Here is a 72,089-nt window from a genome sequence, read left to right on the forward strand (position 1 = left end):
AGGAGAGTGTTTTTTATTAAAATAATATTATTTGTTTAAGCAATATTCAACCAAAATTCTCCTATCTCTCCCTCCAAATCGATGGCACTGGTTGACCTACAATAATAAGCTTTCATATTATTAAGTTATCATTACAATTTCTATTAGATTCTATTGAGAGAATTACCTTCCTACTAAAAGTGATAAAATCGTTTCTTGTTCTGTGTTTGGTTTATGTTGCTCGAGCCTACACTCGATGAAACTCATGGTACAAGGATAACGGAAAAGGTCATTTGGTTGAAAGCCAGATCTCCTCGAATCCATCTTGCACAAAACACATGTACTTTTTAGTAAAATTTTGTTGCTATAAATATCACAAACAAACTCGATTTTAAAAAAAATTAATCTTTAGCTAACTAGAACCCATTTTCTTAACCGAATTTTTCCAATATGGTTCACATCGTATAGGGTGCATAGATCCACTAAATTGAAGACAGTTCACATAGTGAATGGTGTAAAGAGCCACTAGATTTGGTGGTCAAACAAGGTTGAGGAGATACTAGACTTAGTTCATGCTTATCTCATTTTTCTTGGAGAATGTGGTATTTATATATGGAGGTGTTGGATCTGGTGCCCTAAGTGTAGTATTTTCGAATAGATTGATTTAATAAAATAATTCATCAATTACATTAAGACCCTTTGTATACTGTCCTAAATAGTTTTTTCATGCAAAGCAAAATGGAAGCAAATATTAGTTCATTGGTTGTCTAATCTTTAACTAGCAGTAAGCGGTATTATGTGGTCGGGTCATAATATGGAAAACAATTTATATTAGTAGATGAACCTAAACATGTCCTTAGTCTAATCGAAAATGAACTAACCGATTGAAAGACTAATATGTCATCTATCAAGTCTAACTGGGGGGACGCTTTGTCTTGAACATCAGAGCATATGGTTCTCAGAAGATACAGACATAGATGTGACTGATTGAACTGACAGTACATTGGCTAGGACCAAGGTAGAATAGATCCTAGATCCATTTATGGATTTATTCACTTGTGACATTCATAGTGTGGTATGCTTTAATCTTGAGTGGATGATGAGCTATGTTGTAACACACCTAACCTGTATCCATCGCCGAACTAGGGTTACAGAGCATTACTGTAAGATCGTAACTTTAAACATTCATTTCCAAACATTTCATTAACCATAGTATAATTCATTCATACACATGCATATCATCCATTTTTCGAGCCCTCGAGGCCTTAGAAACACTTTAGAAATTATTCGAGACTAAATCGGAAACATTTAAAACATGGAGAAAAAAGTTAGAAAAATTCACACTGCAAGAGTCACACGGCCGTGTGGCCACACGTCTATGTCTCAGGCCATGTAACATTAGAAATAGGGACACACGGCTGTGTCCCAACCTGTGTCTGTCCTATCTAACTCTCTGACTTGGGTCACACGGCCAAGCCACACACCTGTGTGCTAGGTTGTCTAACCCTCAAAATGGCCTCACGCTCCCATGTGCTAGGCCGTGTAACTTTTGAAAAGAAACCTTTAAAACCTACAAGGGACACACGGCTGAGACACGCGCCCGTGTCTTAGGCCATGTGGACAAGAAGTTGGCTGAAATTTAAGCCATTTCTTTCACCCATTTAACTATGAACCTACAAGCAATTTGCACATATAATTAAGACCTTAAAACATACCTAAATCATGCATAATAAGATCAATTCAATAAGCAATTTAACCATCCAACCAATATGCCATATGGCACCTCAATGACAACCAAATATTCATACCTATCTTTGTGTCTAAATGGTCATATTTCATCCAAACATACTTAACTAAATTCCATATCAAAGCATTCCCGAATTGATCACATTGAAAACATGCCAACACTTACCAACTTGGTCATACAACCATGCATCAATTTGACCATATAAACATCAACCATCAAGGCATCAAAAATACCATAAGTACCCCAAATCCAAAGCAACATTACATGCCATAAACATCAACTAAACATTAGACACAAGTCCACCTATACATGCCATTATAACCATGACTCAAACATCAAAATCTACTGATATATTCTTTAGATAATGTGATAGATCTCCGACTAGCTTCCAAACCGATCGAGCTTCTGATAATCTGAAAAATAAAGGAAAATAACTACATAAGCAATGAATGCTTAGTAAGCTCGTATAAACTTTAAACATAGCATGTCATTTCAATAATAAAATTTATGGGGTAATTATAAACCTATACCAATTCCACAAAGTTTATCAAACTTTATAACCATCAACTTATAAATGAGTAAGTTCATCAATATCACATATATTTTCATTCCTAACATAGCCATCAACTTATAAAACATACTACACAATCATTAACCTTTTCATAATACTATGAACCACTCCATTTACTTACTTTCCATTTCATTTATTTAGCATAACTTAAATAACATTATCAATTCATGAATTAGTGCATTTATCAATGACATAGATAAATTCATCCATAACATAAATAGATTTCTCACGCACGAACACATTATTTAACTCATCAATCTTTTTTTTTTCATCATATTACATCTCAGCTCTGAACTTACTGTTTCAATACCTTTTCTTACTTGTTTCGTTTGCATAATACAAGACATAAGCTTAAACATCACCCACATGATAAATCATTTTGTTAGAAAATACATACTTTTTTCTTACCACCCTTTCATGAGCTTAAGCATATTTCCATTGGACACTTACCCTTTCAATGCATAACTTTAAAAGTAAACATAATACAATCCAACCAATAGCTTGGCACAAGCCGAAGCATCATCAACAACACATGATAGTGCATCAATTTATAATTCACTTGAATTAACATAACATAAGTCATTAAACATGAATAACCTCACTTGGAATCATCAATTTCACGAACATAGCATACTTTCATTTAACACTTCCTTTTCATTCATTTTCATAGTTTTCATTATATAAGTCATTTGAATACTTATCGTTCCTTCCCTTTTCATGCCCATTGAACCACTTAGAATAATATCGAATACGCGGGAAAGCTTACACAAAGTATGCTAAACATATGGTCGAAACCATTCCTTTTCATCATTACTCACTCGAGCCATAAATGGGTCTACTCACACAAGCTAACGGTTGAAATGTAGCTGCACGATGCCACTCACACAAGCTAACGAGTATCCACAAAAAATGTCGGAACTCAGCCATCGGTAGGACATTCAGGATCAGCACTTGAAACATGGTAACCTGGGTCTACTCACACAAGCTGATGGTCAGAATGTAAGCTGCACGATGCTACTCACACAAGCTGATGAGTATCCACAAAAATGCCAGATCTCAGCCATCAGTAGAACATTCAAGACCAACATCCGAAACATGAAAACCCTAATGACATCTCATTTGTATCCTATATATTCCTATGGTTCAAACGGGGCTCGATAATCATCAATTCGTCATAATGTGAACATAATCATATATATCGATTCATTTACATTAAAACAACACATTTAACATTCAATTTAATCAACATTTAAGTGATTATAGTTCATACAAACTTACTTGGCTAAATTGCAGAAATGATAAAGTATAGGGCCTATTTGGTAATTTTTCTTTCTCTTCTATTTTCCACTCGTTCTTGATCTAAATTAATAATTTCATTCAATGTATTAATTTCGATAATAAATCTAATTCATTTTATGCAATTTAGTCATTTTGACATTTTACAAAATTGCCCCTAACATTTTACTTTTATTCAATTTAGTAGGTGAGCCTAAAACATGCAAATTAATCATTTTTATTGCAAACTCAAACCAATCAAATGTTCATAGCTTCCAATACAGCCCATATTTATAAAAATTTCACATCAAGTCCTTGCATTCAATTTAATCCCTAATAGTTAAATTCGTCAAAAATCATTTATCAAAATACTTATAAATAACAACTAATACTTAAAATTCGTCATTTAACATCTAAAATCACAAAGACTCATCGATGGTAACATTCAAAATCTTTAACAGTTTCAAAAACGAAGGTACGAGCTAGCTGGACCTAGTTGCAATGATCTCAAAAACATTTAAATTATAAGAAACCGATCAAAAACGACTTACCGATTGTTGCTTGAAGCTAGACGTGGCTAGGTTTCTTCTCCCCCTTTTTGTTTCGACTAAATGATGAAGAAGATGAATGAATCATCTTTTTATTTTCTTTTTTTTATTTAATTAACATTATAACATATAATATAATGTTTTTATAATTTAATAAACATTCTTATTTTTAACTAAATAACTCCACAAACTGTTCAACACCTTTTAAAAATGGTATATTTATCATTCAAGTCCATTTACTTTCATTCATTAAGCCATTTAATCATTCAAATCTAATAGTAATCAAATTTTATATCCTTTACGATTTAATCTTTTTAATTAATTAACTATCGAAACATTAAAATTTCTTAATGAAACTTTAATACAACTTTAATAACACTCTGTAAGTATTTATAAAAATATTTATGGCTCGGTTTATAGAAATGAGGTCCCAATACCTTATTTTCTAAAACCACTTGACTTTATGGTCTTACCACTTGAAATTAATTAATCGTTTATAAAACATAAATTATCATACCAAAAACCTTTTTTAAAACCATATTTGACTCGTAAATATTAAATAATAATATTTACGAACTTACTCGTCGAATTTGTTGCTCTAAAATCACTGTTTCCAACACCACTGAAAAATAGGCTATTACATATGTATGCGTGACTCATATGCTTTGATGTAAGTAAACCTTGAGCTCAAATAAATTAGGAACCAAAAGCTGGTGCGTTGGGTATACGACTTTTGCAATATGCAGCACCATTTAGAATAGTGGAATTCATAGCCCAAGAAATTGATAAATGATATTCTCTCATTGGCATTATATGATAGTTGGAAAGTAAACATGGCCGTGGGTCGTTTGTCTTTGTGATGAATGATTTAATTACTATTTGATAGTAATTGACTTTTTATGAATGAAGATATAATGGTTACCATGAGATAAAATAAGATCATATTAGGAGAACAAATTTATCCCAAAGAGATTAAGGACGTCCTATGAGGGTAACACACTTATGAAAAGGTCATTGGATGAGAACTAGTCAAGTATCTTTCGTAATGATATGTTATTAGGCGAAAAGTTGGTACTTAATTATAAATCATTTGATCCCTAATTACATATGTTCAATTGGTCTCTCAACTAGCTCGTTGAAACCAGAAATGAATTGCATGTTTAATCAAATGAACATAAATGGATAGAAATAATAAAACTAGATAAATGAGTTACATTCATAAATGATCGTGGTTTCTCACTAAGTATGAAAATGACTTGAGAATTAATTTAAGTTTTTGAATCATCATTTAATTAAATAATTGAAGTTTGAAAATGAAATTAAATTAATTGGTCATTGTGAATCAATTGAATGTAGAAGTTAAATGTATTTTCTCTTAGATTCTTTTACGGTAAAGTTGTCATAATTTTAACGAATTAGAATTAGGTTGAGAAAATAATTTAATTTAAAATTTTAATTCATTTAAATTTATTTAATAAATAATATTTATTTTGGGAAATAGAATAGCATGTATTGGATTTGATTAAATTATAAAGCGTTAGGTTAAAAGTCTAGGAATACAAGAGAGACCCGAATCCTCATTATAATACATATGAGGGGAGGCACACCCTATTAGCCACCCCTCTCTCCTAATTCAACTAGGGGATGAGTTTAATATAAAAAAAAACTAGGGGATGAGTTTTTTCTGTTAAATAAGTATTATTTGTATTCTACTAATTCAACTAGAGTTTAGCTTCCTCTCCCTATAAATATACGACACTGGTAGGGCTAACAAAACTTTAAGATATTATTACTATGCCCGAAAATAGTAAAAATTTATGAGTATAAATTATAATTTCTGAGAGTAATAGTTCTATCTATTTCCATGAGAGAGAGATTTACTTTCCTATTGAAAGTAAGAAAATTGTTTTTGGTTTATGTGTTTGATCCAAAATTGTTCGAGCACATGCTCGAAGTAGTTCGTGGTGCAAGAATACCAGAGAAGGTTGTTCGGTTAAAAGCTGGGACCGTTTAGGACCCGTCTCACTCAAAACACAAATATTATTTTGGAAAAAATATTTATTGTTATAAATATCATAAATCAATTCGGTTTTCAATTCTTTTATTTTTCTGCTGAGCAAAAAATATATATTTTCAAACTACATTTTTTCAATCAAGGAGAAGGCTTGAAGTAGAGCCTTGTCTCATGACTACTTCTATTAGTAGCCTAATATAAGGTGTGGGTTGAATGTGGCTACATTGGGGTCGATGAATTTGAGAAATTAGAATCATTAAATGAAATTATATTTGATGTGACAATTGTCCCTCATGGTATTATAAGGATGCCCTTCCTTATTTACATTTTTATCTAGGCGTAGAGGTATACAAATAGTATTTTTTTTAAAATTTGACATATATATATATTTTAAATAGAATTATATGTTGTTTGCTAGTATAATTTATATATTTTAATTTTATTAATTAATTTCTCATACATTTTGACATATTAAATATTTAATTAAATTTTATTATAATTATTATAAATTATTTGTACTACTTTTAATTATATTATAAACTATTTATCATAATCGTTAATGGCCAAGAAATATATGTTTAATGTTGGAGAGAATAACCTAACAAATATAGAATGTTAGAATAATGAAATAAAAGTATATACAATGTTTATTTTTCTTGTTAATTCTATTAGTAATCATATTGTCATATAATTTTTAGGCTAATTACCCAAAATGCTTATTTTTAACCATAATTATTAGATTAGGCCGATTTTTTGCAAAATTTATTGGATTAGACCGATTTTGGAGAAAAAAAGGGAAAACTTGTTCAACTAAACGAGTTTTCAATGAATATAACAGGGAAACACTTTCAACTAGACGCGTTTTTAGATTTGGGCAAATTGTTAAATGTTAGTGTTATTATTCTTCAGTCCTGGGTTTCATTTTTCTCCTACTCATATTTTTATTTTTTTTATTTCATGTTGTTTTAAACCTTTTAAATTTTTAATTAATTTTTTTAACATAGTACTTCTTTAGATGGTTACATAGTAGAGGTGTTCATGGGCCGGGCCGGGTTGGCCGGCCCAAAAAAATTCGGCCGGCCGAAATATGGGCCTAGAATTTTGCCCAGTGCCCGCCGAAAAATTCATAAGCCTGGCCTGCCCGGCCCGCCTGCTTTTTAAATAAATACCAAAATTTATTTTAAAATTAAAATAAAATTAAAAAAGTATTTTAAAAATATTTTAAAATTAAAAAATTTAAAAAGTATTTTAAAAATTTAAAAATTTTTAAAATTAAAAATTTTAAAAAGTATTTTAAAAGTATTTTAAAGTTAAAAATAAAAATAAAAATAAAAATATTTATTATTCGGTAGGGGCCGGCCAGCCCGGCCAAAAAGTTGTGCCCGAGGCCGACCCATTTTTAATCGGGCCTCGTTTTTTGCCCAAGCCCATATTTCGGCCTATATTTTTACCCAAACCCTCCCATATTTCGGGCGGGCCTTCGGGTAGGGCAGGCCGCCCGACCATGAACACCTCTATTACATAGTTACAAACAAATCATTGATTCTCGTGTTCAATTTTTTTCCTATTTAGATTTATATTTTTTATTATATGTTGCTTCAAACTTTTTAAAATTTTAATTAACTTTTTTAACATATTAGTTCTTTAGATGGTTAGATAGCTACAATTACATCATCAAGTCGGAGGTTCAATTACTTTTATAAGCATATTAATGTATTTTTATTTCATATTGTTTTAAGCTTTTCTAAAATTAAATGCTAATGTCATCTACGTGACAATTCACATGTATATCACCTCAACAGAGTTAAAAATATGTTAACATTTACATTTATTTTAAAGTGATTTGATAAAAATATAAGTTTAAGGATTAAAAGAGACGAAAAATTAAATACATGGCTAAAATAACTTTTTATAAAATTGGAGGGTCAAAAAATTATTATACCATCTTTAAACAATAAAATGAATTGCGAGACGGATTTGAAAAAAACATTATATAGATTACTAGGTATGTTGTTCCAATGGCTTTTTCATATCTGCCTTACGGGTACTGGCATGGGATACAATTCTCAAAAATAATATTATGAAAATCTTTTTTAAAAAAATTATTCGTGCAAGAGATACCCGTATCCGATATCTAATCTGAATCCAAGATAAATTTCTATACATAGGTGGAGAAAGATGGTTAAGAATTTAAAATTAAGAAATAGGCTTTTTCCTCATCCATTTTGTTGCTGACCATTTCTCACCTGACAAAACCGCGCATCCTCCATGCAAGCTATTTGGATCAGACTGCCCGTCGAGTCCCTAACGGAAGTAAGCAATGCAAACAACAACAAAGATAACCAAATCAGAGAAATCTTACTAAATTCACTTCAAACTTAAGGTATCCTACTAGGTACCCTTTCTAGTATGAGATATTTGGACAATGCAATCAAATACAGACCATGTTTTTAATGCAACATCTCGATACGGCAAATTCCAACAAGAACAATACACTTCCCTAATGTCCAGAAACATTTACCGGAACCAAAAATATTGTTTATCTTGATTTCCAGTCTAATCTCACAAGGGCTATGTTTCGAACTTTTTTATACGAAAACTAAAAGTAGCAAGGGTATTTTCCATATTCTAGTCTGATTACATGATGTATAACCCTCGATATATTCAGCACAGAAACCACATAACAAGTAGCTAAACTGAAACATGAAACCTCATGAGGCGTAATGTAAATAACTATTAGTCTATTTTCCTAAATATTTTAGTCTATTTTCCTAAATATTTTTAATTTCTATTTTTTTTTTCTTCATTGATGGTTGAATTATCCAGTCCAACCAGAATCTGAAAATCTGATGGTTTTGACTTTCAATCCAATATTTTAAATACATTGAGAAGAACGAAACAAACCATGCTCCAGAAAAGTACGGCATCTCCTTTGATCGGTTTTATTGACATCCCTTTAACAACCTTCCCACCACAGCTACAATCGCCTGTACCAGCCTGAGATTACATAACACACTTAAAAAATAATGCAAGGTAAAGCACCCTATGTTGCTCAGATTCTTTATTTTTTGGAACAGTATTCGTGTTCAATGCTCATGTCTAAAATATGAATATAGGATATGGATACATGAAAAACCTTAGAAAGGTACACATCAATTCATTGTATCTTTTTTTTAATGAAAGAAGGAATTACCCTAGGGAAATATGTTTCTCCTCCTTCAACATCATCACTAAGATACATGAGCATAGTTGCTATTCGTTGACTGCGCTTAATGTTAAACTGCATTAGTGGCAAAGGAAATGGATCAAGATTCCACCATATCACGAGAACAGATATAAATCTAATCCCGACCAATAGATAGACTACGTTTGATGTAATCAAGCCAAGTTAGCTCAAAGCTATAAGAAATTTGGATTCAAGTTCAACTTAATTTTCAAGGCTTGAAGTTGGACTTGAACTCAAATTGAGATAAATATCGCCTGGGGTTTGCTCAATTAAGCTTTGATTAAACTCATTTAACTAATAAAAAATGAGCTAAATTCTCATACTTGACTCCAAGCTTGATTATTTGTGCTTGAAGTTGAGTACTTTTTAATACGAATTAAAAATACAAAAGCCCAATTAGACTCACAAGCTGCTCAAGTTAAACATTAGGATACTCAAACTCAACGCCACAATGACTGAACTTCTCAAGCTGAACCCAAGTAACTTATGAGCACAAATGTCTAGTTTATACCCCTAACCAAGTCAATTTTGAGAAAAACATATCACTTACAGGATCAGAAAAGTAATCATGGTGGGGCTTGTAAAACTGATCCTTTTCATACCTGTGATGCATTAGATGTTATTCTGTTTTCATGCTTTTTCAGAAATATTTTACACAAATAATATGTCATTAACCAAACCTTAAAACTTGGATTTGCTCCCCATGTTCAGCTGGTATTTGAGAAAACACTGAAATCCGCTTTTCAATTGCCTTGAGATTAAAAGAAACAAAAAGTTAGGAGAACACTTGATTACACAATTTATTAAGCAATTGGAGAGGATAGATGTAAACAACAGCTTGAAATGTTAGAAATGGAAACCTATCATGCATATTGAAACTATACATACGAATATGTGACAGTCATCCAAGTCCAAGTACCATAGAATGCATCCAAAATCTAAAACATAAGGATAAGAATTTATATTGGAGAGAAGAACTGCATCTGACAACCATGTCCAACACATTTAGATAATAGCTATTGAGAATCTGACACATATACCCATGTCGAATGTCGAATGCATATGGGTATCCAACACATCCAAATCCAATTAACATTGACAATATAAATTTGGTATCATCATTTATATGCCAATTTGGACCAATGCTTGTACGCTTTACCCCTTAGCTACTAATAAATACCTTCTACTACATTACTCTTTTACTTTTTTTTATTTTTCTTGAAGTACTCAAGTCTAACATGTTTGGAAATGGGTATGAGAGTGCAATCTTCCTTACACATGAGAAAATATATAAAAACTGAGGATACCCATGTCGAATGCATACTCATTTTAGAGATTAGAAGATATCTTTTGTAATCTTTAACCTTAGGTAATTGATATCCCTTGATATTAAGATCCATTTAATTTAGGAGACAAACCTCTTAAGATTTAGTTTCTGTTCCTTTTTGTGTATAATAATTTCCCATAAATATTTTGATGTAATATACTGCTATAGAATGAATAAAAAATTGTCTCGTTCACTCAACTCTTTATGGCATCAGAGCTAGAACAAAATTTCCCATTGTCTATAGCTGAAACAGTCATTTCTAAAAGTAGTAGACCAGCATCAACAAAAGAGAGAACCATGAGTCTTGAGGGAGATCCATCTCATCATTCATTGCAGCTGACCCTTCATAAGCTGAATTAAAAAAAAAAACTACCTGGAATGGGAACAATCCGTGAAGTTGGCCATTGATGGGAGGGGAAGCTTGAATATCCGACAGGGCATAAGAAGAAACCAGAAGAAGATGACAAACGGATAGGTGGATGGTGGTCCAAGAATTCTATGATCTTTGCTCGGCTAATTAACTCCATGGAACCTTCAATAGGTGAACCTTATCTTTGTCTTCCTATTGCAAAGATGTTTAGGAGGGTATGAGAGAAACCTATTTAAACTTTGAAATTTTTTCTAAAATATTTGAACAAAAACCAAGCTATGGAGGACTAGACAAGGAGATAGAGAAGTTACAAAATATTACAATGAAATGGTGTCACTATGGCAAGAATTAGATCACTGTTATAATAATGAATGAGATAGTTCTTTAGATGGTATAAGATTCATGAAAAAAAGAAAAAAAGTGAAAGAGTCTAGCTTTTCTTAGATAGGTTAAATCAAGATTATAATGAAGTGAGAGTTAGAATCCTTGGGAAAAAAAACCATTACCTTCTATTAGAGAAGCCTTTCTGAAATTAGAAGAGATGAATCTAGGAGAAAAGTCAAGTTAATACTTGACCTTGATCACAAACTTGTCATTGAAAATTCTACACTAGCTACAATAAGAAATGACTTTGACAATGATAGGAAAATAAACTATAGCGTGACCATTGTAAAAAATTGTAATGACCCGAAATTCAGTGTTGTCGGATATTGTTGTTTCGAGACCTTGTTTTCATAAATCGAGTCTGTAAATATTAAATAGGGATATTTACGAAGTTAGTATATAAATGACTTGGAATCCGATTAAGTAATTTAGCCGAAAATTGTTGTAGTATGCACAAAGACCAATAATGATATTATTGTAATTACATACTTATTTTACCTTATTTATTAATATAAGCCATTGTCATTATTATTTCAGTTTCTTTTTCTGTGTATATAAATAAACTGAATTGTAATAAAGTCCTAAGAATAATATGATTATTCTTAAAAAGTCTTTAGTCAAGTATCATTGTGAGTTTGAACAACAATAATGCAATGAAACTGATGTGTAGATGATTGATGACAAAGTGTTGTTATTGACATAAGGATGTCAAAATCAATATATGAGTATCTGTTAGAAAACAACATATTGAATTGACCCGCTACGAGTATGTTTATTGGATTATTATGTAATAGTCACAATATTACTCAAAGGGATAACTATATATATGATCCTCAGGCTTGAGATCATCATTGTCCCAACATCATGAGTTGTATATTTTAACACAGTCAAACGTCTATCATAACAGGTTATACTATAAAGACTGATGTTGGGTATGCCACAATCTACTTACTACATATTCATGTTAAACTGCATGATTTAGTAATGAGATAAGCATATAATACTTGTATGAGTTAAATTGTGGTGATTAATATGTAATATCGAGAAAGAAGACTAAATTAAATGAAATAGAAAATAACATGATTTAATTGATATGTGGTACCTGGTATGAAATTGAGTTAAAGCATGTTATATGTTGTATTGAAATGGTAAATTGATGATGAATTGAGAATGATGGAATGTGAATTGAACTATGTGATGATATTGGAAATTGGTTATCCTATTAACTGTACGGGTTTATACTTCGGTTTGACCAATTATGCACTCAGTATATTTGCTTCGGTTTATCCGATTGTGCACTTACGTGCCTGTATTTTCAGGCTTAGATTATTTTGGATTCAGATTGGGCCCAACAGATTCTGACAATTCAAATAATTGCAAATATTCAAATTATAAATATTTTAATTTTGAATATAATAATTCATTTTACTTTTATGATGATAACACAATCCAAATTTATCTTATAAAATTTTTTTATATATATTTAGTAGAAATATTTTATATAAAATAATTAAAGTTATTATATGTCACATTTATGATTATATGATATGTATATGAATTTCAAAATATTTTTATTACTGATGTTATTAATATTTCATAACAAACCATATTTAATTATTTTTATAATTATAACACCAATTATTATATTATTAAATTAATATATTATATCATTATATATTTTATATTATCATTAAATTTAAATTTAAATTTTACAGAATAGAATAATTATTAGTTTTATATATTTATTATACATATATAATTATTGAATTAAAACATGTTATATTCAATTAACATTTAAAAATTTATTCCACTTTATAATTTAACATAAAAATTTATTATTAATTACTTTTGCTATTAATAAAATTTTAATATATGTAATATTTAGAATACATCTTCATAAAATAAATAATTATCATTTATTTATATGTTATTTTTATTTAGAGTAATATATAATATAATTATATTAATTATTAATGCCTATTTCAGATGTTGAGCTATAAATTCAAACCTTTTCAAGCTTCGAATTGAATTTATCTTGAGCTTGGGATAAATTAGTCTCGAACTTGGATCCTTCCCGACTCAGACTTTCTCAAGATTGAGCTTTATCAAGCTCAAGTTTTCTCAAACTTGGATCGTTATGTGTTCAAATCGACATGGTTAAACTTTCGGGCTCAAGCCTATCACACCCTATGTTTAGGATAACAAGTGATTTACCTTTGAAGGTATTTGGATGTAGTTTGTTCATATTCATGGTAGAAACTGTGGGAAGTTAGATCCTAAGGCTTGAAAACGTGTTTTTGTAGGATATGCATTAACACAAAAAGATACAAGTGCTATGATCGACAAACAAAAAGAATACTTGTTTCAATATATATTACCTTCTTTGAAAAGCTTCTAACTCTCTTGAAAAGCTTTTTGAGCCAAAGATTCAAATAAGTATTGAATCACACGATAGCTTAGATAAAGACCTTGTAGAACCATCTCATAACATTACTAGAGATGAGAACGATGTTCAAACAAACACCAAGGCATTGCTTGTTTATTCAAGGAGGAATTAGAGTCAAGGAAATGAGATGGACCTTACTCAACACTGCCAAGAATCTACATCCCAGATTGTTCATGATGTTAGGGAATTCTTATAAGGGATAATGTCACATTTGATACTACTTGTACTTTCATAAAATGTTCAACACGGTACCTGTACTTTAAAAATGTCCTATGTAGCATCTGAACTATCAATGTGTTCTATAATGATACATGTACTTTCATAAAATGTCCAATGTGGTACCAGAACTATCAATATGTGTTTTATTATGGTACATAATGTTAACACCGTTAGTGAATTGCTAAATCAACCAATGAAAATTTGATACAAATTTTTTTCCAAAATATCAAGTTCATATGGATAATATAACATTATATGAAAAACTAAATAAAATTTAAATTAAAACAAATAACTAAACATATGGTAAGTAAAAAGAAATGAATGCTAAATTTACATAAGCAAAAACATCATCTTCTCCGTTTAAGTAAATAAATAGTCATCTTCTCCAAAGAGTTTTCCATTTGAAATTATATTTTTATTAACCATGGAAGTACATGTACTTTCATGTAAATTTAGTATTTTCTTTTTGTTAACTATATGCTTAGTTATTTGTTTTAAAATTTAATTTATTGTTATTTAGCTTTCACATAACATTATATTATTCATTTGGACTTGATGATTTGAGAACAAAAAATTTACGCATCAAATTTTCATTGACTGGTTTAGCAATTCACTAACGCAATAACACCAACATAATAAAACACACATTGATAGTTCAAGTACCACATTGGACATTTTGAAAGTACAGATACTATATTGGACATTTTATGAAAGTGCAGGTACCAAATGTGACATTATCCCTTCTTATAATGACCCCCTAGTTACTAAGTCAGATATTACTAAGTCTAATCTTGTATCTATTCCTAATCTCCCGATTGCCAAAAGGAAAAGAGTGTGGAGCTGTGTTAAATACACTTTGTCCAATTTTGTTTCTTACAAAAATTTGTCACTTGCTTTTTTCCTTTTACCTCACAACTAGCTATTGTGAAGATTCCTAAGAATATACAAGATGCCCTAAAGGTTCCATATTGGAGAGAGCCTATCTACAAGGAGGTGAAAGCTCTTGTAAAGAATAACACGCAGCAAATTGTAAAGTTACCAAAGGGAAAGAAGACGGTTGAATGCAAAAGGGTTTTCACAATCAAGTTCAAAACAGATAGGTTGATTGAAAGATACAATTTGAGGTTGGTTACTAAAGCTTTCACACAAACCTATGGGATTGACTAACAAGAGATCTTTGCACCAGTAGCCAAGTTGAATACTGTCAGAGTTCTTTCAATTGCAGTGAATCTTGATTCGCCTCTTCAGTAGCTAGTTCAGGAAAATGTGTTCCTCAATAGGGATCTAAATGAGGAAGTTTCTATGGATTCACCGCCTGGATTTGAAAAAGAATTTGAAGCAAAGATGTGCAAATTAAGGAAGTCCTTGTATGGTTTAAAACAATCACCTACAACTTGGTTCGAGAGATTTACCATGTTCATTAAAAAAAAGGTATTCCCAAGGGCAAGCTAATCATACTATGTTGTTTGTAAAACACTCAAATGAGGGGAAGATTGCTATTCTTATTGTATGAGTTGTTGATATCATCCTCATAGGAGATGATGAAGCAAAATTGAAGCTATTGAAGCAAAAATTGGCCTCTGGATTTGAGATCAAGGACTTAGGAAGCTAGTGGTAATTTTTGGGCATGAATATAGCTCATTCAAAAAGAGGTTTGGTGGTTTCATAGGAAAAAAATATGTGTATGACTTACTTAAAAGAACTAAAATAAGTCAATGCAAGCCAACAGTGACACCAATTGATGTTAATCTAAAGTTTGGAAACAAAGAAGGGAAACTACTCGATGTGGTGAGTTAATTCATGCACTCACCACATGAAGAACACCTTGAGGCAGTCTACCTTATATTGAGATATCTAAAAGGTTCTCCAAGAGAAGAGTCATTTTTGGGGAAAAATGAGCAGCGAGGTATCAAAGTTTACATAGACATAGATTGAGCAAGTTCGATTCATATAGAAGATCCACCACAGGCTACTGTACATTTGTTTGGGGAAATTTAGTGACTTGGAGAAGCAAAAATCAAAGTGTCATAGCTTGTAGCAATGTTGAAGCATAATATCGAGATATGGCTCATGGGATTTATGAAATAATGTTGCTAAAGAAGATATTGGAAGAATTGAAGAAATCTACAACCATGCCTATAAAGCTCTATTGTGATAACAAGGCTGCAATTAGTATGGCTCATAATCCAGTTCAACATGACAGAACAAAGCATGTTGAGATTGACTGACACCTCATCGAAGAGAAGATTTAAGCCGGAATGATTTGCTTACCTTTTATCCCAACTTCATAACAAGTTGCAGATATCCTTACCCAAAGATTGTCAAAGTCATTTTTCGAGTACTTAATTAACAAGTTGGGCATAATAGATATCTATGCACCAACTTGAGGGGGAGTGTAGAGATTAGAAGAAATCTTTAGTAATTTTTTACCTTGGGTAATTGATACCCCTTGATATTAGGATCCATTTATTTAGGAGACAAATCCCTTAAATTTAGGATTTAGTTTCTGTCTTTTTTGTGTATAATATCTTCTTAAAAATATTATGATGTAATATACTGCTGTAGAATAAATAAAAAACTTCTCTTTCCCTCAATTTTTCACTCATATCCAATGATCATCTCCAAATCCAAGTAAAGTCGAAAACATCGAGAATGCGAATTTATATTGGAGAAAAGTAACTAGAAATCTAACCTGTATCATTGGATACTTTCTTTCATTTGGCCTCAAGAACATACCAGAGCTTGTCCTGACCTTACTCTTAATTCCCTGAGAAACAAAGGCTATTTATTAAGTAAGGTCAATTCTTACATTGAAAAAAAAGTTATCAAAGGTAAGAATAGAACCAACAATTCATGTGTTCATTTCATGTTTATGTATATTTTAAGTATCATTATCATGTAAGATCAATTATTACCTTGGTTGATATGCTCTCAATCAAGATTTCTCAATTTCAATGTAAGAGAAGATCTCCCATCATGAATTTCCAAGTGAACTTCAAAAATGGGATACTTTACACAAACGATACATACTTAAATTCAACATTTAGATCTGATTCTTTATTTTACTTTAAGTATTCATGTCCAACACATATTTGGACATATGTACAAGGAAATGGCACTCTAAATGCATAAGAACACTTGGGAAAAAAATAGACATACTCATAATGGACCCACCCATGTTCGAAGCTCAAATCCAAGTTCAAGTAATATAATGAGGCACCACAAATTCAAGGAAAGGAAAAGAAGAGAAATGTACCATCCCAGTTTTTGCATCCACCACAGTAGAAACTTGAAGCCGAGGGAGGGCAATGGCTTTAAGGTAGTCGCATTCCTGCAGAGATCATCAAGGATGAAGCCAAAAATTCTATATTGTAGTGTTGAGACAAAAAAAACTTATCAAATTACAACTTTTTTAGCCAAAATATTTTCTTTTACTATCTTCTAAGTATAGAACTACCAAAAATTAAAAATTTTTTGAAGGCAATACAAAAGGAATAGAGGCAAGCAAGCATGGAGATCATAACATAATAGTAAAAAGTCTATCATGCTAAGTTAGCAAAGTAATCCAAACTTATTGGGTTCGGATCTGATCCGACTCAATCCTATAAGGGCATTTTTCTCAAAAATCGAGTTTGGGGGCAGGGCAGGTTTTAATTAAAATTTTCAAGATTGGATTAAGGTCAAGCTTAGATCAGATTTGTCCTATCCTGAAATATGAACTAAAATGCTTCTCTTTTACTCTTGTAACTATTTATATATTTTTTAATTAAGCATTTTTCTTAATTTTTATTAGATTTTATAATACTTATTTGATTATTCTTATATTTTAATTAGCATTTTTATTTTTTTGTAAAGTTGATATAAAGTATTATGTAGGCTTTAGGGATGGGGTGAGAAGTTTTTCCATTTCAGAGTAAGGTTTGGGAGTTCAAATATTAATTACAATTGGACTTGGCATGAAAGCAAAGTTGGGATCGAGATGAGAAAAAAAGTCAGTTCATCTTGCTCCATTATCATCCCAACTATACGTCTGACATGGATATGATCAAACTTTTTAAAGGTTTTCAATGTATCTAAAGATCCTTGAAAGTAATATTTTATTGTCATATGTTGGACAAAAATATTGAATACAAAACTTAAGAAAAAAAAAGGACAAATAGAATAAGATAAGATACATAACAGAATAACATAAAATACATACCTCGTTGCTAAGGAAATTATGAAGTACTATAATTCGAGGAGACCAGCTAATTATTTCAGGTTTGACCTACATCAAAAAATAAAAATAAAAATTTAATAAATTTTTCTTTTCCATTTAAAAAAAGTGTAAGAAGAATCATCTTCCAGATCAATTTTATTTTACACAACATAAAAGACATATAAAAAATCAATCCTACAAAGTAGAATTAAATCGAGCGAGCTCAAGTAGATTGATCTTTATTTTGAACAGAATTTGAGTTTTAAAAATAAAACTGCTCAAGTCAAGCTTAGAACCTCAAATTTTTGAGTCATGCTCAAGCTTGAGCTTCTAATAGCTTAAACCTTGACTCAATTATTCTTCTACTAGATATATTAGAGTTATATTAGAGTTGTACGACACACACTCAAAAAAAACTGCTAACACAACACAAATATATGAAAATGTCAAAATATTCATAATCCAGATTCTTGGCATGTCAAAGGTTTTAAAAATTAAAGAATATCTTAAACGCAATTATTAAACTAGAAAATATGAAACACGACATGAATATACGAATGGTTAAGTGTAAGAAACATACATATCCAAGACGCAAAATTTCTGCTTCTTGATCACCACGCCAATGACTCAAACCTGAAATTTTAAAATATGGTTAGAACTTAAAAGATTCTTCATCCAAAGTTCAATTATGCTGAAAAACATTCGATTACTTTATTGTTTGAGAACAATGAAGAATAGATGTTACTAGACCTCAAATGTGAGTGCCTGGTATGTGTTTAGTATGGATATGATCAAAAAAATTTCTATATATTTGGAGGATCATACTTTTGTATCCATGTCTGGATGTGCTGAAAACGAGTGTCAGATATAGATTCTTCAAGGAAGATAAAGATTCGGAATAGTAAGGTAAGAACCTCTGTTACTTAGACTCGGGTGCATGCCAAATATGAGTATGTATTCAACACTAGTATAGGCAGATTTTTCTGAACTTTTCATATATTTGGAAGATCTTTGATGGTCAATACTCATATCACATGAGTATCAAAGACTGAAAGTTAAAGAAAAAGAAAAATTAGAACAACATAGGTGAAGTAAGAACCCTACCAACCTATTGGCAACCTGAGATGACCGTCACTTTGCCTTGTATGCAGTTTTGTAGTAGGAAAGTGATAATTACCTATAAAAGAAGAGAGGAGAATTTTAAAAACATAAAAATTAAGGAAAGAAATATTCAAGATGATGCTAGCTAAAACATTACAAAAGTTGCACTTTCCTATGATTTAGATTCAAATGTAAGTGTCAGATAGAAATGTGTCTGCAGCCCTTCTCTTATTTCTAGATTGCAACCGTTGTACCAATATATAGGAGAGATCCACTTAGGTTAATGTAAAACTAAGTTTAAACACTTATATAATTTTCTATATGATTTATATTTTAACTAAAGGGTCATTGGATTTAGTAATATAACTCTTAAAGTTTCACATCATTCTAAGTCTCTATCAGATTGGTCAAGAATACTTTTTAATAACATGAAAAAATTGAAATACCACAATTGTTGCATGATAAGTTATACAAACATATATATATATTGAATGATGAAAATACCGTATGAAATTTCTAATCTTCGTATGAATGCTAGCTGAAACAAAGCACCTGCAATTTTCCCATATCATGAAAATTAATTTATGAAGAATAACAACAAATCTAAGCAGCAAAACAATTGAAAATCTAATCCATTGCTTCAATGCTAATACAAGTTTCAATGTCAGAATTGAAATTTCTCTCTTCAAACATAAAATACAAGTGATAATAATAAGAAATATTTCACAAATTCGCTCATGCCGAAACAAAAATATGATAAAATTATTTGAACGTAATCAATTAAAAATAAAAAACCAGCGAAAACCCCATTTCATGTCTCAACCAAATGCATCAATCTGTTGAGTTAAATCTCTGGTTTTCATGGTTTGGAAGATATATTTCAAGGAAGGAAAAAAAACCCATGAATTTAAAACTAAAAAAATGGTGGGAAATCAGACAACATTGATGAAAGAGAAAAGAACAAGAGATACCCCACCATTGGTGTTTGAAGTTGAAAGATTGAGAGATAATAGAACTTTTTTTTGAAAGGAAAATGTAAATTTGGAATTGGAATTGGGTGGAAATTACATACCGATAATCATTCCGACAGTAACAAAGGTTAATAAACCGAGAACGATCTTCATAGCAGGAGCCATCGCCTACGGAAGTTGCTTGTGTCGGATAAAAAAAAACTGAGTTTGAACAGTTAAAAACTATTTTTTTTCTTATCGCATTAATAAAATTTTTAATTTATCATTTAATTAAAAGGAAATTTATTTTGAATTTTTATGCCTATTTTATTATATTGATCAGTTATATATACATTTATTTTTATTTATTTATTAATTGTTTTATTGAATTGATGTAGTACAGATCACTAATTTAATTAAAAAATTAAAAAGTCCTTTCATAATTAAAATAATTTATATTATTTAAATATAATTTAATATTTTATTAAAAATATGTATGGTGATATTTGAATTTGGGCTAATTGTTGGGTTAGAAATATCTTTAATTTACCTATTAATTAAAATTTTGTTTTAATATTTTGTACATTTCAATTTTTATTATGTATACTTTATTACCTCCGTCAATTGTATATATACATACTATTTGTTAAATTTTTATTGAGTTGGTTCATTGATGATGATCTCACTAAGAAAATTATAAAACATATTTTCGTAAATAAAATAAATTATTTTAGTATATTTTAATTTTCTTATTTAAAAATTAATAAAAATATGTAATTTGTGAAATTTGAACCTAGACTAATTAGGTAAAAAATATTTGATTTACCACTCAACTAAAGTTTTGTTTTAATATTTTGTATATTCAATTTTCATTATGTATATTTTATTACATCCGCTAATTGTATATATTAATGTATTTTCTTGAGTTGATGTCAAAAGTTAACTCGACACCAATTCAAGATCAATAAGAACATTAACATCATGATAATTAATTTTAATCTATTTTTATTTTAATATCGTTCATATTTTATGTATTATTATTTAATTTCAAACCATACAATTTATTATTTATTATTTATTATATCTTAATTTTAGGTTTATGCATATGTTTTAATTTGTTTATAAGCGAATTAAAAATATATGTTCAATCGCCGCTAAATTTCCTACATTCCATGGGCATGGCCTCTTTCTTCAGTTTCAAACGTATTTCGTAAGTTCTATCTTGTTACAATTAATAGTCTATTTAACTTTACCATATTTATTTCGTGTTATATTATTTTGTTTTGTTTTCTCAAAATCATATTGGAGATTTTAAAATCGGTAAAATGAAAAACTATTGAAATGTAGGCGAATAATTTAAATTTTTATAACTCGCTAAATCTATTATACTATGATATCATTCCGTGAATATGTTTTTATTTGATTAAGGATGAGTTTGGATGGGCGGTGCGTTTACCTACGGTTAGTGTAAAAACAGCAGTAGTGGTGAGATTAAATACTAGAGCGATACTGTAGCGTGAGATAAAAAGTAAGCTAAACGCACCGCACCGCACTCAATCGCCCATCCAAACCCACCCTAATTTATATGTGCTGAAAAAGAAAAACAAGACTAAAAATTTTTAAATTTATTGATCTAAATTGTTTTTGAAGAGAGAAAAAAAAAATTATCTTATAGGGTGCGTTTTCACTGCCACATCAGTGAAAACGTGTCTTGTAAAGAATATTTTGAGGAGAGAGAATAAAAACGCACCATGTAGAACGCGTTTTCCTTAGTATCAAATCTATAATTTGTTTTACATCTTAAATATACACTTATTTACAATATACGAAACAAATCTATTAAATTGGTTTGCTTTGTAACATATCATATTGTGAGTTTAAATTTACAATTATTTCTATTTTTTTTATTTAAGTTTTTTTCATTAATTTGTTAAGTACAATATTTTGAAAAAGTAAAGAATTGCTTGGAAGCTTCCCAATTTCAGATTAAAACTTTGGTTTTGCGTATTGTAATATTTCTTACTTGAAGAAGTAATAATAACTTACACTTTACAGAAAAATTAATGAATAAAGCAATAAGTTAGTGTTTTATTTAACTTTTCTCCTTAATGCTCCCGGGTTGTGTGGACATATTGGCTTTGTATGTCCTGAGTTCCTATAATATGTGCATAAAATTGGTGTGTCTCCCCACTCCCGAATATTCATATTTCCTCGTATCCGAGTTGAGTTCGACCAACATTTTGGTTTACACTACGAGTTCTTATTTGGTACCTACTCAAAAGGAGCGTGCGAGGTAGGCAACCATATGCTTTCATCAAGGACAAGTGGGAATTCGGGTTTCCAAACATTATACACGCATTCAAGTCTGTAAACTTCGTTAACGTAGGTAATGCAATCTATACGTTCTGAGGCACATGCCACAATTGCATGTGCGCATGGATAACAAAGTACTTGAAATCTCCCACAATCACAGGTTATTTGTTTGAGGTCTACGCAATACACTCCACCGATAACTCTGTTAGAATATGTCCAAAGACCAATCATGAGATGATTGTAATAACATACTTATTTTACCTCGTTTATTAATATAAGGCATAGCCATTATTATTTTAGTTTATTTTCTGTGTATATAAATAAATTGTTTTATAATAATGTCCTGAGAATAATATGATTATTCTTAAAAGGTCCTTAGTCGAGTATTATTGTAAGCTTGGAAAATAATAATGCATTAATACTAAAGTGTAGTTGATTGATGACAAGGTGTTGTCATTGACATGAGATTTCAAAATCAATACATGAGTATGTGTGTTAGAGAACAAATATTAGACTGACCCACTATGAGTATGTTTCTTAGATTATTATGCAATAGTCACAACATTACTCATAGTGATTACTATGTATACGATCTTCAGACTTGAGATCATCATTATCCCAACATCATGAGTCGTATATTTTGGTACAGTTAAGCGTCAACCGTAATTGGTTGTTCTATAAAAGATGATGTTGGATATACCACAATCTATGTAGTGGGATATGGTTGATCAATATAGAATTTGTCCCTCCTACATAATGGGAGCTGTAACACCCCTAACCCGTATGCGTCGCTGGATTAAGGTTACAGAGCATTACTGTAGAGTCGGAATATGTAAACTTAATTACATTCAATAACATAAACATATTATATATCAATCATATACATACTATCCCTAAATCGAGCCCTCGAGGCCCTAGAAATATCTTAGAAACGACTCGGGACCAATTTGAAATCATTTGGAAAGTTTAGAAAAAATTTACAAAAATTTGGAAACAGGGGTCACACGGCCGTGTGCCTCACATGGCTAAGACACACCCCCGTGTCTCAGGCCATGTAACCTTTGAATTAGGGACACACAGTCATGTCCCAGCCTACATTCTCACCCATGTAACTCTCTGAGTAGGGTCACACACCCGTGTTCCAGGCCATGTGCTAGGCTGTGTAACTCACTGACTTGCATACAAAGGAACTCTTAGATGACACACGACTGTGTCGCCAAGCCGTGTGTCTCACAAGGCTAAGTCACACGCCCGTGTCTCAGGCCGTGTGGACCAAAAATTCACCAAGAATCAAACCATTTCCATACCATATTATGCTTAACTTCTCAAACCCTTTATGCACACATTAAAGGAACCTAAACAACACTTAAACACACATCATAATACCATTTCAAGCTCCTAACACAACTAACCAATATGTCATTCAAAGGCACCTCAATCAACAACTAAATGTTACCTATCCAAACATGTCAATTATACCATATTTCAATCATCAAATTCTAGTTCAACATTTACCAAAACATGCCATAATCTTAACCTTTAACATATCATTTTAGACATTCCAAAAGAGCCATTCAAATATGCATAGTAGCATAACCAAGTTGACACAATTTGACAAAGCATCAAATGGTACCAAACCATGATAAGTTTCAAAACTTATACATGCCAAAACACCAACAAACCATTCAGCAAAATAACATTACAATTCATCCTATACATGCCATTATAACATTGGCCAAAACATCAAAAACTACCGATATATTTGCTGGATAGTGTGATAGATCTCCAACGAGCTTCCAACCAAATCGAGTTTCCGATAATCTATAAAACATAGGAAAGAAACTACGTAAGCAATTAATGTTTAGTAAGCTCGTATAACTTAAACAGAACTTACCATTTCATTTGCATAATGTAAATAGCATAAGTATAATACCAACTAAAACCGTGAGCTTGGCATAATGCCTATACAACAGCATCAAGTTCACAAGTTAGTACATTTGTACATGGTTCAAATGAATTCATCTATAAACAAGTAAATCACACATGCATTCACATCATTTAGATCATCGTTTCTTTTCATAAGTTCATGATATATTCCATTTGACCACTTACCATTTCATTTCCTTTTCATACTTATTGAACCTTCTAGAATTTCATCGATACTCGGGAATGCTCACAAGAATTGTGCATTTACATATAACCGTAACCTTTCCTTTACATCATTACTCACACGAGCTGTGAAATGGGCCTGCTCACACGAGCTATAGAGTATCTGTAACAAAAGTAGGACCTCAACCATCGGTAGGACATTCAAGACCAGCACCTGAAACATGAAATCCCTAATGATATGTTATTTGTATCCTACAAATTCTTAAGGTTCAACCGAGACTTGATAACCGTCATAGCATTGATTTGTTTATACATCGTTCAATTAAATTATGGATAACATAATAACATACATTTAAATAACATGAATATAACAACCGCTCATACGAACTTACCTTGACAACTAGGGCGTAAAAGTTAAATCGAGCTAATCTGAAGCTTTTGCTTTGCCTCGATCTAGGTCCGTACGTGGTTTTTTTATCTAAATAGACAATTTCAATCCATTTAATACTTATAATATTCAATTTAATCCATATTTCATATTTATGTAAAATTACTATTTTACCCCTAACATTTTAACTTTTTACAATTTAGTCATTAAGCTCATAAATTGAAATCTAAGCATTTTAATCCTCTTATAGGTTAACCAAATTCTTTAGAGACTTAAAACAACCCAAATAAATCATTGTTTCATAAATTTAAAATGAATTTTTACTATTTTTACAAATCAATCCCTAAATGCAATTTTCATAAAAAATCACTTTACAAAACTTGTTTATTTTTTAACCAAGATTCATAACCTATCATCTAACATCAAAAACCATTCAAGAACATTCATGGCATAACCCCCAACCTTTAAAGTTTTACAGATTGACCCTTGGGCTAGCTAGATTAAGCTACAACGATCTCAAAAACATAAAAATAATTAAAAACGAGGCTTAAAAACTCACCATGCAATTAAACAGAGCTTGACCAAACCAAGTATTCATCCATGGTGCTCTTTCTCTTCAAAATAGGTTTTTAGGTGAAAAATAAAAGATGATACACCTTATTGCTTTTCTTTTGATTTTAGTTTAATTACCTAATTACCTTATTAACCTTTAAAAGCTAACAAAATTTCAATAAAACCATGCCATGTACATCCACTAACCTTATGAATGGTATAATCAACATTTAAGTCCATTTATTTCAATTTCCATAGTCATTTAGCTCTTTTAAATATTAGAACCTAACTTTTACACTTTATACGATTTAGTTTTTTTCATTTAATTAACCATTTAAACATTAAAATTTCTTAACAAAATTTTAATACGACCTTAATAAAATCCCATAAACATTAAAAGAATATTAAAATAATAATTTACTCGTCAGATTTGTGGTCCAGAAACCACTGTTCCGATATCACTGAAAATGGGCTGTTACATGAGCAATATCCTAGGCCACTTGATTGAGTAAAACTAGAAATGCATGGCCATGCTCGAATAAGTTTATATGAGATATCATACTTATTTGTTTTTCATAGTCTACTCAGGACATCAAGAAACATTAGATGGGCTATGCAAGTGTCACTATTCCATGACTTGTGTCCATTCTAGATATAAAGAACAAAAGGATTTATAATACATGAAAGGTTAATCACAAAGAGGTTATGTCGAATCATGACTTCTTGTAACTTAGGTAGAAAATGATGCATTGCTAGATGTCACTCATAGTTTGTAATATTAAAATCGTTCTAGTATTATTGCTAACATTATAAGAACCTACAAGGTCACACCCTATGGTTGAAACGAACTAAATCCAAACATAGTTGGTATTGAGTTTAGTTATCACATGAATTAAATTGATTATAGAATTAATTCAATTGGGCAGTTAAATATCAAAGGAATTATATGTGTAAGTATGTTGTACACATAACAAAAAATATGGTTAAATTAATATACTAATTTGATTCATATAAAATTTAACTAAAATAATTTACCAAAATTCTTGTTATAATTATTGTAATTATAATTTAGGATCAAATATTATTATAATTACTATAATTGTAATTCTTTTGTCAAACATTATTATAATTATGGTAATTATAATTATTATATCCAGTTATATATTATGATTTAATTCATATAAAAATATCAATTATTCCCAAATTAGGAAATATAGGGTTTTTAAGAAAAACCTTATATACCCAAAAAATAAAGTGTGTGAGGTCTAGCAATAGTCAAGAGATTTTTCTCTCTCTAAAAAAAGTTTTAGAGAGTACTTACCGTTCGTTGCCACATCAGGTGAATTACGTAGAGGCTGAAACTTTTTGTAGCAGCTTGGAATCGACATACAATAGCGTAATTAGCTTCTTCAATTTTTCAGACGATTAATGGTAACCGTTCATACCCTTTTCACCCTGATTCGTTCCTTGCACATGGATCCCTGGATGTGATAGGTAGATTTATTTTTTAGCCGTGCCATGGGGTGTACTGGTGATGCAACAAACTTCACGGTCGAGTTTAAGGGGTTTCATAACTCGTAATACTAAATTTGGTCATGTGTGACACACTGAAGTCATTGAGTTTGCTTTTTTTACATTTTCCCCAATATCTTTCAGCACCGACTCGTACCAAACGTGACCTCCTTTTAGTTGTTCCGCGTATGTCTCAACTGATTTTGGAAACAAGGCTGCTAATCAAAAATATGTTTCCTTGACCATCAAGGTTATGAAAAATGACGTGTCCCCTTAAGTACGTAATTAATGCATTCTGCTAGGTTCGAGGTCATGTGTCCGTATCTTAGTCCTCCGTCATACGACTGTATCTATTTCTCCTTCGGTATCCCATCGAGGTACTGCACACCGAGTTGGTTTACAACCCGTAGTCTTTCCAACATTTTATGGAATCGATGTTGGACGAGCTCGTACCCTGTTGATAACAATCAACAATGCATTCAAGAAAAGAGACCTAAAATGTATATGTCAAATTGTAAAACCAATTTTATGCACAACGTACCCATGTTAATAACATGTTGCTGCTCCACATCCTTATGGTATTAGACCATGTAGTTAGAGACCTTATATGACACAAACAATACCTATGGTGTGCACGACCCATAAGCTTGAATGTCGATCGAATGCAGCTTGTATTCTACTGCCTTTATCAAAAATGACGCACACCTCGGGCTGTGACACAACATGCCTTCTCATGTTAGTGAAGAAGAAACCCTAGTCATCACTAGACTCTTTTGGAGTTATTGCAAAAGCTATTGGCAGGATTCTCAGTTACCATCCTGTGTAATAGCTATTAACAACTTATGCATGTATCTCCTATACAAGACTGTGCCATCAATTTGTACAAGTGACTTATAGTACCAGAATGCAGTTACACGTTGTTTGAAAGTCCAGAAAAAACAGTGGAAAACTCTTTTTCTAGGGACCAAGCATTCGCCGTAGTATGTAGGCTCCGTTTGAAGCTTGGTTATGGAACTTGGTACGTACCGCTCTAGTACCTAACACCATTGCCATAAATCATTGTAGGATTTCTCTCACTCGTTGGGCATCTTCTCCAACACCTTCTATTTTGCCAACCATGCCTTGTGGTAGGACACGGTGTAATCGAACTCGCTGCGGATGTGTGTGATCAAAATAGGGACTGGAATCTTAGCACTTTGACCATGGGTAATATAAAGGTAGATATCATATCCAAATCTAATTTCGAATGATCGTTTGACATGCTTGAAAAATAATAAATTGGGTCACCATACACAGTAGATTATTAGAAAAATAATGTTAGAATTCGAGTCGATATTGTTAACCATGATACATACCAGCTACAATACAAGTATGTGGCATGATAAACTTCCTGATCATCTATAACGGTGACTTTTTCCTTACAGATGTCATGATTTTCCATGGACATCCTATTCCACGCATTGTGTACTTCGCTTCATATTTCTCGGACCGGGAGCATGTAACAATGAAGTTGATGCCAAGTTGCTATACCATTTGACAGCAGCTACAAAAGCATCTTTGGAGTCAAACTCTATCCCAATCTCTAAATGGTCAAAATTTGTTGAAGAAGACACATGCCCTAGTCTTCTATAAGGGAGGTCTAGAAATTCTAGACCTCCCTCAGCAGCAAGATTAAGAGGTCGTACGTGTGGTGGGGTTGGTACGCCGTGAAACTTGGGTCATCCCATAGAGTAATGTTCGTAGCTTCACTGTCAGATTCACTTTCAGCTTCTTGATCAGGCATGAGATTTGGTGGACACGATGTAATCGAGCTTAGGCTACCTTCGTCCTCCTCGACGAAGTCGACATACAACTTTAGCACAACATTCCTACTAGAGCAATGGGATTCGATCACCTGCTCCAAATCGTTGTCCCTATTCATCTAAAAAATGGCATATCTGGCATTTTTCAATGACAAAAGATATCTACATTTAAGGCTCGAAATTCTTCTCCAGATCTCCATTTTGCACCTAATCCTTATCCTAAGCTCTTTTAACATTATGGTCCGGTTTAATGTCAAATCTTCAGATTGTGTTGATACAAAAAAGGGGGCCAATTTCGCTCTCACAAATTTGGCCGTTGTAATGGATAAGAGTTATGACTCATCTATTCATTTTCAAAAAAATAACATGTTCCAAATGTTTAAAACTGAGAAAATAGTAAAAAAAATTTAGTATTCATCACCCAAAACCCTAAACCTACACGTATATTAATGAATTACCTTTGCTTTGAAAACAATGTAGAGATGAAATTCAAGTTTTCATGACAACGCCAGTTACTCCAAGTGCCAAGTATCCTTCAGATCAATAATCTAATTCGAAGGTTAGTATGGAAAATCAAAGGCCTGTATTGATGTAACACCCCTATCCCAACTCCGTTTCTGGATTAAGGTTACAGATTGTTACCGAGCTAAATAGAACATTTAACTTCATTTCAGAACAATATAATAACTAAATTACAAACATATATAAACGAATCAATTTAAGATACAAATATACTTATGGGCCTTAATTTGGGCTTACAATGCCTTAAAAGTAGTTTGAAAACAATCTGGGATCAAATCAAAACAAAACAGAAAGTTTCAGAAAAACATGAAAATTTTCAAAAACATGTTGTGTAACATAGCTCAGACCGTGTGAACATTTGAAGTTAAAACGCATGGTTGTGTCCCAGCCCGTGTGTCTGCCCGTGTAGGTATTCAAAATAGGGTCATACGACCATCTTGCAAGTCGTGTGCTAGACCGTGTAACAAATTATTTTGGTTCACACGGCCGTGTGGATACTGCACCTAAAAACAATAAATACACACGGCTGCGTGAGGTGGCTATTTGTGGCACACCGTCGTGTGACATCCTATGTCCCAGGCCGTGTGCACCATTTTTAACCCCTAAACCAAGTAAATTCATACACCATCCTCGCACAACAAGACATGACATACCTATTTCACTTCCATGGTTCAAAAACACATTCAAATAACCAATTACATGCCAAAAATTCATTCATCCTATGCCTAACCAATATGCCATTCAAAGGCACCACAATCAAAGATCACATGTTCAACTAACCTAGCTAAGAAATCATATGGCATTAATCACCTATTCTTACTCAAACCATCAACTAAATTGGTCAAACTATAGACATGCACATTAAGTTACCATTCCAAGCATCATGACCTAAATCATTGCCTTAAGGATTACCAATCCAAAACACTTCAAACATACACATTCAAAACCAAGCATTTCACTAGGAACATCATTGTAGCATAACATTTACATTTTTACAACAAAACACCTATATACATGCCACACCATAAAACAAGATACAAAAGCTACCAAAATGGCTAGATAGTGTGAGCCTTCAATCGATCCATCAGGTCAATCCGCAAACTTGACAACTACAAAAGAACATAAATGAAACAAATAAGCTAAAGAAGCTTAGTAAGCTCATAGTTTAAAACATCAAACTAGCTTACCTTAGTGGACATCAAAATATAAAGAGATAATTTACAACTCCTGATAGCCAAATACACATTCACAACCCACATCAGTTCTTGATTACATATCAAAATATACCGTGATAATCCTCTTCTTAAATAACTTATCAATTTCATAAGCAACATTTCATCAATGTAAATGTGCTCACATATAAACAAGTAGTTCATTGAACATTTAACACTTTCTAATATCTTGAATATACATCAACATTTAAGTCCACAAGTCAACTATATATTCCATTAACATTTAGCTTGATGAACTAAGTACTCGACTTGGATACTTAGGTAACTACACCACACCAGAGGCATTGTAGATGCATAATAGAGACACCAAAGTGTAGATGAGGCATGAATGTGTAATCAGAGGCACCAAAGTGCAAACAGAGGCACTGAAGTGCAAATCCCGTACAAGCACACATACTAACCCTATTGGCATGCCAATCGTATCCTACGCGATTACTATGTTCATCTGGGCAGTATACATAAATTCATTACTTTAATACATTTTCATCATACAAAGGCACTTCATCATTTTCATACACATGTTATAAACTCAATAAATTCATATCTATAATATGCAGCTCCAAGAAATGCTATCATTAATTTTTTAATTTCACGTATATACTTATTTTGTAATTCTCCATAATATATATAATCAACTGATGTAATTTCCCATACATACAACAATTAATTAGAAAACATCAATATAAGCTCAAGTATCTTACAATTACATAACAAATTACTATGAACTTACCTACGATCACTTCTAATTACAAAGCAGGGACTACTCCACAATTTTCCCTTTTCCTTGATTATTGTCTTTTTGGTTCGGTTCTTGATCTATATAATAGTTAAATACAATCAATTAATTTCACATACATTTCACATCAATTCAATGTTTATGACCCTTAACGTTTCATTAATTACACATTTTCCCTAAACTTTTATATTTTTCACAATTTAGTCCCTAAACTTAAAATCTCCAAATTTAGCAAAATTTGCCAAATACCCATGCTAGCGAATTTATTCCTATATTAGTACAGTTTATAACTATTCAAAATTCACAAGAATACCATGCAAATTTTAATATTTTATCAAATTAATCTTTAACTCAAAACTAACAAAATTACTTAATAAACTAATTCTAATCAATAACTAAAACCTCCATTTCATCAATTAACATCATAACATCAAGAATTCATCAATGGTGAAATCCAAAATTCTTACCAATTTCAAAAATGAAGGTACGGGTTAGTTGGAAATGAATAGATGAGTCATAACTCTTATCGGATTATGAATAGATGAGTCATAATTCTTACCAAAATTTAATACAACTCTAAAGTAACTCTACAAATGTTAATAAAATAATAAAACACGATCTCACATATCGAATTGTGGTCCTGAAACCACTATTTCTAACACCACTGAAAAACATGATATTACAATTGAGTTCTTTTTATAGATCTCTTTTGTGGGGGAGAAAATTACAAAAAACGAGCTAAAAATTCATACCATGCATGCACCTAGTGTTTGGCCGAACTTCAAGCACCAAAAATGGGTGTTCTTCCTTACAATTTTTGGTAGCCAAGCTTTTGGAAGATGCTGATATTATTAGTTTTACTTAATTAAAGTTTTTAATTACTAAGTTACAACTTTATCCTTTAATAAAACATTTCATTAAACTTTTTCACTACTCATTACCATCCATTAACCTATTACATGGCATAATTACATTATAAAATCCCTCACTTTACCAAGAACTTCATTAATCATGTAATTCAATGATAATTAAGTTCTTTTATGCATATTACAATTTTATCCTTTTTGGTTAGTTAAACAATCAAACATTAAAATTTCTTCACCAAAATTTAATACAACTCTAAAGTAACTCTACAAATGTTAATAAAATAATAAAACACGATCTCACATATCAGATTGTGGTCCTGAAACCACTATTCCAACACCACTAAAAAACATGATATTACAATTGAGTTCTTTTTATAGATCTCTTTTGTGGGGGAGAAAATGCTCCCTCGCAAAGGCATGAGGCTGGGAAAAATGAAATTTTTTATCTTAAGAATCCCAGGTTGCAGGGGCTCAAAGGCAAAAGAAATCGAGTAGGCTTGTGGGTGATATTATAAATTTTTAGTCAAACATATATCAATCATCATTAGAACATGCCAAACATACTTTAAATAAGCTTATAGTAATAATTGAACATGCATTAGGATCACATAGCAAAATTTCCAAGACAATTACATAGGTATCGATACTAGAACATGGGTATCGATATTTTCCTTGAACGATATCGATACTGTATGGAAAATTGGTACCAAATTGACATTTTGTTTCTCAACTAAATACAAATTACAAGAAAATATTGGTACAATTGAAAAAGTATTGATAAAATTACCCCGAGTATCAATACTTGTGATAAGGTATCAATACCAATTTACGATTCTAATTTCCTACACAGTTTAAGTTCACATAGGTATCGTTTTTACAACATGAATATCGATACCTCTGCTTTAGACCAAAAAATACAATATTTTAAGCATATAAGTCATTCCCACTTGTACCAATTCATCATGCTATAACATCATCAAATAAACATCAAAACAGCTATAATACTAGTCTCAAACATAAAAAATAAGTTCAAATGATAATCGATATAATATGATTCAATTCTCAAAATCCTAAGTGTAATTAAGCTATGGAACTTCCAAAACATCATGACAAATATCATTAAAAGTCTACCACATTGCCTTATTCCCAAAACATAAACAAATAACAATAACACCTACGAAATAAACAGAAATGGACTTGTTTGGATCACCCCTTGGAACCACACCGCTCACACCGGCACTCAATAACTTTGTAAGGGTTTTAAGAAAGGAGTGGGTGAGCTTAATAAGCTTAGTGAATGCTTAGAATAACCACAATGTACACACAATATCAAAGGTTAAACAAGAGCATACTACAACATGTTCACAACCATATTCTAATAAAGTCAAAATATCATATTCAAGTTTCATTAAATCATAAAACTAACATATACACCTACATGAAATTACAGTCAACTTGCTTATATATAATTCATTTAATAATAATTCATCAAGACTAAATAATGTATACATGCTTTAATAATCCACAAGTCACCGATATATTCACATGCATTCACAAGTTAAAAGGAAATGATCCAAACCACAATTACGTACACAATTTACTATAAGAACATATTAACATTCTCATGAAACTTAAATAAATTCATTTAGTGTATTATTCACATGTTTTTGCATCCATCTCATATTGTATTATTATAAGATATAAGATCACATTTAAATGATAATTTGCATAGCAACCACATACTCATTTAGGCATACATCACATTACACATATATACATTTAAGATAATTTGGCACTTAGGGTTATGAAGCATAAAAGTGGGCTCTATCACCACATATCGAAAACACAGATCTCCAACACACCAATTGACTCATATAGTCAAACATATCCAAAAAATGAAGCATAAGGCTAACACTCTCCAACACACCAAACATGTCCCATTGAATGGAGCTTAGGTCACATTCCCTTATCCCTCCAACATGTCTTAAGGCCTCAATGCCCAAATAACAAAACATATATAAGTGAGTACTCGCAATGCCATGGCATGCCAACTATATCCAACGGTTTCAAGAGATCGTGAGGGTAAAATGTCCACAATTACACAATTTTAATTATTGATTTAATGTACATCATCTCTATTCACATTCATCAATTCACATCACAAACTTGTACACAATGCATGCTTATCGAATTCACATTTAATTGCACTTAAAGTGCCACAATAATGCTCATTGAGCTATCACGTATCCAACCACATATGAGTGCTTTAAAATCAGTTTATCATATACAGAATCTGTTACAGTAGCATTACATTCCATAATCCAACACATACGGCCTTATCGATTTTTGCACACTTTCACTACACATTTATATTGCTAACAAAACATCATCACTATTGTTCAGCATATTTAATATGCACACAATTAAACCAACCAAAAACGCAAGTCTAAGCTATATTCCTTATGAAGCTGAAATTTCGACTAACAAACTTGAAACTCAAATGTCTTCCTCTATACTTAATCTTTTAGCCTACAATCGATTCCATTCATCTAATTATTCATTAACGACTAATTCTCAACCTTTAAACTACACAAAACTACTCAATCCATGGTATTAGCATTTGCAACATGTTTTTGGCAATTTTAACGAAAATTAGTTAAATCGTTGGAAATCCTTAAGGAAACTTCAAAGTTTTAGAAAAACACTTAGAAACCACGTTTTTACCTAAAATCCCAATATCCACCATTATGACCCAATTTTTGGATTTTATTTAAAACATGTGATTTAATGACTAAAAACTTAGTTTAAAGACTAAATAACATTTAAAAATATTTAGGAGTTGAATCGTTACCTTAGTTGACGAAAAACCAAATGTTTGATTGAAAACCCGAAAAACTCACAAGCTTGACAATGAAGAAAACTAAGGCGTTTTGGCTGTTTTTCTTAGTATTTAATGGATGTTTAATGTTAGGAAAGTGAAATAAATCAAGAGTACGGAGTTTGGGAATCAAAATCAATTGTGAAGTGCTTAGAGAAGCAAGGGACGACAACAACAATAAAAGAGGAAGAAGAATAACGTGGAACTTATAGGTGGGGGATGATATTAGGGTGATTTTTAAAATTTGGTTTAATTGCCTCTTAAAAACTCACAATTTTGACTCATTTACAAATCAATCCAATTTTCAAAATTGAAGGTTTTTAAAACTATTTTTTCAAAAAGTGATTTTATTTTCTAAAAACCATATTAAAAAAACATGACCGATCTACCATGTCACAAAATTCTTAACACTCTAAGGCTAAAATTCCTAAAATACCCCTAAAATTCATAGGCCTTATTTTTGAGTGTTACAATTCTCCCTCTCTAAAAAAGAATTTCGTTCTTGAAATTCCCAACTGACACATCACTTGCTTAATCACAAAATATGCTATGTCTACATTTAAACTAACTATAAGACTGCGCACTTTGGTTTCTATTCTCTCTAACTTTCTACTTTTTTTCTTAATGATTCAATTCACTACCACGAACTTATTCTACAGTAACATTGTTAACAGTTTCCTCTACTCAATACAACACTCTTGTTTAAAGAACTCATAACCATTTTTCCTAATTTCATAGTTTCTATCGAGATTTTCCACTTTTTAGCTAATTCACTTAGAATATATGAATACGTACGCACTCACATTCACACATCTACGAGGCATATCAAATCTAATAATGTAACATACATAAACAAATAAACGGTGTGAGTGGTGAGGAGATGATCCAAGTCTCGTTCCTACAAGCAAACTTCATGATTAAAGGGAATGTGTTCCCATTCCTAACCCACATGCAATTCAATCAGAATATTTCAAACAATTCCATGCAATTCAACAAACTGTTTCAAGTAATCTCATGCCACTAAATCAGAGTTATATCAACAACTTCAAGAAATCAAATAGATTTAGGCGCATGGGTTTCGAAACCCCAAACACACAATAATCACCTAGGTTCGAGCGTTGTTGAACCTAGAGATCTGATTCCACCAAATGTAGCACCCTATACCCGGTCTAGTTGCCAAGCCCAAAAATCAGGATGTCACACCACCATCTCATGTCATACTCATAGTAAATTGTCACATTATTAAGAAATCATCCTCTTTATCTATGATAATATAATTTTTTAGTCAAACATATATAAATTATCATTAGAACTTGCCAAACATATTAGAACTTCCCAAACATACTTTTAATAAGCTTATAGAAATAATTGAACATGTATTAGGATCAATTAGCAAAATTTCCAAGACAATCACGTAGGTATCGATACTAAAACATGGGTATTTATGTTTTGCTTCCATCGTATCGATATCGTATGGAAAATTGGTACCAAATCAATATTCTGTTTCTCGACTAAAATCAAATCACAAGAAAATATTGGTATAATTGAAAAAGTGTCGATCAAATTACCCCGAGTATGGATACTCGTGATAGGGTATCGATACCAATTTATGATTTTAACTTCCTGTACATTTCAAAAACACAGAGGTATCATTTTTAAAACATGAATATTGATACCTCTACTTTAGACCAGAAAAATATAATATTTTAAGCATATAAGTCATTCCCACTTGTACCAATTCATCATGTTATCATATCATCATCAAATAAACATCAAAACAGCCATAGTAATAGTCTCAAACATAAAAAATAAGTTCAAATGATAATCGAGATAATATGATTCAATTCTCAAAATCCTAAGAGTAATTAAGCTATGGAACTTCTAAAATATCATGACAAATATCATTAAAAGTCTACCACATTGCCTTATTCCCAAAACATAAACAAATAAGAATAACACCTATGAAATAATAAAAAAGGACTTACTTGGATCACCTATTGGAACCACATCGCTCACACCGACACTCAATTACTCTGCAAGGGTTTTAAGACAGGAGTGGGTGAGCTTAATAAGCTTAGTGAATGCTCAGAATAACCACAATATACACATAATATCAAAGGTTAAACATGAGAATACTACAACACGTTCACAACCATATTCTAATCAAATCAAAATATCATATTCACGTTTCATTAAATCATAAAACTAACATATACTCCTACATGAAATTACACTCAACTCACTTATATATAATTCATTTAACAATAACTCATCAATACTAAACAACTTACACATGCTTTACTAACCCACAAGTCTAGCTAATATATTCACATGAATTCTATAATAGGCAATTTTAGTGAAATTAGAACAAAGGTTTTAGGACCACAAATTTGAGGAGTAAATTATTATTTTAGAGTTATTTTAATGGTTATGGGATATTAGTAGGTCGTATTAAAATTTCATTAAGAAATTTTAATGTTTACATGGTTAATTAAGTGAAAAGGACTAAATCGTAAAAAGTGTAAAAGTAGAGTTCCATTAGTTAAAAGGGTTAAAATGCTATGGAAAGGAAACCAAATGGACTTAAATGGTAATTATATCATTTATAATGTTAGTGGACAAAGATGGGCATGAATTTGGTGTTTTATTTATTTAAATAACAAGGTTACAATGGTAATTTGATAAATAAATCTTAAATAAACTACGCAAATATAGTATCATTTTCTACAATTGTTTCTTCCATCAATTTTTGAAGAGGAAAATAACCATTTTTAGGGCTTTGAGGTTCGGCTAGCTTTGGTGTATGCATGTAAATGATCCTGAGCTATATTTTTAATGATTTTTATGTTTTTGATGTCGTTTTAGCTTAATCTAGTTAACTCGAGGATTAATTTGTAAAATTTTCAAAGATTGAGGGTTATTCCATGCATGCTTTTGTATAATTCTTGATGTTAAATGGTAAATTATAGATCCTTATTAATAAATAAACAAGTTTTGTAAAGTGATTTATGATGAAATTTACATATAGGGATTAATTTGTAGAAATAGTAAAAATTCACATTAAATTTATGGAATGATGACTAGTATGGGTTGGTTTAAGTCCTTAGAGAATTCAGTTAGCTTGAATGGGGGATTAAAATTCTTAGATTTTAATTTATGAGCTTAAGGACTAAATTGTAAAAGGTTAAAATACTAGAGGCAAAATGGTAATTTTGCATAAATATGAATTGTGGACTAAATTGAATGCTAGAGGTATTAAATGGGTTGAAATTGTCTATTTAGATCAAGATAGACCATGTACGGATCTAGATTGGGGAAAAACTAAAGCATCGGATTAGTTCGACTTCGTTTCTACACCCCTAGCCATTGAGGTAAGTTCGTATGAACAATTGTTATTATTGTAACAACCCATTTTTCAGTGGTGTCAAAAAAGTAGTTTTAGGGCCACAAATCTGACTAGTAAGTTTGTAAATATTATTATTTAATATTTACGATTTAAATACGGTTTCAAAAAGGTTTTTGATATGGTAATTTATGTTATATAAATGATTAATTAAGTTCAAGTGGTAAACCTTAAAGTCAAGTTGTTTTAAAAAATGAGGTATCGAGACCTTGTTTCTATAAACCGAGCTATATTTATGGAGTGTTATTAAGGTTGTATTAAATTTTCGTTAAGGAATTTTAACATTTTGATAGTTAATTAATTAAAAGGTGTTAAATTGATTAAATAATTTTAATTGGATGGCCTTAATGGATAAATAAACCATCCTTAAAATAGTGGGACGGTGGATGCTTTAATTTCTTTTAATTTTAAAGTTTTATATGTTATTATATTATGAAAATAATGAATAAAAAAGGTTAATAAGTAATAAATTAATAAAAAGAGAAGCAAAAACCTATTTTTCTTATGTCTTTCTTCTTCAATCGTGAGAACTCCATTTTTGGAGCAATGAGCATTTGGCCAACCTTTAAATGTTGCATGTAGGTGATATTCTTAACAATTTCTAATAATTTTTATGTTTTTGAGATCGTTGCAAGTAGGTCTAACTAGCCTGTACCTTTATTTTTGAAACTGTTAAAGATTTTGAATGTTTCCATTGATGAATCTTTGTGATTTTAGATGTTAAATGATGAATTTGAAGTGTTGGTTGGTATTTATAAGTACTATATTAAGTGATTTTTGACGAATTTATCGATTAGGAACTAAATTGTTGAAGTAGTAATAGTTCAAGGACTTGATGTGAGATTGTTGCAAAAATAGGCTAAAATGGAGGCTATGAATATTCGAATAGTATGAATTTACAATAAAAATGGTTTATTTGCATGTTTTAGGCTTAGGGACTAAATTGAATAAAAATGAAAAGTTGAGGTAATTTTGTAAACATATAAAATGACTAAATTGCATAAATGGAATGAGTTTGATGTCTAAATTAATAAATTTAATGAAATCATTAATTTAGATCAAGATCGAGTAGAAAATCGAGAATAGAAAATTACCAAAAAGCCCCTATACTTAGATATTTCTACAATTTAGCGAGCTAAGTTCGTATGAACTATAATCACTTAAATGTTGTTTAAATTGATTGTTAATGTGTTTTTTTATTGTAAATGATTCAATATATATATGTTATTATGCAATTTATCATGTCATGAAAAGATGGAAATCCAACGATGTACGACGGTTATTGAGCCCGTTTGAACCTTCAGAATTTATATGGTACAAATGACATGTCATTAGGGTTTCCATGTTTCAAGTGCTGGTCTTGAATGTCCTACCGATGGCTGAGGTCTGGCATGTGTTACAGATACTCCACAGCTCGTGTGAGTAGCATCGTGTAGCTTACATTTCGACCCATAGCTCATGTGAGCAGGCCCATTTCACAGCTCGTGTGAGCAGAATCATTTCACAGCTCGTGTGAGCAATGATGTAAAAGAAAGGAAATGTTATGATTATTTGTTTAAAACACTTTGTGTGAGCTATCCCGTGTATCCGATGAAATTCTAAACTATTCAACGGGTATGAAAAAGGAAAGAAAAGGTATTTGTTCAATATGAACCAAGAAATGTATTTATGAAGTACATTGAAATGGTGAGATATATGAAAAGCATGTTATGTTATGATGGATGATAAATCCAATTGAATCATGCTCAAGTATAATGGTTATCCATGTTAAATTCATATGAATTATGGTTAAATGAACTAACATGTGTTATTGATGTGCTTAGGCTTGTGCCAAGCTTGTGGTTATGATTGATGTTTATGCTTATGCTTGTACTATGCATATGAAATGGGTAAGAAAAGGGAATGAAACGATAAGTTCATAATTGAGATGTATTATATGTTAAAAGGTTTGATATAATAAATGATGTACGATATGTGAGAAGTCTATTTATGCTATGAGAGAATTTACCTATATCATGGATAAATACATTAATTCATGAAATGATAATGTTGTTTAGGCTTATGCTAAGCATTCGAATAGAAAGGAAAGTAAGTAAATAAAATGATTTATAATCTTATGAAAAGGTTGATGATTATGTATTACGACTTATAAATCCCAATATGTTATATATGAAAAGTATATGTGACGTTGATGAATATATGCAAATGTGAGTTGAATGGTATTTAATAGGTTTATACCAGGTTTAAAGTATTGGTGTTAATCTATGTATTATAGTATTGAAGTGATAAGTTATGTTTCATGTTCTACGAGCTTACTAAGTAATCATTGCTTACATAGTTATCTTTCTCTTACTTTATAGATTATCAGAAGCTCAATCGGTTCGGAAGCTTATCAGAGACCTATCACACTATCCAGAGATTAATTTGGTAGATTCTCATGTTTTGATCAATGTTATAATGGCATGTATAGATGGTCTTGTAGTTTATAATAGTTGATGAGTTTGGCTTGTATAAGTCATTTTGGTTGATGTAACCTTGGAACTTTTGATGCCTTATTGATGTGTGTCATTTTGACAATGTGTTAATGCATGTTTGTGTGGCCAAAATGGTAGGTAATGAATTGACCTCAATATGGTCAAGTTATGGTATACTTTGGAAAGGTTTTGAATAGATGTGTAGGATTGAAATATGATTTGTTGTTGGTACTATTTGGAAATGGCTAGATTTGTGTTATTTAGATGGTTTTGATGTATGTGAAAAATGGTCCAAATGGTAAGGTTATTCTGATATGGCATGATTCTCATATGGTATGCTTAAATATGCACATGTTTAGGTATGTTTGGAATGACCATATTTGGTATGTTTATATGAGACTAAGTGGAGTTATGCTTTGAGGTAGATATGAAATATTTGTAATGCTATAAATGTGGTCAATTTATGATGAGTTTTGAAATCGAAAATGAATTAAGTGTTGATAAATGAAATGTGTTAAGTACATGTATATGTTTAGATAAATTGTATGTTTTCATTTGAGGTGCCTATATGGCATATTAGTTGAAAGGAATTTGGGATTCGATTTGGTCTTATTATGCATGTTTTAGGTATGTTTTAAGGCTTGATTATATGTGCAAATGGCAAATTGCTTGTAGGTGTGTGCTTGAATTGGGTGAAAGAAATGGCTTGAATTTGACCTATTTCTTGTCCAAATAGCCTAGGACACGGGCGTGTGCCCCAGCCGTGTGTGACACACGGCCATGTGACACGGTTGTGTCCCCTGTAAGTTTTAAAGGTTGCATTTCGAGTGTAACACGGCCTGGAACATGGGAGTGTGGCTTGGTTGTGGGTCAGAGAGTTACACGAGCACATACACGGGATGGGACACGACCGTGTGTCCCTATTTCGAATGCCCACACGGCTGTGTCACCCTTGCAGTGTGAAATTTTCTATCTTTTTCCATAAATTTTTTTATTTAGGCTCGAATCATTTCTAAAGTGTTTCTAAGGCCTCGAGGGCTCGAATAAGGGATGATATGCATGTGTTAGAATGTATTATGTTATGATTTATGAAATGATTGGAAATGAATGATTTGAGTTATGTTTTTATGGTAATGCTCTGTAACCCTATTTCAGCGATAGATACGGGTTAGAGGTGTTACAATTATGCTATTTTTTTCAAATGTATGTTATCATGTATTCTTGATGTAATTGAATAATGTATATTCAAATCAATGCGATGATGGTTATCGAGTCCTAGTTGAACCTTAGGAATTCATAGGATACAAATGACATGTCATTAGGGATTTCATGTTTCGAGTGCAGTAAAATGTCCTACTGATGGCTAAGGTCTTGTATTTGTTGCAGATACTTTACAGCTCGTGTGAATAGCATCGTGTAGCTTACATTCTGACCCACGGCTCATGTGAGTAGGCCCATTTCACAGCTCGTGTGAACAATGATGTAAAGGAAAGGTTACGGTTATATGTTTAAGCGCACTTCGTGTGAGCTTTCTTGAGTATCCAATGATATTCTAGATGGTTCAATGGGTATGAAAAAGAAAGGAAATGGTAAGTGTTCAAATGGAACGTATCATGTCCTAATGAAAAGGAAATGGTGACCTAAATGAGATGACCAAATGTGTAAGTTACTTGTTATGGATGAATTCATTTGAACCATGTATAAATGCAGTAACTTATGTATTTGGTGATGTTGTATAGGAATTGTGCCAAGCTTATGGTATTAGTTGGTGTTATAATTATGATATTTACATTATGCTAATGAAATGGTAAGTTGTGTTTATGTTATACGAACTTACTAAACATTATGTGCTTACGTAGTTTCTTTCCTATGTTTTATAGATTATCGAAAGCTCGATCAATTTGGAAGCTTTTCGGAGATCTATCACACTATCCAGCATAAATATTGGTAGTTTTTAATGTTTTCGCCAAGAATATAATGGCATGTATATGTGGACTTGTAATGTGGTATTTAGTTGAATGTTTAGTTGATGATTTGGTATGTATAAGTTGTCTTGGTTGACACCATTTGATGCTTGCTAAATTATGCTGCTATAGCTATCTTATGATGTATGTTTTGGAATGGCTCAAATGACATGTTTTGTGATGGAATAGTAATGGTCAAGTTGTGGCATGTTTGGTAAGTTTTGGAACTAGTAATTGATGATTGAAATGTGGTAAAATATGCATGTTTAGATAAGTGTTGTTGTGTGTATTTGAGGTGCTTATAAATTGCATATTGGTTAGTTGAATTAGGGTCATGTAATGGCACATATATATGTATGTTTAGGTTTGGTTTGATGACTTGTAGGTGTGCACATATGGTTCAAATATTTTATGCATGAATTGGTGTTGAGAATGACTTGTTTTTGGTGAATTTTAGGTCCCTACGGCCTGAGACACGAGGGTGTGACTCAGCCGTGTGTGACACACAACCCGACGATATGGTCGTGCGTCCCCTGAAGGTCTTTTTGTATGCAAGCCAGTAAGTTACATAGCCTAACACATGGCTTGGCACACGGATGTGTGGGGCAATTTCGAGAGTTACACGGCCTAGCACACAAGCGTGTTACACGACCGTTTGACCCTACTTAGAGAGTTATACAGGTAAGGACATAGGCTGGGACACGACTGTGTGTCCATAGTTCGAAGGTTACACGGTCTTGTAACCCCTGTATCCAAATTTTTGTAATGTTTTCTTAGACTTTTCAAATGTTTCCAATTTTGTCCTGAATTATTTCTAAGGTATTTCTAAGGCCTCGAGGGTTCAATTTAGGGACGATATGTATGTGAATGATTGTTTTATAATATGTTTATGAAAGTGTATGAAATGTATGTTTAAATGTTTTATTTATATGGTAATGCTTTGTAACCCTAATCTAGCGACAAATATGAGTTAGGGGTGTTACATGTAGTGGTATTAGAGCCAGATTTAATTAGTTTTCGGGCTGAACGTAGCATATATGCAGTTTAGACATACATGCCATTATATAACTTATGATAGTGTGATAACTGTTGACTCAAATTGACCTATGTTTTCATATAAATAAGATGTCATCCAACCCAGCTGATTCCGATGAATTAGAAAATAATGCACAAACCTCCTTTCATGGGGCATCTTCTAGTGGTAGTTGGTCTGTATCTAAAGGTCAGGGAGGAAAGGCTAAAGAAGCCTTCTTCTATATGATGTCTGAGTTGTTCTCAGAGTTTGTACGAATGAACCCAATGGCTCAACGACCTCCACCCCCACCCATACCCTAACCGGTCCTCATAGTTCCTCAGGTTTTGGAACCAGTGCGAATAAGCAAGCCTCTAGTTGATAAAATCCAAAAGTATAGGGCTGAAGAGTTTCCTGGTATAGCTGAAGATGATCCAAAGAGATCCAAGTTCTGGTTAGAAAACACGGTGAGAGTTTTTGATTAATTATTGTGTGCTCTAGTTAAATGCTTGAAATGTGTTGTTTCTTTGTTGAAAGACTTGGCTTATCAGTGGTGGAACACGTTGATCGCAGTTGTACCGAGGGATCGAGTAAATTGGGAATTCTTTCAGATAGAGTTCAGAAAGAAATATGTGAGTCAGAGATTCCTCGATGAGAAACCCAAATAGTTTCTTGAATTGAAGCAAGGCCGTATGTTAGTAACTAAGTACGATAAGGAATTTGTGTGGCTCAGTAAGTATGCCCGAGAATGTGTACCAATAGAGGTTGCTATGTGTACTTGGTTTGAAGACGGTCTAAATGAGGATATTAGGCTGTTAGTCGAGATTCTTAAGTTGAAAGAATTTGTAGTTCTGGTTGACAGAGCGCACAAGGCCGTGGAACTTAGCAAAGCGAAAAGAAAAGTCGATTCCGAGGCTCGTGATTCGATAAAAAGACCTATGGAAAAGTAGTTATTGTCTCCATCGAAGAAGTCAAAAGAATATAATAGTCGTTCATCAGCTTCGGTGGGTTATTCTAGGAGAGATAGAGGAAAACAACATTCGAGCTTGAAGCCTCAGGCTACATCTGTAGTGAGCATGGAAAGTGTCAGAAATAACAAGCCTGAATGTCAGTAATGTAATAGATGACACTTCAATGAATGTATATTAAAAGACGAATCATGTTTTAAATGTGGTTCTTATGATCATTATCTCAGAGACTGTCCTGAAAGGTCTGATAAAGAAAAGGCTCAGAATACTCGTTCGGGTAACACAACTGGTAGAGGGAGACCACCCTAGAACACTGGAAATGCGGGTAACAGTCGCAGTGAGCTGAAAGATTCTGTTGTGAGATCTGAGGCATCGGCACCAACTATAGCTTACATGATTCGTGCTTGAGAGGAAGCTTTAGCACCTGATGTGATCACTGATACATTTTCTATTTTTGATACTAATGTTAATGCTTTGATTGACCTGAGGTCAACGCACTCATATGTATGCACAGCTTTAGTGTTAGATAAGAAAATACCTTTTGAGTCTACTGAGTTTGTGATTAAAGTAATGAACCCTTTAGGTCAATATGTGTTAGTAGATAAAGTCTATAAAAACCGTTCTTTGATGATTTAGGGTTGCAACTTTCTGGCTGATTTGATGCTATTACCCTTTGATAAGTTTGATGTGATTTTGGGTATGGACTGGTTAACTCTGCATAATGCTGTTGTGAACTGTAGATGAAAGCATATCATGTTAAAATGTTAGACTGGTGAAAGGATTCGAATTGAACCTGATAGAGTGGATTGCACATATAATGTTATTCTAGCTATGACAGCACAGAAATATGTTAGAAAAGGTTGTAAAGCGTATCTCATTTATATATTTGAATCCAGGGTTTCAGAATTGAAGTTAGAATCAGTTCTGATTTTGTGTGAGTTCACAAATGGATTTCCAGAATAATTACTAGGGTTACTGTCGATCAGAGAGGTTGAGTTTGCTATTGAATTGATGCTAGGAACATCTTCGATATCAATAGCTCCGTATAGAATGGCACCTAAAGAATTAAAAGAATTGAAAGCACAGTTGCAAGATTTGACACATAGGGGCTTTGCTTGGCCCAGCTTTTCTCCTTGGGATGCTCCTGTATTGTTTGTTAAGAAAAAGGATGGGTCAATGCAACTGTGTATCGACTACCGAAAACTCATTAAAGTCATGATCAAGAATAAGTATCCATTCCACGAATCGATGATTTGTTTGACCAATTAAAAGGTGTGATAGTATTTTTCAAAGATCGACCTTCATTCTGGATATTATCAGTTAAGGGTTAAAGACTCTAATGTGCTGAAAATTGCGTCCAGAACCAGGTACGAACATTATGAGTTTCTTGTGGTGCCATTTGGTTCGACTAATGCACCTGCTATGTTTACGGGCTTGATGAACAAAATATTCAGACCGTATTTAGATAGATTTTTTATTGTATTCATTGATCACATTCTGATCTATTCACGAGATGAGACAGAGCATGCCCCCATTTGAATTTTTTTTGCAAACTTTACGTGAAAAACAACTGTTCGCTAAGTTTAGCAAATGTGAGTTTTGGCTCTAAGAAGTTGGATTTTTGGGATATGTAGTATCGGCAGATGGTATTAGAGTTTATTGGAATGACAAAAATGTGCAAGTGTACACAATCGCAACAAGTAATAACGTGACAAATAAATGTCGAGTTATCGTACCCATAGGGACTGTGAAAAGAATTATTTATGAATGCAATTAAAAACACTTTGGTGAAGAAAAATATTTTGATTTGAGGAGGTGATTAAAAACAAGGATTTTAACTAAGTAAAATAAATAAAAATAAAATAAAAGTTCCAATGCACGATTTCAAAAGATGGTCTTAATCAAGATGACATAATTGTGCTATATTATTTACATTTATTAACTTAGAATTATTAAACTCATGGTTAGGTTGTTACGAATAAATTCACGGCAACTCAGTAATTTGCTAACTTATGAACATACTTACCTACCAAAATCCAGTTATCTCTTGACTATATCTCTATGTCAATTCAACCGATTAAACAAATTTTAATAAGTAAATGTGTTAATGCACATACATCCTTATGAAATTAAAATAATCTCTTGTACATATCTCTATGCCAATTCAAACAATTAATCCAATCTGATAATCATATAAAAGATTATGCGAGGTAACAATGTATTTCTACCTTGAAACAGTTTAATCACAATAATCTTGCAACTTATGCAAGGCTAATGTATCGTTAGATACTGTTACTAATTTAACCCTCAACTACCTTAGATGATTAGACATGCACTGATTAAGTATTGTGTCAATTAATTACAATTTCAATTCGTTTAAATAATTAATTCATTAGTTACATTACAATTGTAATGCAAGAATAACTTAGTCATGGTTTTACTTAATCAAACATCTTACCGAGGCCTATAATAACACAAACACAATTTTAATAACTCAAGTAGAAAAAATCCAATCAACCTAACACGAATTAAATTTAAGCCATATTAAATAAATTAAACATATCAGCATCAAAAATATTCATAGACATGTTCATAACAACAACAATAAAATTAAAAGGATAAGGAACAAGAATCAAATCCAGTGTTTCTTCGAGGTTTGACTAGTTTGCTTCGCTCCTCCTTCTCCGCTTGTTCTTGTTGAACCGAGGCTTCCACGAACACTTGAATGCTGCTCCAAATGGTGGTTGAATGACTCTTTTTCAAGAGGTGAAATCGGAAAAGGATTGGGGAAGGAAATGAAGAACAATGGAAAGGAATGAAGAGAGAAAAGTGAGAGAGAAGTGAAGAACTAAATGGATTTGAGATGTGTTTGAAGTGACAAACCAATGGGGTATTTATAGGTTGAGAAGGCTGCTAGAATTAGAAAAAATAATTAGCCATAGAGTCCCCCCATGGTCGGCCACACATGTGGCAAGTTTGAAGGTTTCAAACTTGCTATTTTAAGGTAGGGGCAAATCTAAAAAGGCATAAATAGCGGAGGGGTTTGAATGCAATTTGAAAGAGTCTTCAAGGGCTATTTTGCAAGCCAAATAATCAGCCAAAAAAGCTGATTGGGGCAGCATGTGGGACGGTTTTGGGCTGCCCAGTGCTTTGTTGGATCAGTTTTCTCGGTTCAGCTCAATTGGGCCACTTTTCATAATTAATTAATAATAATTTATTTAACCCAAATTTAATTGGATTAAAATTAATATTAATTTCATTCTAAATTAATACACATAATTTGGACCGTCTTAGGCTAAAAAATTAATTTGCCTTGATGCTTCAAAATTACTTCTCGATTTTGCGCTTCTAGCAGTGTCTGCCGAGTCGTTTTTTTGCCCTTTGTGCATATTTGTCAAAAATAATAAAAATTAATCTAAATTTGATATAAAATTAATTAAAATTCAACATGTTAATAATTTATGCACAACATAATTATTTTATAATAATTATATATTTTTTGACAAGAATTTTACCGAAACGGCATGAATTTGAGTTAAAAAGGGCATGAAAAAGTGTGTACATTTTTGTGTTTCCACACCCCCAAACTTAATTCATTGCTCGTCCTGAGTAATGCACAAATTGAAAAGAATTTTTTCGGAAACACCTTTGAAAAATTCTTTCAGAATAACATGCTTCCCAAAATTATGAATTTGGTATACTTATGCTCAAGAACAAAAATTTTGATATTTACGCTACTTAAGTATACATATCATTCAAATTAATCTCAATTATTCTTATGATAGTAAAAATAGACTAAATGCTTTCTAATAAAGACATGTTAAATCCCTACCAATTTGATTTTGTTCCCTTATTGAAGATTAAGTTGCAATCATTAAGTTTAACTTATGCCTTCATATGTTGAACATAACAATTTCTCTCCACTAATGTAGGTAGCACAAAAACTTGAATCAATAGGTCTTTAAAAAGGTTGTAACGTGGCTAAGCTAGGGGTAGGTAAAAGATAGATAAATTTAGGCTAAAAACCCTAGACTCAGCTTCAATTGGACCTTCAGAATAATTACCTTCAATACACCAACTAACTTTGCTTTCACATGTTTTTTTTGTACATCTATTTTCTTTCAAGTACATATGCTCTCTCTTTTTTTCATGAGCTTTTTGTTGTATGTACTACAATTTTTTTGAGCATTTGATACTTCTTTTCAGCTTTCGCAAACTTGTTTCAAAGAATATTCTGAGTAGTACTGAGTCTAGTGTTTGGGACAATTTAAAGATAATTAAGAGGAAACCGATGGCTAAATATTGCAAGGGTTCAAATAAAATTAGGCCATATAGTCTCAAAGTTGGGTTTCAAGGGATTAAAATTCATCATGGTTGGCTTGAAAGGCTCAAATGGTCCAAACAAAAGTTGCCTAAATCATTTTCAACATTCCATGCTTCTTAGGATTTTGCCTCAAGAAACCACTAAGTCAATTCTAGAGACTTAAACTTTCATGCATGCCTAACTTTCCTAAGGAACTAAAAATTTTAGGGTATGATTTGCATGTTTTATTAAAAATACATTTACGTTATTATTAAGCTAACATAACAATCATTGAAATAATCGAACTTTATTTATACTAAAGTTTAGCATACTTAACAAAATTTCAAATTTTTGAACAAAATATATCCTAATCATAATTAAAAGAAAAATTTATTCTGAGTGGAAATAATTTCAATTTTTCGTTCCCCCTACTTAAGATGAACAATGTCCTCATTGTTAAAAGTGAATAGATACTATACACCACGTAGGATTCTAAAAAAGAGGAGGTGAGTCAATTTGACTACTTAAGTACCAAGCTCTCTCTAGATCCAATCCTAGACATGTAAATATCTATTGCCACACGTTATACTTTTGCAACTGGTTCATTTTTACTTATGATTTCTAGCTCTTGTTTTATTATAAGAAAAATAAAAATTCCTAATAAAACCTAATCCTATTAGATAACCTAAAAACAAAAATAAAATAAAGTCAAGATCCCCCCTTTTTGTTTATTTACAGATATCTTTGAATTCGACTCATCTTTTGCTCCATCGTCTTTGTTTTTGCATGAATCGCCTCGCTCCCTCTTCAATAGTGGACTCTATGGTTCAAAAATGAAATGTGGAAACTCAGGCACAAAAATAAATGGGTCATTGTATATTTTTGTAAGAGCGCTTCTCATTGAGTCATCCCGTATTTTTGAATATCTCCAGTAAGCTTTTTGCTGCCACTGTATATGTTGCATGATGTCCATCAACTTTGACAGCTCATCTCGAAGATCTGGGCGAGGCGATTGAGTCCTGAACATTGAAGTTGCGACGTCAGGTTCGGTTACTAGTTCCATTGGTTCTACCTTATTAGGGATTTCAGTTGACTGCATTGGTTCGATCTTTGTAGGATCTTCTTCTTCTTTTTCGAGATCCTCACTCTCTTCAACTCGTTGCTATAGAATAGAATCTCCAGCTATTCGTTAGATGTCCCAATCTGTGATTTGCCCTGGCTATAACTTGTTTTCTTTACGTTTGCAAGAGTTTTAGCTTTCAAGCACAAAATTGTTACTGTAAAGGGAAAGTAAGCTGGGCCAAAACGTTTAGCAGTACAATTCCGTATTTCCCTCAGGATGATTTTTCCCACATCAATGGTCTTTCCAGTTAAAATCGAGTATAATAAGACCATTCGCTCTAATGAAATTGTAGTCCCATGTGAAATAGGCATAAGGCTGAATCAAATGAAATAGAACCATACCTTCGCTAGTGGTGTCCAATATTCTCTGTGACAATTGTACTTCCTTGCTTTGACACAGTCCACTTAGAACTTGGAACTATAAGTTTCTCAAAAATTTCTTGCAGATTTTTAAACTCAATATTACTCATTAAGGAAGAATATTCGTCGTCTTCGAAATCAGGTAATTCAAAGAATTCATTAATAGCGTTTGAGGTTATTGATACCTTGATTTCGTGAACAGAGACTTTCGTCAATTTGCTTGAGGTCAAATTCACGTAAAATTCATGAACTAACTCCTCATCTGCACTAGGTCTTTTCTCACAAAATAACTCCCAATTGAAAGCTTCAGCAATTTGTCGAATGCGCCCCATGAAATCAATATAGTTGCTTTCTTTCAATGTAAAGCCTTTTTCTGGGTGCATCTGTTGATTCTTGAAATGCTTTCGTATCTCGCTTTAGCTTCTTCACTGTGGAAATTATTTTGTGATTCGTCAATTTGGACAGAGGCACAGTTCTCTTACGAGGCATGATTAACCTGAACATAAGATGGAAACAAATATTTTCTCAAAAATTTAATTAGTATAAAATATTAATAATTCAATAAATTGAAAAATTAAATAATTAAATAAAATTAAAATTTAGGAGAAAAATTTGTCTTACCACCTTTTTATAAGAATTAAGAACTCAAAGAAAATAAATATAAAGCAAAAGAGGTTGGTTTAGGGATGGTTGTAGGGTGTCTTAATGGTGTGGTGTGATAGGCAAGGGTGTTAGTACAAGTAGCAAGGCACGGTGTGAGTAGATGTATGGATAGCTGGTGGCATTGTTAGGCGAACAGCAGGGCTGTTGTGTTGGCGCGCCTGAGCGGGTGTGTGAGAGCAAGTCTGGCGCGAGCGGCAGTAGCGGCGTGAGCTGCTAGTGCGTGCGTGGGCTGCTCACCGAATGGGGCTGCTGTTAGGCGTGAGGGTGACATGCAAAGCTGGGCAGTGTTGCAGCTAGAGAGTTTGGCACTAAGTGATTTGGTACTTTGTGGGTTTTGGATGCTAGGATTGATGGAAGGATGAGTGAAAAAATGGCAAAGGTGGGTGAAATTTATAGTGAAAGGAGTAGGAGTTTCATTGGAATTCTTAGAACAAATTAATAATTAAGATATTCCAAGTTCTAATTCTACATAGAGTTAACAACAACTTATAATTAATATAATGCATATTAAATTATTATTTGCTATTAATTTATTAAAAATAAATACTTATTGAATAAAAGTATGATCAAAGCTAAACTAATCCTAATTCTATGTAAAGTTGATAATAATTAATATATATTATAATAGATATAATTATATATTAATGATTATCATCTTATTTATTAAATTAAATTAAATTTAAAAAATTATTCTAGATGTCTTTTGAAAATATTTACAAAAGAGACATCTAATTTTTAGTATTTACAAAAAGAGCAACCAAATTTGAAAATAGTTCAATTAAGTACCTAGACTTAAAGAAAATTTGAAATTCAGTTTCAATCAAAACTTGGATCAAAATTGACCCTTTTATTTGAAAACTAAAAATTTATTTTTCCATTTAGGGAATAATTTCTAGAAAGATAGTGTTAAAATCAATTCCCAGGAAAGATTGGAGGGGTCACAAGCGGTCTCGCTTAAGTTCAATCTCCTAGACATAATTTATTTAAACATAATAATCCCAAAAATATACCCTAAATCATTTATTTAAAAAGAAAAATAAGAAAAATTAAATATCTGATAAAATGAACGAGATTTGATCCCGTTCAATTTTATCTCCCCAGTAATGTTTTAAGCGTTGAGCATTGACTCAAAAATTACCTCCCTTACTTTGAAGTTCGACAACTCCATATGGGTAAGTAAACTTGGTGAATTGTAAATGGACCGAACCAACTTGATTTTAACTTACCTTGAAAGAACCTTAATCTGGAATTGAATAACAAGCTTGCTGACTTGCTTCAAATTCTCGAACTCGAATGTGCTTGTCATGCCATCTCTTAAGTCTTTCCTTCAAAAATTTGGCATTCTCATATGAAAACATTCGAAACTCTTCTAACTCATTGAGTTGTAGCATCCGTTTCTCTTTAGCAAGCTTAAGATCCAAGTTGAGTTATTCAAAAGCCTAATAAGCTTTATGTTCTAACACAAAGGGCAGGCGACAGGCTTTCCCAAAGACCGACCTATAGAGTGACATCCCTAAAGTTGTCTTGTATGCTGTCTTGTAGGCCCATAAAGCATCATCCAGTCTTTTGGACCAATCTCATCGGTTTGGACAAACTACCTTCTCGAGTATATCTTTGATCTCTTTGTTTGCCAGTTTAGCTTGCTCATTCGTCTATGGATGGTAAGCTGTGGCAACCTTGTGCTTCACTGCATGTTTGTTAAGTAACCATTTCAACCATTTGTTCAGAAAATGGGACCCTTCATCACTGACGATAGCTCTCGGGTTCTAAACCTTGTGAACACATGCTTCTGCAAAAACTTCATCATAACCTTAGCAGCGTTTGTCGAATATGCCTCGGTCTCAACCCATTTAGACACGTAGTCTACTACTACCAATATGTACTTGTGACCAAAAGATGGATGGAAAGGACCAGGAAAGTCAATACCCCAAACATCGAATAACTCTACCTCAATGATGTTTTTCTGGTGCATCTTGTTTCTGTTGGTGACGTTTCCAACCCTTTAACATTGATCACAACTCTTTACGTAAGCATAGTCGTCTTTGAATAGTGTTGGCCAAAAGAATCCAGCTTGCAATACTTTGGCCACAGTACGTGTACCTTCGAAGTGTCCCCCACTCGGAGCTGAGTGGTAATGATATAGAACCTTATGTACTTCATCTTTTACCGCGCATCTCCTGATCATTTGATCTGTACAGTTTTTAAACATGTATGACTCTTCCCAGAAATAGTACTTCACATCATGAAGGAACTTTTTCTTTTAATTATACGTCTTATCAATCGGCATCAAACCACAAGCTAAATAGTTAGCAATATCAACAAACTAAGGGGTATTATGGACATGATTTACCTTCAGTATGTGTTCATCTGGAAATGTCTCCTGAATGGGTATAAGTGGAGAATTCCCTTCTTGCGGCTCCAATCTAAATAAGTGGTCTGCTACTTAGTTTTCTACTCCCTTTCGAACTTCAATTTCTAGATCAAACTCTTGAAGTGGAAGTACCCATCGGATCAGTCTCAGCTTAGCGTATTTCTTGGCAAGTAAATACTTAATTGCTGAATGGTCCATATAGATAGCCACTTTGGTACCTACAAGATAATATCGAAACTTGTCAAAAGCAAACACAATAGCAAGTAAATGTTTCTTTGTTACCATATAATTCAGTTGAGCTCCTGTTAGAGTCTGACTTGCGTAGTGGATGGGATGAAAAACTTTGTTCCTTCACTGGCCCATGGCAGCTCCTATCGTGAAGTCACTTGCATCACACATCAATTCAAATGGAAAATCCAGTCTGGTGTGATAATTATGGGTGCCAAAACTAATCGACTCTTCAAATCATTAAAATCTCTTAAGCACTTCTCATCAAATTTGATCATCGTGTCCTTCTCCAATAATTTGCATAAGGGTTTAGCAATTTTAGAGAAGTCCTTGATAAATCTTCAATAGAAACCGGTATGGCCTAAAAAGCTCCTAATACTCTTTACAGATGTTGGAGGTGGGAGTTTATCAATAACGTCTACCTTTGCTTTATCTACCTCAATTCCATGTCTCGTTATCCGATACCCTAGAACAATACCTTCTCGTACCATGAAATGACACTTTTCCCAGTTGAGTACGAGGTTTGTTTCTTCACATCGCCTTAGTACCTTGGCTAGATTGGCTAGACAATCATCATATGTATCTCCGAATACTGAAAAATCATCCATAAATAATTCCAAGTATTTCTCAACCATATCAGTAAAAATAAAAATCATACATCTTTGAAATTTAACAGGTGCATTACATAAACCAAATGGCATGCGTCTAAATGCAAATGTACCGTATGGGCAGGTGAATGTTGTCTTTTGTTGATCTTTTGGTGCTACTGTAATCTGATTATACCTTGAGTATCCATCGAGAAAATAGTAATAGTCTCACCTTGCGAGTCTATCCAGTATCTGGTCCAAAAAGGGCAAAGGAAAGTGATCTTTCCTAGTCGCCTTGTTCAACTTCTGGTAATCGGTGCAAATTCTCCAACCTGTAACCGTTCTATTCGGTATCAACTTGTTATTCTCATTTTCAATGACCGTAATACCTCCTTTCTTTGGCACGCACTGGACCAAACTTACCCACAAACTGTCTGAGATGGGGTAAATTATACTCACATCTAACCACTTGATGATTTTTTCTTTACCACGCCCTTCATGATGGGGTTTAGTCTTCGTTTTCCATCAATCATCCCTTTTTCGCCATCTTCTAGGATGATATTCTACATGTAAATAGATAGACTAATCCCGTGAATATCGACTATGGTCCATCTAATAGCCTTCTTGAATTGCTTCAATACTAGGATGAGTTTCTCTTCTTGCTCAACGGTTAATTTTGCTGAAACAATCGCAGGTATAGTAGCAGTGTTACTTAAATAAATATATTTTAAATGTGAGGGAAGTACCTTTAGTTCTAATTTAGGTGGCTCCTCAATTGACGCTTTTGGTTGGGCATAATCCCTGTTCTCTAACTCCAAAGATTCAAAATGGGATTGTGGATTAAATCCCCTTTGATTAGCTTCTAGCAAAGCTAAGTATTCCTCATCCTCTTCTTCATTTGGAGGGTCTGATGTCAAAATTTGTTCCAATGGGTCCTCAACATAGTTGAGTTCCTTTTCCATGATTAATTCCTCTAAATTGGACACTATAGAACAATCATCAATTATGTCAGGAAATCGCATAGACTTAAAAACATTAAATGATACTTGATCGTCCTAAACACGCATAGTAAGCTCGCCCTTCTGCACATCAATAAGGGTCCTTCCAGTTGCTAGGAAAGGCCTTCCTAGGATGATTGACACTTTTTTGTCTGCTTCAAAGTCTAGAATAACAAAGTCAGCAGGAAAAATAAATTTGTCTACACGTATCAATATGTCCTCGATTTTGCCTTCTGGATGTGCTAAGGATCTATCTGCTAATTGAAGTGTAACTGTAGTAGGTCTAACTTCACCTATCCCCGAATTCTTAAATATTGACATGGGCATTAAGTTGATACTCGCACCTAAATCACATAGTGCCTTACCATAATATGTTGCTCCAATGTTGCAAGGTATGGTAAAACATCCAGGATCCTTCAACTTTGGGGGTAGTTTATCTTGAAGATATGCATTGCATTCCTTTATCATGGCTACCGTCTCAAATTCTCCAAGTCTTCATTTTTTTGACAAAATATCCTTCATGAATTTGACATAGTTCGTCATTTGTTCAAGTGCATCAACCAATGGAATGTTGATATGAAGTTGCTTGAGTACGGTTAAGAACTTCTTGAATTGAACTTCCTGCTTCTGCTTCTGAAGTCTTTGAGGTAAGGTGGTGGAGGCTTCTTTACGGGAACTGTTTGATTTGTTTTATATGGCAATTTTGCATCTAATGAAGTTGTTAGTTTATCATAATTAGTTGGTTCAGAAGTTACCTTATCGGATTTTGCAGATTTAGGTTCTGGTGAAACTAAAATTTCAACACTCGGTTGAACTTCCTCTGAGTCTTGAGCATCAGCTAGCTCCTTTTCAACTTTAACTGTGTTGGGCTCTAATGTCTTTCTACTCCTCAATGTCAACGCTTTACAATGCTCCTTCCCTGGATTCCTCAGATTCTCCGTATCACTAAGTAAAGCACCTTGTGGTCGGTTTCTGAGTTTAGTTGCAAGCTGTCCCATTTGATTTTCCAGGTTTCTCAATGTAGCTGCTTGGCTTTGGATTAAGGCATCATTCTTGGTTATGTATGCCTTCAACAAGTTTTCTAAGCCATTGGATGGTTCAACTTGAGGTTGTTTCTGAATTTGTTGGGTACAAATAGGTGGCTGGGTCGGTCTAGGTTGGGCGTATGTGTTACTGGGTTCGACAGACATTCTTCGAACAAATGTCCTTCCCCATAATAGACATAGGCTACATTTTCAAATTGATTCGATGGTTGTGCTACAAAACTATTAAACCCATTAGTGGTAAAATTTTTAGCATCGAGGAGATAGAGGATACCTGAGGTGCGAGTGAAGTGAAAGCGTCTATTTCATGTATTCCAGTGGCTCATCTTCCTGATGCTACTCAATTGGTTGGCTGTTGATAATTTTTGCTAGCAATCCTCTCAATAATTTCATAAGACTCATTGTAGGACTTAGAAATGAGAGCACCATTAGCAAAAGCATCCACTACCATCCTCGTGTGAGCATTGAGACCATTATAAAACGTCTCTAGTTGGATGCAATGCGGGATTCTGTGATGAGGGCACTGTCATAATAATAATTCTTTGTACGTTTCCCATGCCTCATACAAGGACTCATCATCCATTTGTTGGAAAGTAGTGATCTCATTCCTCAACTTAACATTCTTGCTAAGCGGAAAATACTTCATGAAGAATCTTTCTGCTAACTCTTACCATGTGGAAATTGAATTTGGTGGCAATGAGTTCAAGCAAGCTCAAGCTCTGTCCCTTAGTGAATATGGGAACAACTTCAATCGTAGCGTATCTTCGGGTACTCTAGCTAACTTGAAAGAATCGTTCACCTCCATGAACAGTCTTAAGTGCAAGCGAGGATCTTCAGTAGGCATTCCACAAAATTGGCCCACTGTCTAAAGCATCTAGAACATGGCTGGCTTCAGTTCGAACTATTGTGCCTCAATTTCGGATCTCCTAATACCTGAATTAAGATCATGAAACACTAGCACAGCATATTGTCTTAGAGATCTATCCCTATATCAGTAATAAGGATAGGATTTTGAGTAGGGTTTGCTTCGTTTCCTTGATTCGGATTTTCGAAGTTCATGATAGAAGGTTGCGCGCAGACCAAGATCAAGTTGTCAAGTCACGGGAAAATTCTTACGACACTCTAGATGATCGGATCTGAAAATGAAACAGAAACTAAGATTAGATTCGATTAGATCTGAATAGATAGTATCCAAAACAATAAAGAACAACCAAGAAACAAACGCCCTTAAGAATAACAAATCTTGGATGTCAAGAATACGGATTGGTAATCGAATTAAACCCCAATCTGTTGAATCTGAAAAGAACAATCACAAACAGTAAGTTAATTTTAAAAGTCCAGCAAATTGATGGAATAAAAGATAGGGTATGGACGGCAACAACAAAAGAAAGATTTAAGAATCGAAAACGGTTCTTGGAGCCCAAGGAGATGTCGATTTGCCCAAATTGAAATGGCAAATTAATTTCCCCCAAAATTCCAGCAACCGAATTCAACCAAATTTGAAAAGGAGAAATCGGCAAGAACAATAGAATTTAGGGATCTTGAACGATCTTTGCTGCCAAGAAGTGATGCCGATCCGATTTTGAATGATGAAGAGATCTTGGAGTTTTGGAAGGGCTGAAACGCAACAATAACAGCAAACAAGTTAGTTAATAAAAATCGACACAAGCAGAATTTAAAAGATAGGATGAACAACAAGAAATAAAGATAAAGTCCTAAGAAGCCTTGAAATCCCGAAAGATTTCACAACTCCCTTCAAACGGCTCTAATATCCCATCCAATGAAGATCAATGGCAAGAAAAAGGTTGAAGATGGCTCCCACAATCAAAAAGATTGTCAGAACAACTTCTAAAGAAAACTCAAGAGAAAATTCTTGGAGAACTCAAAGAGAATTTTCACTCAAAGCAAACCTAAAATTTTCAAAGTGTTTCTAATGTCTTTTCATAAGGTGGCCGACCAAGACTATTTATAGGCCTTCTAACTATTTTCCTAATCTTATTAGGAAACTAAAAAAAAACCTAATTAATAATTTAAAAGAGGAAATTCGGCCAAGGCTTTTTAATGAGCTGCTTGGGCTGAATTTTTACATAGGAATTAAATCATAAAGTATAAAAATTAAAGCTAAGTATTTAAAGAATTAAAATTTTACAAATTGGGCCACTTTGACAATTTGGCCTGATTTTCAACTAAGTGCCGTATCTTTAATAACTTGGGCTTGTAATCTGTTATCTCCTAAAATTGGTTCATTGATGCTCGTAACTGAGATCCAATGGGCCTTAACTGCAATATTTGGTTTCTTGGATAAAGATTTCCAAGATTTGAAATCTTGATTTTCTTGATTCTTGAAATCGCTCAAAACAGTAAAATTGGACCAAGATTCGGTTTCTTGATTTTCTTGAAAACAAGAAAGTGAATCATGATTTTCTTTTTCCTTTGTATACGCGTCTAAGGCTTTGCTAATAAAGTCTTGAACGGTTCCATTTAGTTTCATATGCATTTGCCTGGCCTTTGACCTTGTTATTGGGCCTTGTGGTAATTTGAGCCCATCAAGTTCTTGAGCTTGAGTTGGGCCTTTGTGACTCGTATCAGTCCCCCTTCCTCAAAAAGATTCGTCCTCGAATCTGAAAAATCAAATGGAGATAAGTCAACCACATTGAAAGCAGAACTTATATTGTACTCACCGGGCAGGTTAATTTTGTATGCATTATCATTGATCCGCTCGAGTACTTGGAAAGGTCCATCGCTTCTTGGGTCCAACTTGGTCTTTCTTTCTGTAGGAAATCGTTCTTTCCTCATATGGACCCAAACCCAATCTCTGAGTACTAAGTCAATTTGGTGTTTTATCCCACGTAAAGGTGGTAAACCTTTAGGGGCCTCACTAAAAACATCCTCAAAATCCTGCAAAAGACATTGAAACAAACTAGGCAAATTTTCGTTAATGTTAGATAGAGATAAATAGTTTTGCCTAAACCTCACAAGGATATAAGGCTATTTATTGAGTAGGGCTCTCCACACATCTTTTTTTGTTGCAAATAAATTTTTCACTCTAGTTTTACCGATTACAGATTCACTCACCTTTGGGCCATTTAAATATTGACTTTTTTCACTACTAGCCTCTTTTCTCTCTGTCTCTTTTATTTGTCCTTTCTCCCTTACCCCCTCACAAAATTTCATCATTTTTAATTGATCTTTATATACATCATTGGGATTTAAAGGAACAAAAGTGAATTTTCGACCTTTAAACACAAGAGAGTATCTATTGAGCTTGCCTTGGTGTGTAACATCACGATCAAATTACCAAGGCCGTCCAAGGAGCAAGTGTGTCGCATGCATTGGGACCACATCACACCATAGCTCATCCTCGTAATTCCCGAGCTTAAAAGTAATCAAGGCCTGTTTTGTAACTTTAACTTTCGAGCATTTATTAAGCCACTGAAGGGGATACGGCTTAGGGTGCTCGGTACAAGGTAACTTTAAAGAATCCACCAAATAACTGCTCACTACATTCGAACAACTCCCACTATCAATAATAAGTGAACATAAGTTACCTTTTATAAAACACCTAGAATGGAAAATATTGGTCCTTTGATTATCAACATCGTCTCTCATTTGGATGTTAAGGGTGCGGCGGACTACAAGGACCTCATTATGGTCATTATTCTCATCATCGACTTGACCAATTCTAGACATCTTATTTTAAAACCTGCAAAACAAACACTCAATACTCAAAAAAAAACAACAAACCTCACCGTTAATCACTCAAAAAAAAGGAAAATTAAATTCTCAAAGAGGTAGAATTTAGTCTTGTGAATTCTTTAGTTGATTCTATATCAACCAATTAGAAAGTGTATGGACCGTAACTACCAAAGAATCTTAATTGCGCTAGGAGTTCAAAAAAACTGACGAGACACCAATTGAATTGTGTTGCAACGAGGAAGAATTGTGCACACTTTAAATCCTACTAACACAAGAAACAAGAAGGTGTTAGATAGTGTAAAGGAAGAATAAAAGCTAAACAAATGAACACCTACAGCTAAGAATCAATAAAAAAATTGCTGAAACCCAAAAACCTGAAAAACTGCGGAGTAACTTGACAACTTCGTTCAAGGTGTTCCTGATCTCCAAAAATCATGAAATTAAATCTGGAATGTCCTTAAATATTTAATTTTTTATCTGGAAAGTTTGGGCACCAAAATCAACCCACTGAATCTTTTTTTTAAATTTTTATTGGATTTCGTATTTTTCAATTTTTTTGACTTTTTTGACTGACTTTTTCGTAGGAAATATTTTTTTATATTCAATCACAGTGTCAAAAATATGTATGTAAAATTTTAGATCAATCGGACAACGTTTACCCACTCAAATGAATTTTTTTCGAAAAATTTTTCTGGGTAAAACTGCTGTTTGTAGTTTAAAAAATAGAGATCAGCTTAGAAATCAACCAAGAACGCCCAAAACGCCCAAAATCTGATACCAAATGATAGAGGGTTGCGCGTGGACCAAGATCGAGTTGCCAAGTCACGAGAAAATCCCTAAGAAAGCTTTAGACAATCGGATCTGAAACGAAACAGCAGATTAAAATCTTAGAATTTCCTGATCTGAAACAAAAACCCCAAAACATTAAAGGATCAACCAAGAAACAAAAACACTTGTGAATAGCTATTCTTGGAAGCCAAGAACATGAAATTGAATTCAAGAGAGACTCCCAACAGTCGAATCTGAAAAGAATAACACAAAACAGAAACAAATCAAATTCAGCAGATCACAAAATCAAATTGAATTAGATCTTGGGTTTAGGCGGCAAGAAAAGAGGGATTTGTGAATCAAGAACGTTTCTTGATGCCTAAGAATGAAGCTGAATCAGATCTTAAAGTTTGGAATGGCTGAAACGCAACAAGAACAATTAATCTCAAGTTAATCAATAAATCAGCACAAGCAGAAATTAATATAGAAGAACGAACAGCAAGAAAATAAAGAAAAGTCCTAAGAAGTCTTGAAATCCCGAAAGATTTCACAACTCCCTTCAAACGGCTCTAATCTCCCCGCCAATGAAGATCAATGGCAAGAAGAAGGCTGAAGATGGCTCCCACAATAAAAAAGATTGTTAAAACAACTTCTAAAGAAAACTCAAGAGAAAATTCTTGGAGAACTCAAAGAGCATTTTCACTCAAAGCAAACCTAAAATTTTCAAAGTGTTTCTAATGCCTTTTCATAAGGTGGCCGGCCAAGCCTATTTATAGACCTTCTAACTATTTTTCTAATCTTATTAGGAAACTAAAAAAAAGCCTAATTAATAATTTAAAAGGGGAAATTCGGCCAAGGCTTTTTAATGAGCTGCTTGGGCTGAATTTTTACATAGGAATTAAATCATAAAGCATAAAAATTAAAACTAAGTATTTAAAGAATTAAAATTTTACAAATTGGGCCACTTTGACAATTTGGCCTGATTTTCAACTAAGTGTCGTATCTTCAATAACTTGGGCTTGTAATCTGTTCTCTCCTAAAATTGGTTTGTTGATGCTCGTAACTGAGATCCAATGGGCCTTAACTGCAAGATTCGGTTTCTTGGACCAAGATTTCCAAGATTTGAAATCTTGATTTTCTTGATTCTTGAAATCTCTCAAAATAGAAAAATTGGACGAAGATTCGGTTTCTTGATTTTCTTGAAAACAAGAAAGTGAATCTCGATTTTGTTTTTCCTTTGTATACGCGTCTAAGGCTTTGCTAATTAAGTCTTGGACGGTTCCATTTAGTTTCATACGCATTTGCCTGGCCTTTGACCTTGTTATTGGGCCTTGTGGTAATTTGAGCCCATGAGGTTCTTGAGCTTGAGTTGGGCATTTGTGACTCGTATCAGTTCATCTCTTCGGTCCTTCTCTAACTTACTTGTCTTCTTCACTATCGGAAAGTTCTTTCAATCTCAGGGTCTACGGGGAGTAAATCGATGATTCGATCAATACTCATAAACACCTCAAATAAACACAGAAAAATTAATTAAGTTAAAATTGAATAGAAAAATAAACCAAACTGAAAAATTTACAAATTCACAAATAATGACTTTTTAAAACAGTCCCCGGCAATGGCGCAAAAAACTTGGAACGACAGAAATGTGCGAGTGTACACAACCGCAACAATTAATAAAGTGACAAGTAAATGCCAAGTTATCGTACCCACAGGGACTGCGAAAAGAATTGTTTATGAATGCAATTTAAAAACACTTTGGTGAAGACAAATATTTTGATTTGAGGAGGTGACTAAAAACTAGGATTTTAACTAAGTAAAATAAATAAAAGTTCCAATGCACGATTTCAAAAGATAATTTTAATCAAGATGACATGATTGTGCTACATTATTTACATTTATTAACTTAAAATTATTAAACTCATGTTTATTTTGTTACGAATAAATTCATAGCAACTTGGTAATTTGTTAACTTATGAACATACTTACCTACCAAAATCCACTTATCTCTTGACTATATCTTTATGTCAATTCAACCGATTAAACAAATTGTAATAAGAAAATGTGTTAATGCACATACATACTTATGAAATTAAAATAATCTCTTGTACATATCTCTATGCCAATTCAAACAATTAATTCAATCTCATAAGCACATAAAAGATTACGCAAGGTAACAATGTATTTCTACCTTGAAATAGTTTAATCACAATAATCTTGCAAGTTATGCAAGGCTAATGTATCGTTAGATACCGTTTCTAATTTAACCCTCACTACCTTATATGATTAAACATTCACCGATTAATTATGGTGTCAATTAATTACAATTTCAATTCGTTTAAATAATTAATTCATTAGTTAACTTACAATTGTAATGCAAGAGTAACTTAGTCATGATTTTACTTAATCAGACATCTTACCGATGTCTATAACAACACAAATACAATTTTAATAACTCAAGTAGACGAAATGCAATCAACCTAACACGAATTTAATTTAAGCCATATTAATTAATTTAAAAATATCAACATCACAAATATTCATAGACATGTTCATAACAACAACAATAAAATTAAAAGGATAAGGAACAAGAATCAAATCCAGTGTTTCACCAACGCTTGACTAGTTTGCTCTGCTCCTCCTTCTCCGCTTGTTCTTGTTGAACTGAGGCTTCCACGAACACTTGAATGCTGATCCAAATGGTGGTTGGATGAATCTTTTTCAAGAGGTGAAATTGACAAAGGAATGGGGAAGGAAATGAAGAACAATAGAAGGGAATGAAGAGAGAAAAGTGTGAGAGAAGTGAAGAACTAAATGGGTTTGAGATGTGTTTGAAGTGACAAACCAATGGGGTATTAATAGGTTGAGAAGGCTGCTAAAATTAGCAAAAATAAGTAGCCATAGAGTCCCCTCATTGCCGACCACACATGTGGCAAGTTTGAAGGTTTCAAACTTGCTATTTTAAGGTAGGGGCAAATCTAGAAAGGCATAAATAGTGGAGGGGTTTGAATGCAATTTGAAAGAGTCTTCAAGGGCTATTTTGCAAGCCAAATAATCAGCCAAACAAGCTGATTGGGGCAGCATGTGGGACGGTTTTGGGCTGCCCAGTGCTTGGTTGGATCGGTTTTCTCGATTTAGCTCAATTGGGCCACTTTTTTTATAATTAATTAATAATAATTTATTTAACCCAAATTTAATTGGATTAAAATTAAAATTAATTTTATTATGGATTAATACACATAATTTGGACCATCTTAGGCTAAAAAATTAATTCGCCTTGATGCTTCAAAATTGCTTCTCGATTTTGTGCTTCTAGCAATGTCTGCCGAGCCGTTTTTCGCCCTTTGTGCATATCTGTCAAAAATAATAAAAATTAATCAAAATTTGATATAAAATTAATTAAAATTCAACATGTTAATAATTTATGTACAACATAATTATTTTATAATAATTATATATTTTTCGACAAGAATTTTACCGAAACGGCATGAATTTGAGTTAAAAAGGGCATGAAAAAGTGTGTACATTTTTGTGTTTCCATTGATCCGAGTAAGATCTCAGTTGTGGTGGACTGGAAACCTTCTAGAAATGTATATGATGCTCAGAAGTTTTTCTAGATTGGCCAGATATTATAGAAGATTTGTCAATAGATTTTTGATGGTTGCTACACCGTTAATGAAATTGCTTCAAAAAGATGTCAAGTTCGAATGGTTTGAGAAATGTCAGCAAATTTTTAACCAGTAGCATAGGGTTTTAGCCCTATCCCAAATGACTCGCACTTCTTCCTCCTTACCACGAAACACATAGTTGTTACGGTTGTTCTAGTTATTCCACAATGTATTTATAAAGTCTGCTACAACTTTCTGATCCAAAAAATGCATGACATCTTCGATCCAACCAATGCATTAGTGATAATCTTTATTGAGAAGCCTATCGTCAAGTCTACCGAGAGTAAGAATGGCCCGAACAGTAGGACAATCTTTGAGGGCATGGATAAGGGTTTCTGCACTTGTACCATACCTAGGGCATTCTTTCCTAAAGTCTTGACAAATAGAAGAGATCTTGACATTCGTGGGAAGAAGCTCATGTCCCACACGCCAAATAAAAACCCAAATTTTTGGAAGGGTTTTGAGCTTCCAAATTGTTTTCCAAAAGAATCCTATGAGGACCAAAGCCCACCTGCTTGAGAAGAAGCCACGAGTAGGTTGACTTAGAGGTGTAGAAGCCATAAGGGTTATGAAACCAAACCATTCTGTCATTCGGTCCATTGGCCAAAATAGGTAAATTACAGATTCGGTCTGTAACACCCCTAACTTGTATCCGTCGTCGGTATAGGGTTACGAGTTTATAGTAAAACTGTAACATCAAAACATTTATTTCTAAACATTTCATTAAGCATAGCAAAGTCCATTCATACAAATGCATATCGTCCCCTTTTCGAGCCTTTGAGGCCTAAAAAAACACTTTAAAACGATTTGGGACTAAATTGATAACATATGGAAACTTAAGGAAAAAGTTAGAAAATTTACACTGTAGGGGTCACACGGCTGTGTGGCCAGGCCGTCTGACTCACACAGTTGAGACACACACCTGTGTCTTAGGCTGTGTGGACATTCAAAGTAGAGACACACGGCCGTGTCCCAGCCCGTGTCTGTGCCCGTGTAACTCTCTGACTTAGGGACACATGGCCAAGCCACAAGCCTGTGTGCCAGGCCGTGTAACTCTTGAAATGGCCTCACATGCCCGTGTGAGAGGCCATGTAATTGCCTGACTTTTAACCTTTTGAAACCTATAGGGGACACAAGGCCGTGTGTCACACACGGTTGAGACACACGCCCGTGTCTTAGGCCGTGTGGACATGAAATATGCCATTTTCAAGCCATTTCTTTCACCCAAACGGTGCTTACACCTACAAGCCATTTGCACATAATTCTATACAAAATCTTACCATAATGGCCACATACCAAAATCACATTCAAGCATACCAAAAGAGCCATTTAAAACATAACTTCACTTGACGATTTCAATACCAACCATCAAAGCATTAAAATGCAAAAAGTTCATCAACCAAAACACCACATTTACAAGCCAAACATAATGACCATTTCATCAAACACAATTGACCTATACATGCCATTATAACCATGACTTAAAACATCAAAATCTACTGATATAGTTGCTAGATAGTGTGATAGGTCTCCGATAAGCTTCCAAACCAATCGGGATTCCGATAATCTATAAAACTTAGAAAAGAAACACAACGTAAGCATATAATGCTTAGTAAGTTCGTAAATCATGAAGAATGCTTACCATTTCAATGCATAAACTTAAAAATAAACATGAATCAAATCCAACACAAACTTGTCACAATCCCTAAACATCGCCAACAACACAAGTTAGTGCTTAATCACATATCTTAGCAAAAATCACCACATGGTAAGATAGCTTTCATGAATATAGCATATAAGCACTCATACTTTTCATAAACATAACTATATACACACTTTGATAATCAACAATTTGTACCTTTCCATAAATTCATGACATTGCCGATCGAAACACTTACCGTTCCTTCCCTTTACATGCCTATTGAACCACTTAGAATAATTTCAACAACACAAAAATCTCACACAATGTGTGCTAACATATGGTCGAAACAATTCCTTTCCTTTTCCTTTACATAGATGCTCTCTCGAGCCATAAATGGGTATACTCACACAAGCTACCAGTCGGAACTTAGCTACACAGTGTTGCTCATACAAGTTGTTGAGTATCCGCAACAAATGTCAGAACTCAGCCACCGATAGGACATTCAGGACCAGCACCCGAAACATGGTAACCCTAATGACATGTCATTTGTATCCTATGTATTCCTAAGGTTCAAACGGGACTTAATAGTCGTCGTAACGTTGTTGGATTTTTCGTCATGACATGATATGATAAAGAATATAATAACATTTAAATCAAATACATTAAAATTCTATTTAAACATACGAACTTACCTCAATCACAAAACGATGAAATAGGACCGACTAGTCTGACAGTTTATCTTTCCCTCGATCTAAATCCGTACGGGGCTTAACTTGGTCTAAAAAATCATATTTTTGAAAAAATGCTTTTTATTGTTTTGATTTCTTTACATTTTAGTCATTAATCTTGTAAATTAAAATTCATGCAATTTCATCCCTACCCAAGCTAGCCGAATTTTATATAGGTCCATATCAATTCATAAAATTCATTATTTTACAATTTTCACTAAGTATTTTATACATTTTACAAATAAATCCTTAATTTGACAATTTCAACAAAATTCAATTTACAAAAGTTGTTTATAAATAAAAAAATGATTCATTTTCTTCCATCAAACATCAAAAACAACATGAATACATTAATGGAAAAACCCTAACCTTTTAACAATTTTGCAATTAGTCCTTGCGCTAGCTAGATTAAGCTATAACAACTTCAAAAACATAGAAATCATTAAAACGGGACGAAATCACACTTACATGTACAAAGGAGACTTGGTCGAACCTTGAAGCCTCTTCAATGGATTTTCTAAGTTTTATTTTCAGTGGATGAAAGCTTTTTTGGAAGATGACATTTTGTTATTCTTTATTTTACTTAGCTTATTTATTAATTTACTTATTTAACCTTTGATTTTTAAATTAAAAATTATCCAATTCATGCCCACTCATATTTCAAATGGTCTAATTACTGTTTAAATGCTCTTACTTTTAGATTCTATAGCTATTTAGTACATTTAGCTACTAGAACTCTACTTTTTTACCTTTTACGATTTAGTCCTTTTTATCGAATTAAGCATGCAAACTATAAAATTTCTTAACAAAATTTTTATACAACCTTGCTAACATATTGTAGACATAAAAATAATAATAAAATAAATATTTTTGCATTACATTTGTGGTCCCAAAACCACTATTCTGATTTCACTAAAAACGGGCTGTTACATGGTCCCCCATAAAGCAACCATATAACTTACGCACCCTCTCTTTGTTCGAACTCAAATGATTATTAACCCATAAGTCATGCACTTTTCTTTCATGGATAGTCAAAGTAGTGGAGCATAACAAATCACCGTTTAAACCTTCAAAGCCCCAGTTATCATTGCGAATATCAATACTGTTCCATGCACCAACTTGCCAGTCGAATCCATTTTTAGGGGCTTTAATAGTTGTAGCGATGCTTGTCCATGTGTATAGTGTGCTATCTCACGTATCCAATGATATTCTAAATGGTTCAACGGGTAATGTTCTGATACGATAAGACATGAGTTCGATACGAACTATTACAGGTATACATATGAATTTCATGGAAAATGATATTACATGGTATATATGTATATGAAATGGATGATACATGTATATGAAATTTGATTAATTGTTGAGCTCATCCATGACTTGGTCTATATATGTGTTTACATAACTAACATGGTTGATGTATATGTGCTTAGGCATTTGGCCAATATATGTTGGGATATGATTTGATTACTTACCTTATATGTGAATAAATGGTAAGTTAAATTCTATGTTATACAAACTTACTAAGCTTAAATTCTTACTCTGTGTTAATTTTTGTGTTATAGTGAATCAAACGCTCGGTCGGGTTGGAAGCTTGTTGGAGCTATATCACACTATCCATCAGCTCTTTCGGTACTTTCAGTTGGTTTAGTTTTGGTTATAATAGCATGTACAGGTTATTTTGGCTAATGTTAGCCTATGTGTTTTGTTTGTGGATATGAGCATTTGGTTGGTTTGCATTTTGGCCTTGTGTTGGTGAAATGGTATATTTTGATGTGTATATAAGTTGCCTTATATGGTTGGTGTATGGCTTGATATGGTAGAGTGATGGAAGATAAAATGAAATGGTTAATACGAGGGCCGTTTTGGCTAGCTTGAATGCCTCTAATACGATTGGCACTTTGTGCTTGTAAAAGAATTCTTGAAAAAGCCTCCATGAAAAATAAAAAGAGATAGGGGGAGAGGTGGTCCCCTTGTTGAAGACCCCACTCGGGAACATTAACCTTTGAGAGAGCCATATTACACTTTACCACGTATCTCACTAACCGAAGTATGTGTTTTTAGGGGTACCGAAGTACAAACAGGGGCATGTGTGTGCATTCAGGGGTACTGAAGTACAAACAGAGGCATGTAAATGCATTCAGGGGTGCCAAAGTACAAAACAGGGCATGTATGTGCATTCAGGGATATCAAAGTACAAACAGGGGAACGTAAGTGCATTCAGGGGTATCGAAGTACAAACAGGGCACATATGTGCATTCAACAATAATTATCTATAAACATATGAACTAAAGAACAATAATATAAGATTACAAGTCAAAATTTATTCATGTATTTAAGTACTATAAACTTACACGATTTAATTTCGGTCAATACGTAGGGACTATTCTGCTATTTTTTCTTTTCCTCGGTTATTGTCTCTTTGATTCAAATCTTGATCTATCTAATAATTAAACACAATATATTAATCTCATAAACATTTCAAATTCCATTCAAAGCATATGACGATTAACTTTTCATTAATTACACATTTTTCCTAAAATTTTAAAACTTTTGCAATTTAGTCCTCTAACCCGAAAATAATCAAATTGACCATTTTCTAAGAATCAAATTACAGTCAAATATACTAGAACCTTTAACAGTCCCCATTATACATCAAATTCACTATCAAACCTTGAAATCTTGGCATTTTAACAATTCAATCCTTAAATCAAAATCTAACAAAATTTACTTCACAAAATAACCAAATACCATAATCAAAGCTTTAAACACATAGTTATCTTAAAAAAACATTCAAGATTCATCAATCACAACTTCTAAATATTTTAACAGATTCAAAAACGAAGGTATGGGCTAGCTGGACCTAGTTGCAACGATCTAAAAAATATAAAATACATTAAAAATGGGGCTCAAAAACTTACTCATGCAAAGGAATAGACTAACCAAAACTCCAACTTGCTTCCATGGTGTTTTCGGCAAGGATGAAGAGAAAATGAATAAAAAAATGTCTTTTTCCTTCAATTTTTCTTATTAAATTTGAAATAATTAAAATTTGGCCATTAAATGAAATTTTCTTTAATTTTCAATCCAAAACCGTCCACTAACAAACAATATGGTTTAATTGCCTTATTGGCCCTCCCACATTTATTAGTTAAACAATTAAATCATCCAAATGTAATAATTAATAAGTTTTGTACCTTTTTCAATTTAGTCATTTTTCTTTAATTAGTTAACTAAACATTAAAATTTCTAAACCAAATTTTAATATGACACTAATGACTCTATAATTATTCTATAAATAACATTTACGAGCTGACACAACGTAAATTTGTGGTCCTGAACCACTGTTCCGTCACCATTGAAAAACGGGCTATTACATATACATTTTAAGCTAATTTGGCACTTGAGGCTATGAAATATAAAAATGGGCTCATCATCACACATCGGATACACGGATCTCCAACACACCAATTGACTCATAGAGTTAGACATATCCCAAAAGTGATGCATAAAACTAACACTCTCCAACATACCAAACATGTCCCATTGAATGGAGCTTAGCTCATGTTCCCTTATCTCTCCAACATGTCCCAGGGCCTCAACGCCCAAATCACAAAACACATATAGGTGAGTACTCATAATCCTATGGTATGCAATCTATATCCAACGGTTTCAAGAGATCACAAGGCCAAAATATCCATAATTATACAATTTTAATTACTAATTTAATGCACATATCTTTGTTCATATTCATCAATTCACATCACAAACTTGTACACAATGCATGATTATCGAATTCACATTTAATTGCACTTAAAAAGTGCCACAATAATGCCTATTGAGCTATCACATATCCAACCGCATATGAATGCATTCAAATCAATTTATCACATACATAACTTGTTACATTAGCATTACATTCCATAATTCAACACATACGTACTTATCGATCTTTGCACACTTTCACTACACATTTATATTGTTAACACAAACATCATCATTATTCTTTGGCATATTTAATATGCCCACAACACAATACAATTCACAATAGTCATCACACATGTCTTATATCATAATATCGCATCACAATAACAAATCCATAAATATTCTCAAAATCACATAATTTACCAAAAATAGAACAAGGGAAATAGAAAGCTTACACTCGAAACTTAGGATAGGGGTTTAGGCTATTTTGAAGCTCCCAATTAACACTATGAATTGTGTCTACTAGCAGCGATTCCTAATGCAAATTCTCAATTAACACTCACCAATTACGCTTTCGTTGAAAAGTTATTTCACTGAAAAGTTAAAAGTTTAAACTAATTTTTCCTTGCCTTTTGCCTTGCTTGTAGAAGATTCCAATGATTTTGACTCTTTACACATAATAACCACACAATATATACAATCAATATTCAGCCAAAGACTCATTTAAACCAATGAAAAATGCAAGTCTAAGCTATATCCCTCATGAAGCAGAAATTTTGACTAACAAACTTGAAACTCAAATATCTTCCTTTATATTTAATCTTTTCACCTAAAACCAATTATGTTCATCTAATTATTCACCTATGACTAATTCTCAACCTTTTAAACTACACAAAACTACTCAATGCATGGTATTGAAATTTTTGACATGTTTTTGGCTATTTTAACAAAAAATCATTAAAACGTTGGAAATCCTTAACGAAACTTCAAAGTAAGTTTAGAAACATTTTGATGTGAGACTCCGAGCCCAAAATCAGGCTTATAAACATGATGGGATCAAATTTGCTCAAGGCCCAATAACGAGGTCAAAGGCTAAGCAAATCCGAGCCAGATTGAATAGGACC

At 32.8% G+C, this 72,089-nt stretch overlaps 1 protein-coding gene and 1 non-coding gene across 3 annotated transcripts; one reads left to right on the forward strand and one right to left on the reverse strand.

Moving 5' to 3' along the window:
• Window positions 1-8,110: 8,110 nt before the first annotated feature.
• On the reverse strand, window positions 8,111-20,610 carry LOC105794026 (prolyl 4-hydroxylase 1). Of its 2 annotated transcripts, none has more exons than XM_012622985.2 (12): window positions 20,478-20,610; window positions 19,910-19,957; window positions 19,413-19,481; window positions 18,885-18,937; window positions 18,308-18,373; window positions 17,363-17,437; window positions 16,799-16,873; window positions 10,041-10,111; window positions 9,911-9,962; window positions 9,328-9,414; window positions 9,039-9,131; window positions 8,111-8,438 (listed from the first exon to the last, which is right to left on the reverse strand). In XM_012622985.2, the coding sequence occupies exons 1-12, from the start codon at window positions 20,539-20,541 to the stop codon at window positions 8,331-8,333; spliced, it is 861 nt and encodes a 286-aa protein (XP_012478439.1). In that variant the 5' UTR covers window positions 20,542-20,610; the 3' UTR covers window positions 8,111-8,330. The 2 variants fall into 2 exon arrangements, with proteins under 2 accessions (XP_012478439.1, XP_052484215.1); XM_052628255.1 differs by having other exon boundaries at window positions 9,039-9,121; window positions 20,478-20,582.
• Window positions 20,611-57,267: 36,657 nt separating this feature from the next.
• LOC128040127 (small nucleolar RNA R71) lies at window positions 57,268-57,377 on the forward strand. The gene has a single exon (XR_008194787.1). It is a non-coding gene; the product is annotated as a small nucleolar RNA R71 (small nucleolar RNA).
• The last annotated feature ends 14,712 nt before the right edge of the window (window positions 57,378-72,089 follow it).

This window comes from Gossypium raimondii, chromosome 3, assembly GCF_025698545.1.
Source record: "Gossypium raimondii isolate GPD5lz chromosome 3, ASM2569854v1, whole genome shotgun sequence".
NCBI lineage: Eukaryota > Viridiplantae > Streptophyta > Magnoliopsida > Malvales > Malvaceae > Gossypium > Gossypium raimondii.

What these genes read in the sequence shown, in the direction of transcription:
- LOC105794026 (XM_012622985.2), bottom strand. Translation starts at nt 20,541, where the DNA reads ATGGCTCCTGCTATGAAGATCGTTCTCGGTTTATTAACCTTTGTTACT. An exon ending in TCATCTCAGGTTGCCAATAG is followed by an intron (nt 18,938 to 19,412) that starts GTTGGTAGGGTT and finishes TTAAAATTTCAG; the next exon opens with GTTTGAGTCATTGGCGTGGT. An exon ending in ATGATTACTTTTCTGATCCT is followed by an intron (nt 9,415 to 9,910) that starts GTAAGTGATATG and finishes CCACTAATGCAG; the next exon opens with TTTAACATTAAGCGCAGTCA.